A 72,089-nucleotide genomic window follows, 5' to 3' on the forward strand; every position below is an offset into this window, starting at 1 on the left:
TAACTCTAAATAAACCCACAAAACCCTATATTTAAGTCAACCCGGGTCAACCCGAACCCGACCCGACCCAACCCGAAACTTTTTTACTCTTCAACCCTCCAACCTGAACCCGACCCGAACCCGAAAATGCCCAACCCGAATCTGATTTTTTTCGGGTCGACTCGGGTTGGGTCATCGAGTCGGGTTCATTTTTGACACCCCTATCTTCAAGGAGGTTGATGATCCTGATTTGGTTGTGTGGAACACGATGATTGAGGGTACTTGCTTAATGATAAGTGTTGGTTGCTACACCTGGATTCCGTTCTGCTGCCCTGTACAAAAATTTGTACAAGCACAGAACTTAACCTAGCTACTCATGAGTTCTACTGAAGTTAAATTTGGATTGCAAATGATGCTTAACATTATTAATCCAAGTTGCTCTTCAGAAGTTAAAATTGGATTGGAAAAGATGCTTAACATTATTAATCCAAGTTTAACCGATGTGATCTTCCTAAGTTAAACTATATTACAGAAGATGATTAAACATTTATTTCAAAGATCGGCTTCCAGATTAAACATGACGAGACACTAGGCCTTCTTGGGTATGAGATCATCCACCATTTCCTAGACAAAATCTTTCAAAGAAATTCAATGTTTAAACTTCTTACAGTAACCCTCGGTTTAACTAAAGAGACATCAATAGAAGCACAAGATCGAAACATGAAATCGAAATAAAAAATCAATAACACAAAACCGATAGTCTCTTGTGTTTGTATTTCAGGATCCATTCAAAGAATATGAACTAAGTATGATGCAGAAACTAGAGAGCTTTCTTTCTCTTCTTCTTTACCTCTAAGTATCCGGTTACCAAAAGAGCTCCAAGTTTGATGTCGTCGGCCACAAAGAAGAAGAAGAGAAGAAGATGATGAAGGGGTCGACCACCAAGGAAGGGAAGAGGAATAGAAGATGTCGTGTTCCATAAGGCACCACCTCCTCTTTTTTTATAATCCTTGGTTAATGCAAAAAAGGAAAATTTTAAAACAAAATTAAAACTTCCTTTAATTCCTTTATCATGGCCGGTCAAAACCCCTTTCATCAAACAAGGAAATATTTTAAACAAAAATTAAAACCTCTATTTTAAAATCCCTTTTGTGGATAGCTATAAAAGGAATGTTTTATAAAATTAAAATCTCTCTTTTAAATCTTTTTGTGGATGTCTATAAAAGAAAATATTTTAATAATTAAAATCTCTCTTTTAAATCCCTTTTATGGATCTCTATAAAAGGAAAGATTTAACAAGATAAAAACTCCTTTTATTTCCTTTTGTGACTAATCTAAAAAAGGAAAGTTTTATAATTAAAATCATTCTTTTAAATCCTTTTTATGGATCTCTATAAAGGAAAGATTTTACAAAAAATAAAACTTCCTTTTCTATGTGTGGTCGGCCTCTTGCTTGGGCACCAAGCAAGGCTTGACCGACCCTAGCTTAGGTTCCAAGCTTGGCTTGGCCAGCCCCTTGCTTGGACACCAAGCAAGGCTTGGCCGACCCTAGTTTAGGCTTAAGAAGCTAGGCTTTGGGTGGATATAAGGCTTTATATAAGAGGCTACAATAGGGACCTAAAGGAGGAATTGGCTTTGATCTCCCGATGAGCTTGAGCTTCCCGTGTTCGCTCCGAACACCCAACTCAAGTTCATCAATAATAACTCATACCACTAAAGAGTTATTATTGAACTACCGCATCATTCCCAAATTATATTATGGGCTCCTTCTTATCATGAATATGCTAATTTTCCTGTATTTAAGATATCAGATGTCCATTAATTAAATGAGTTACTGATACTAACTTAATTAACATCTAACTCCAAGAGTAGTGCCACTCAACTTTATTGTCATGTAAGACTAAGTCCACCTGCAGGGTTTACATGACAATCCTTATGAGTTCCTCAAGGGGACATCATCAACCTAGATAACTAGGACACAGTTTTCTTCTATAATCAATAACATACCGTATAAATAATATTATTTCCCAACTTATCGGGTCTCTTGATTTAATGAACTAAATCTCACCAATTGATAAATTAAAGAAATAAATACTAAATATATGTGTTTGTCATTATATCGGGATTAAGAGTATGCACTTCCATAATAACAGAGGTTCTGTTCTTTTATACAATCAGTATAAAAAAAACAACCTCAAATGGTCTTGCTCAATACACTCAGAGTGTACTAGTTTCCATGTACTAGTCCATGCAAGGGAAGCAAATGCATGGACTAACCATTAAGACTGAGTCACCAAACAATCAAATCTTTGTTGACAATGTACTAGTTTCCATGTACGTGAAGTGTGGAAATTTCAAGGATGCGAGTATGCTTTTCGAGATGATGCACCAACGCAACAGGGTCTCATTCAATACTATGATCACAACTTATGCTCAGCATGGACTTGGTTTGGAAGCATTGGAGATGTTCAAAGTGATGCTTGATACAGAAAATAAGCCCACAAGCATCATTGTCTGCATGTGCTCGCACTGGGAAGGTTGATGAAGGATGGGAGTATTTTGATTTTATGAGGCAAAAGTATGATATTGAACCTGAAGAAGAACATTATTCATGCATGATTTATCTCTTGGCTTGCACCGTGAAGTTTTAGGAGAGAGCTGAGACCATCTTACCCCTTATCAAGCACAAATTTGGAAGATAAAAATCAAATAAAGCTACTGTAAGATGCATCTATCCGCAACAAATGAATATTATCGATTTAGTACTAGAGGATCTTCCTCTTGGGTTGCCACCTGATACTATTTTAAACTCGAGGATGAGTTTTTTACAACCTGGGACATCTGATGCAAGAGCATCCAGCACCACAATCAATTTATGTTCTCCGTTAAGGCTATGACGCAAGAGGGGATTGAAAGTATTTAGATTTACATCTGTTGAGTTTTTTTTAAATTAGTTATCTGTTAATTAAATTTAGTTTATTGTTTTTCCTTAATTATATTTAATTTTATCCTAAATCTTAGGGAACTAATTCTTGTTAGTTAATTTATCATAAATCTTAGGAAACAAATCTAGTTAGTTATTTTTTCTATTTAGATTTTTTTAAGGGTTTTGAGAGCTATATAAACCTATGCTTAAATGACGTTTAGGATAAGTTATTTTGATATTGAATTAATTGGCTTCGCTTAAAGCATGTTACGACTACATATATTTTATTCTTCTATTTCTGCTCTTGTTTTCTTGAGAAGGTTTTTAAACATAGCTTGGGCTACTTCTTATTTCATTATTTCTCTCTTGTTTTCTCATTAATTCCTCTGAAACTTCACGCCCCAGAATAATCTATATTCTGCTCAGTGTCAGATACCATGCACTGCTCCCCCTCTTCGTAAAAGTCGATAAGGGAATTAGATCCGACAACCGTTAGCTGCTTCTGCACGCACAAATGTCACATATTCATATGAAGCCAATCCGGGGACTAGATCCAGCAACCACTATGATCTTCTCCATACACAAGGTTGTTGGCGTCGTTGGCACCAATGGTTAAACTTAAATTTTGATGAATGACAAATGGACGTGCATAATGATCTTACAAAGGTGTCACATGTTCATCATAAGGCAAACAAGGAACCAGATTTGACAAATGGAATCTCCATGACAGGAGATCGACATCCGACCACTAGCTTGTCCAAGCACTTTTAGTGCTAGGGAACATTAATCCTTAGTGCTCGGAAATACCTTTTTGAAGACAACACTTGATGTTCGAAAATATCCATTCTTAGTGCTTGGGAATACTCATTTCAAGACAACACTTAATGCTTAGAAATATCCATCCTTAGTGCTCAGGAATACCGATCTTTAATGCTCGAGAATATCCATTCATATTACTCAGGAACATCAACCTTTAATGCTTGGGAATATCCATCCTTATTGCTCGGGAACATCAACCTTTAGTGCTCAAGAATATCCATCCTTATTGCTCGGGAATATGGATTATCTTTAGGATGTGTTTGCTTTGGGATTATTCTTGATAACCTTGGTTATCCATCCAAGGTTATCAACAAAAACCTTGTTTGGTTTAGGTATTCGATGATTCCCGAGTAATGTTCCATGCCCGACACGTCAGCAAAAGGGTCATGCAGCCCGGAATCAGAAAACCTCAGAAAACTAAGGTTTTTCTTGATTTCGGGGTTAACGAATTTTTTTTACCAAAAATACTCTTCGATAAGAAAAAACATGGAAACAAGAGAAAAAATGTAAAAAAATATTAAAAAATGTAAAAAAAATATTTAAAAATTTTAAAATTTTAAATTTTTTAAAAATAAATAATTTAAAAAAATACAAAATTTTTAAAAAATATAAATTTTAAAAATAAAAAAATTAAATTTAAAAAAAAATAAAAAATTTTAATTTTTTTTTTAAAAAAAATTAAAAATTTTAAAAAATTTAAAAATTTTAAAAATAAAAAAAATTAAAAATAAAAGAAATAAATAAAAATTAAAATTTTAAAAATGTAAAAAAAATAAAATATAAATATAAATAATATAAAAAATATAAAAACATTACAAAAATAAAAAAACACATAAAAAATAAAAAAAATATACCAGAAAAAGAAAAGTAAAAAACATAAAAAAATAAATAATAATAATAATAATAATAATAATAATAATAATAATAATATGTATAGTTGATTTTGTAACTGAGGGTAATACGGTAAAATATTAAACTAAGATATTCATTAAAACCTTCAAACAAACAAGTTTTTGTTGCATTATCTAGGTTGAACCAAACAATATTTGGTTATGTTTTATTCCCCATAATCTTGGTTATGTGATTACCTGGTAATCACATAACCAAGGTTATACGTGATAACTTGAACCAAACACACTCTTAGTGCTAAGGAATGTTCATTATTCAGGAAATGAACTTGGTTGGTCGAGATATTTGGAGACATCTGATTTCTAGACCAGTCATTCGAGAAATAACCTAGGTACCATCAATATCGTTGCAATCTGTGTAACTTATCTCGAGTAGATTATCAAAAATTTCTTGCTTTAACAATGGCAAATTACGATGGTCATTTTTCACATTGTTACAAGGTAATTTTAGACTAACACTTGCTTTTAATATTGAGTTGATGTTCTTGAATAGATACCAAGATAGTTTTGTCATCGGACCCCTTATTAACAAAGGTAGGCTTGGAGCAAGGGTGCTAATATTGCCTTGAAAAAACCTACCTAAAATAAGATGCTAAGTTAGACTGGCCTATTAGCCTTAAAACAACTTTGTAGGGGTATTGAATTTTGCAATGGTCCAATCTGTTAAGCCCTAGAATCTTATTTAGCAGACAAAAAAAATATACAACCACTTAATTGAAATGCTTCCTAAGAAACAATGACATTTTACTTAATCATGCATGCAAATTTCAAGATTTCTCATTTCGTCTATCTAATTTTCATAACACCTAAATCATGTAGTGTATTCCCGAATGTCCCTCCTCTATCAACCCTATTTTATTTGAAATTGACTAATAGATGTAGATAACTTTGAATTATTTCAAATAAAAATAATGTATTCTAGTAAGCTTCCTTAATGTATTTATGCCATGGATCTAAATTTGATAATTTCTTTCATGAAATAATTACGATATTTCTCTATATTTTTAGTTTATCCATTTAAAAAAAAAATCATTGCGCCATCAAATTTAGATTTGATGACAAAAATATATTAAGGAGGATTTTGGGAGTATATTGATTTTGATTATATGTGATTTGAGTTCTCTAGGAGTATTTCGAGAGTATATTGGTTTTGGTTTAAAGTGATTCCAATTTTCTAGATCCATTAATTAGTTTTGTCTGAAAATGACTGATGGACTTACATTATTCAAAAATTTAAAAATTTAATATTTTCGAATCAAAGAGTCCTAAGAACTCATTGATGATGTTGATTAGTGAGTATCATTATCCTAATCTTATAATGAGTTTGTAATAATTTTTATTGAGCCTTTGTAAATTTAAAAATTCACCGCTATCAATTTATACTATCGAATTCAAATATAAGAGTGTGAAGACATTAAGGCAACTTCCTAAGTACATTAATTTTGATTCGAAGTATTTTAAAATTTTTTAAGTTCATAAGTCAGTTTCGAATGAAACTGACAACGAATGGATATATACCATTCTAAAATTTAACATTTTGATATTCTTCAAATCAAGAGAGTCCTAGAAATTCATTAGTAGTGTTGGTTAATGAGTATCATTGTGCTAGATCTTATAATGAATTTATAATAAATTTTATTAAGTTTTTAAAAATTTATTACTCTCAATTTAGACTATCAAATTCAAATCCATAGACATAAATATATTAACGGAACTTCTAAAAAATATATAGATCCGCTACATTAACAGGCTCTAGTGTCACCCCATGGATATGAAGGGAGGTACATGTAGATACATAGACGTTATATACATGATAAGATAAACTTCTGACTATTACGTTAGAGATACTATGTGTCCATTGTCTACATTGCGTCTTGAGAACATTAACGGGACTTCTAAGAGTACATTAATGGTAGTTTGAAATAATTTAAAATTTTATAGGTTAATTGATAGCGCGAAAGAAAAAACAAAAAGAGAGGGTATTTCGGAAATATGCTACTGATTCGGATATTAGCAAAAATTTGGTAAAAAATCCTGAAACCGCGAAACAAGGATTTGAAGAACGACTTAGGCTATGTTTACTCAAGAGTGTGGATGAGGAAAGGAAAGGAATCAACTATGGAAAGTTATCTTTGGAGGAAGAGAAAAGAAATGGTAAAGAAATCTTTTCCTTTGCACACTTGTTTACCTTGATAGAGGAAGGTGAATACTTATGATGTAATTTTGTAAATAAAAAAGAGTGCATGCGTCATTTTTTTTGATACATAGTGTAATTTTATGAGTTAAAAAGGCTACATGCGTCATTTTTTTTGGTATATGGTGTAATTTTGTGAATGCAAAAGGGGTACATGCGTCATTTTTTTTTCCATCCGCTGCTTTCCGTCCGATTTTGAGGTGATCGATTTTGACTCAAAAATTATCCGCGGATGGATTGCGTTACTTTTCCTTCGGAAAATTTTAATGAAGTAAACGATGAAAACTTTTCTACTGTGGAAATTTTTCCTTAATTTTACTTTCCACTCTCCCAAGTAAACATAGCCTAAAAGATTGACTGAATGAGAAAGGATATCCAAAATCTGATTTTAGGTTCGCATTCCTCAAGGCGGCGCGGCGATCTCTCCCTTTTCGTGGTCCGAGGCAGGGCGAGGTATCGGCTCCGCGATGGCATTCCTCCAAGCGGTTGCGCGGCCACTCTTCTGGGGGCATTTCCAGAAAGCAACGAGATTTCGGGAGCAAATTGAAAATTTCCCAAATTACAATAACCGCCAGATGGCTTTCGGTTCCACCCCTCGTTACTTGTATGCATCCTTTCCCTCCTCGTCCTCCTTTTCAAATTGTACTTCCCTGAATCAACATCTCTGAATCCATTTTTCGGCAGCCCAAAATCGACATGAAGATTTGGATTTGGTTCGCGTTCTTCAACCTAGGGTTTCTTTTTTATATCTCGCCGCTGCCGGTTCAAGGAGGTACCTACGCTCTCCTCTTTCCGCATGAACTTTATCCTTTCACTAGTAATTGATTTTGATCGATCATGGAGAATGGAGTTGCTTCAATGGAATTTAAGCTTCTGATGTTAATTGCAGTTTTAATGAATGCTCGCCATCTTTCTGGCAGCATGCTCAATTAAGCAAAAAGGAAACATCTGCAGGACCCTAATCCAGAGCATAGAGACAAACTAAGGAGAAAAATGAGATGATAGAGGAAATCTTCAGTTGTTTTCTCGTTTGTAAACTTGTACCGACTTTTACTCCCACGTGTGAAAGTTCAAATCCAGTATTCATTTTAAATACATAATTTAGCCCTTGGAGTTCTCACTTGGGGTTGTCAACTTGTGGTTTTGAATTTTCGATGAATCCATAAAGGAGGTTGGGAAAGAAAGAATGTTATAGATGATGACAATAATGCTGCGATAAATTTAATCATTGGGAAGTTAATGAAAGAGGTAAGCTCACACATATTCTGGTCCTTATGTGCAACTCACACTCTTTGCCTTGATGCTTAAGGAAATTGGTAGGAAAAAGAGGATTACAGATAGAATTGAACAGGCAAGAGCTCTAAATGGATGATATACTTACATTATGATGAAACTTTCTTTCCTGATCCTACCATCTAAGATAACATGATATGCATGGAATTAGAGTCATAAAGGCAATTATCTGTGGGACAAAGATCAAAGAATGGTTAAGATTTTAGTCCACGTAATACTTAGTTAACCTTGTTAGTTACTTTGAATAAATTATAGAATTCTACTAATATTGCCTATTAAATTAAATTGACAGCATATTGGTGGTCGATGTTTGAAACAACAAGTACTCCCCACTTGCAATCCATGGCAATCAAGATTTTTATCCTATCATGTAGCCCCTTTGGGTATGAGATGAATTTGAGTGCATTTGAGAGGGTAAGTGGGTAAGTGATAATGATGATCATTGTTTACCTCTTCTTTTTTTAAGATTCATGCTATTTAGTGCATGCTTCCAGTAATAAATGGATTATTGGGTTACCTGTAAAATCATACAAAGACAATTAGTGCAATTATGCCCTAAATGGTCGTGTTTGGTTGTATAGTTTTGATGTGTTAAGCAAAGAGATTTAAGTTAGGTTTGCTTGTGTCACTTGTGAGTGCATGAAGCTTGCACGAGCTTGGTTGGTTCAAGGGCTTGATGTCCTTTGAAGATTGGATAAGGATGGAATAAAACATTTGAGGGATCGTAGGACAAGGAGCATCGAGGTGGCAAAATTGATGATAGCCAAAAGGAGATGAATTATGTAGATGAAGTGTGAAGTATGGCATGAGAAGCAGGTCGTAGGCTCAATGCATATGTGGGACGAGTAACCTAGCGAGATCTTGGTGGTGAAGTAAAGTTGCAGATGGTAACTTCTTAAGTTGTGAGAGTCGAGTGACATCTACTTTCGAGCTCATGTAGATTCTTACCGACACTTAAGACTCGACCAAAAAACAATATGTTTCACGGTTGTAGTCGATGCTTCAATTGATTGATGTGCAGAATTAACTAAGGAGTCAAGTAAGGATAAATTAGCTTCGAACAAAATATTTCTATTTTGGCTTAGTCGATTGGGAACTCGACTGAGAAGACAAATTTTAAGATGATCTTATCTAAATGAGTCAATTGTAGAGGCCATGATTCGACTAGGTTAGACTTGAGTCGATTGGATGGATGAACAATTGACTCGAGACAACAACTGGTAGATAACGACATGTGATTCAAATTTTAGTTAACTAGTGGCTTAAGTGTGCCAACTAACATTAATGCAGAATAACTATAAGAGTTTATCATTTGTAGGGCTATCAAAAGAGAAGAAAGGGAACTCAAAAAATAATAACAAAGTTATTATTTTTAAGCATTCAACAACTCTTTCAATTATTTTCTACCTCATGATATACTCACAATTATTTTCTACCAACAATATACCTCACAATTATTTTCAATTAAATGAAAATTTTCCATCTATTATATTCCTCAAGTACAACAATTTATTAATTGCTATCAATTTACATATACCAACTCCGTCGATGGTGAATACTTCGTCATGGTCGGCTAAGTTGGGATAAAAGAGGCAAGTTGCGTTAGGTTACCAACCAATGGTAAACATAGACAAATATTTTGTATGGATCCATTAAGCTATTACGCTAATGCTAGATTGTTCCTCGAAGGAACATGTTGTGGTTCGACTGCAATGTCTTGGTAAGGACCACTACATTCTACATCTCCATGAGAACTTGGATATAGCGTTAAATATATAAGAGTTCTTATACCCTCGTTTGGATAAGAATAAATATTATAGGAATATTGATTGTCTTAGATTTAGAATATCAAATGTAGGAATACTCACAGTAAAGCAATGAAGTAATAGATATGATGATTATAAGAAGAATTAATATTTTATGTTTACAGAAGATAAAATGGGTAGGGAGAAGATAAAGATAATAGAGAACTCGAGTTTTAAATTATGACATACAGAAAAAAGTAAATGACAATTGAAATAGGTATTGTTGTAGATTATTTGTTAAAGAACGAAATAGTAGGAGTAGTAGTTAAGAGGAGAGATAGGATTTTAACTCTTAAGATTGTGGTGTCAAAAAAACTATTAAAGTAATTACCGTATATGCACCTCAAGTAGGATTAGATGAAAACATTAAACATAGGTTTTGGAAGGACTTAAATGAGGTAATACAAAAAATTCTAACAAATGAGATAATTTTAATAGGAGAATCTAAATGGGCATGTGGAGTAAGAAACGAGGAATATAATAAGGTGCATGGGGTATTTTTTGAATAAGAAATGAAGAATGAAAAACTATATTAAATTTCACGATAACATATGAACTTATAATAGTCAATACATTTTTCAAGAAGGGATAAGAACACTTAATTATTTTCAAAAGTGGAAACAATAAGTTGCAAATTGATTTTGTTATGGTTAGAAAAATGATAGAAAAAATTATAATGATTGCAAGGTCATCTCTAGATAAGACTTAACTATCCAACATAGGTTAGTAGTGTTAAATATGCATTTCAAACATACTATTAGCAAAAGAGAAATGTGCATGACTCTTAAGAGCAAGTGGTGGAAGTTAAAGGATGGGAAATAAAGTATCTACAAGGAGAGGGTAGAAGCATAAGTATTAGGAGAAATATAAGATGACTTGAATACAACATGAGAGAAGATGGCGTCAAATTTAAAAATTCTATCCGAAAGCATACTCTGAGTCAAGAGGACAAACACCACCAAATAAAGAATCTTGGTAGTGTAATGAGAAAATACAAGAGAAATTGAAGGGAAAAAAGAACAACCTTGAAAAATTATGTAGTAACCAAGACAGAGGCGAAGCAAGCAATGAGTGCAACCAAGAATAAAGCTCTCGAATGCTTGTATCGACAACTTGATATACGAGAAGGAGATAGGGACATCTACGGAATAGCTAAAGAGGGAGAGAAGAAGATAAAGGATCTTATCCAAATAAGATACATTAAAGACAATGTCTGATCAGTGGAGGGTAACTGCTTTTGTTCCCTTGTATAAAAACAAAGTAGATGTACAAAATTGTACGGGACATTAAAATTAAAGTGACAGAAAAAAGATCGAGGAATGACACTAATATCACCAAAAATCAATTCGGATTCATGCTACATCTTCTTAGGTAATTGATTTACACATGATATTCATTATCCAAGAAAAAACTTATGACAAAATCTCGAGGGAAATTATGTACAAAATTATAAAAAGAAGTGTTAACGTAGCGTATATTGAGACAATTAAAGATATGTACAATGATATAATGATAAGAGTGAAGACTCCCAGCGGATTAACCGAAGTGTTTCCCGTAAAAATATGGTTACGTTAAGCGTTAACTCTAAGTCCATATTTTTTTGCACTAGTCATGAATGCACTTATTGGACAATCCAAATTAAGTTAACATGGTGCATGTTGTTTGCAGATGACATTGTTTTGATCAATGAGATTCGTAAAGGAGTAAATTCTAAGTTCTAATCTTAGCAGAAAAGCTAGAAGTTAAAGATTTTAAGCTTAGTAGAGTAAAAATAGAATATATGGACTTTAAGTTTAATAGTAATAGATTAAAAGGAAGTTCTACAAAATAATAGTTAAGAAGCTATGCTATATAGAGCTAAATGTTGAGCTATGAAGTGAGAGCAGAAGATGAGTCACAAAATGAGGATATTAAGGCACGAGCAGAAGATAAAAGTCACAGAAATGAGAATATTTAGGTGAATGTGAGAATATACAAGGATGGACAAGATAAGAAATGAGAATATTAGAAAGAAAGTCGGAGTCATATCTATTGAGGGAAAACTCTGAGAGACACATTTAAGATGATATGGACATATACTTAGGCGGCTAATAAATGTCCTAGTCAGGCGATATGAGAATGACAAATTCACATATTCATCGAGGAAGATCAAAGAAGACTTGGTTAGCAACGATAAAATATTATAAGATTCATTTAAATATAAAGAATGATATAGTAAGGGATCGAGCCTAATGGCATAGGAGGATCTATATAGCATACCCCACATAGTGAGATAAAGGCTTGATTGTTGTTGTTGTTTATTTATTTATTGTTCTACGCCTTATGGTGGATTTAGGAATGCTTTTCTTCCAAAGTACTTTTGGCCTTCATAAACACTTTGGTTGTGAAATGGGGTGTTTGGTAAACTTATATTCACAAAATTACATTTCTAATGCAAATGTGAGATAAGAGGATGCATTCCTAATTTCAGGAGCTAATACAAAAAGTCAGATAAATTACTAAATATTTAATTCTATTTTAAATTCTATGTTTAATAGTTAAAATTCAATCAATTAGTCCAATATACTTAAGGTGCCTTCAGTGGTACACTATAGCTTAAAAGTGCTTTTGTTTAATGCACTTTTCAAATTGTGAAACAATGTCAAAACCACCCTTTGTCCATTTTACCATGATCATTTGAACTCTTAGAGTGTGAATTAAATAGCCAGTGAAGTAAGAAAAAAAAAGTAAATTGATGAAATATATGGTGATGAGGACTAACAGAATTAGTCTCCTATTCACATTCAAGCAAAGTAAAAGAAAATTTAGCACCATACCTACTAAATTGTTTGTGGTTTACTATACTTGCATGCCTTTTGCCCATTGTGCTTGGCTGTAGGATGGTATTGAAGTGTCTTGTGTCATTTATCATAAACAAACGTGAAAGGACATTGAAAGGGCATGCACCTCGATTCTAGTACCATAGCTGATTGATAAATATCTATGTTTTGTTAAATTCTAGCCATGGAATCATAAGTTTGCACTGTTGGACTTTGAACTTGAACAGTTTAGAAGAAATGTGACATATTACTGGAGTTTCTCAAAATTATAACTGTGCTTTATAAAATGGATGGCAGGGCAAGGTGATAAGGTTGCATTACCTAGCATTACCTTTGGCTGGATGGGCGATAAGAATGAGTTCCAAGCAGGTGATATAGCAATCATTAAGATTAAGTTTTTGGAAAATTCACTTGGAGACAAGAATTCAGTTTTTAGCAGAGACCTATTGAATTTTACATTATCAGTCAATGGCAAAAAAGGGAACAACTCATACGTATCTGGTGTAATACAATATCTAGACAAGGATCCTATGTCCTGGAATATATCATTTACTACCATTCGTGCAGGACGATTTACTTTGGTTATAACCGATGACCATTTTGGCATTATGGATCCATCCCTCCACTTCACTGTTACTGCTGGTATACAACCCAAAAGCAAATTCTTTTTTTTTTCTTCCTGTAAATTCTGTGATTATCATTTTTTATCTTGTGATTCACTTCTTTCTATTGAACCATATTTTTTCAAAGGGCATATCTATCCTCCTGCTTGCATCATCTATTGGATGGATTTTATCAACGAATTTGTTGCTGGATCAAAAGTTCATCTGTTTCTGCTTCTTAAAGATGCATTTGGGAACAGTATCTCGTCAAGGAATAATGAACCAAATGGAAGTTATTTCAAGGTATTTTCATCGTATGAAAATGGATCTATTGCAGACCAGCCTGACATCAGTCATAGTGGTTGGAATGAACTGGGATTCTTTGGCTTGGAGTTTATTCCCAGGACCTCTGGAAGTCTTTTATTACATGTCTATGGAAATAATCAATCTTTAAGTGGTATTCCTCTTACATTTATCGTCAAACCAGGTCTGGTACTTCACTACTAAGTATTATGAAGTTATTGATCCTTTTAATTCTTCTTCTTAAGATGCGGACCATGTACATACCTAGAAACTAGGGTTTTGATTTAGCAACCCATATCAATAGGAGTTTTCTAAGAAAGTGTAAAAATGTAAGCAACATTTACAAAAGATTCAGTAGTTCATCGTCTTTTTTACAGTTTCACATCCTTTCTGGAATATTTCTTACTGGCTTCTTATCTACATTGTAACTTTCAGAAAAGCTTTGTTATGTCACTGTTTACATCCATGTGCTATGTATGCTTCATGACTAATTTACTAAGAATGCTCTTTTCCATTAGTCCCTACTAATTTCTCTTTGATCCTCCACTTTAGTATCCCCTTATAGGCATGGTTTCAACAAACATTTATACGCAGTCTACTGTTGACTCACTACAAGAACATGGACATGTGGTGGCATATGCAGGTAGTTTGTGAAATATATATGTTGATAAAAATGACTACTATACACAATAGTACATTTAAGGACACATCTAATTTATACTTAGAAAAAATATGTTAGTTGATATTAATCAACCATTTAAAATTGATCCAAATAAGGTTTTTGTAACTACACATGTAGACCACACATATTCTGTATGTGGAGTCATATCACGTTAGGGTTAAAGGTTTAAGAGGTAAACAAAGGAAAATCTAGTAAAAGGTGATTTAAGGGATCTAAATATTAATATAGTAATATTCCATTGAGTTCAATGCAAGGAAGATCCATGCAGCTGATGCCAAATAATTGTTAAATGGCTTGAGGATGATGATGTAAAATTTAAAGACAAAAATCAATTATTTTTTTTTTTTGAAAGAATCTGTTGTTTTTTCAACATACATTTTCTTTTTACCAAAAGATCCTTAACACCTCTATAAGGAAATGCTTCCATTCTTTCCAAGGTTGGCTTTGACTCATGTAAACCAGGTTTGGCTTTGACTGTAATATCCACATCAACGGTTAAGAATAAGCAAAAGCCACTAGTGATTTCTTCATTTATGTATAACAAAATTTGTCTGGAAAAGAAATCTTTCTATAGTCTTGAAGAATACAGGCTCGATATTGTTAGTCTTGTTGCTTGATGTGCCATATGCATTTGTTATTGCACCTTTTCTCCTTGCTTATTTTCTTTTTCCCTCTGATAAACTAAATACTAGAATCAATTCTTTTGGAAAAACAATACCATATTGAATGACTTCTTCAGATCACAATGATACACATTAAATATATGCATTAGCCAATATCTTCATGTTTGAATATGTGGATCCTGGTGGATGCCAGCATATTAAAATTCTTAACTGTTCTCTTTTTTCCTATTTTGACAGGATCAATAGACATAAGAAATACTCTGGGAAAATGGAAATATAAAACAAATGCATTCCAGGTTTTCTCTAGGCTGGAAATGTTCATATATCAAAGAGATCAGTTTGAGAACCTCGTCCCAGGTTTCTATCCATTTGATGCTTGTGTTACTGAGAGGACTTCTAGTTTGTCTATTCCGGTAGCAGACTTATTATTTGAAGAGGTAGCTGGAGGAATCCAATTGCTCTCTTTTATTGTTTCTATACCTGGTCAATTCAGACTCATCATTTTTGATGCAAAGCTTAATGAAAGTATCTGGAACTTGACATATGATTTCTCTGTATTTATAGGTTTGTCTAATTTGAAGCTCTAGTAATTTTACGCTTACTATTTTCCACTATTTTTTCACCTGAGGCCGATTTTAATCATCTTGAGGGGAAAAAAGTAAGTCAACGCATGAAAAAGGTGCTGAATTATTTGGAATAGCAAAATTTAATAGCTTTTGCATGTGTAGTTTTTGAGAGTATGCCCTTGCAAACATATTGTCTTTCTTTCCTCTAGATATTATGTTCATTGAGATTCCTAGTTGATTCTGTTGATATGAAACTTCAGCTACTTTAAAATGATATTTTATCTCATATTACATATTATATTAACATTAAAATTGATTTACTAGAAAACAACTTTTTTCTTCAAAAGCTTGCTAATGATTTTTTTTTTTGTTAATCCATTTATCCTTGGACACTGGAATAAGCTAGTAATCATTCTATTTCATTGATTTTGCTTTCTCAAGTATTGGGAAGTCTATGTTTATTCGTAAGCTCACATGCTTTGCTAGTTTTAGAGTCAAATTATACCCTTATACGAAGAAATATCTATGTTTTATGTTCAGATTGTTACTCATTTTCTTCTAAAATTTACTATTGAGGGTATTGTAGATGGTCCATAGTTCCGTCCATTTAGAATATTTCATGACACTATTGTCATGGATTAAAATCTCGAGTTGTTTCTCGTTCCACTTGCGGACCAGCACCGACACATGGTGTATATATATATATATATATATATATATATTAAAATTGTATTTTATTTATTTTTATTTTTTTTATTTTTAAATATTTAGATTACTTTTTTTTATTTTTAGTTAATATATTTTATATTTTAAAAATACCGGAACTATATCGGTACGGTATGATACAGTATTGAAATTGTATCATTCTGGTCCGAGATTTTAAAGCATGATTATTATCTTTTTACTCATATAGTATCATGTGCTGCAATTTAATGCATCATAGTTGCACTTTTCTTCCTTCTACTTGCAAGTTTTTTTTGTAAACTTGGAGGATCAATATTTTTTTTCATAATGATCATTTTTAAAAATTTAATAGTTTCTTGTTTTTCTGACAGGTTATTGTCATCATTCAAACAGTTTTGCTAATGGGTCCGGCTTAATGAGTTCTATTGCTGGGAGAACATCATCTTTCAGAGTTTATTTACAAGATCTGTATCATAACCCATCTCCAGTTGAGATAGGAAGGCTGCGGGTCGATATTTTAAGTGAAAACAGAACCTTGAATAGTGTACCAATTATTATCCCTTTGCAGAATCATGGTGAGAATTTGAATTACCTTCTGTGAAATTTGACTAATTATCATTAGTCATGTTTGCTGATAAATGCTTTATAACAGAGGATAATAATGATGCGTGGATGTCCAATGAAACTGCCAAATTCATTCATGGATTGCCCTCTAATGTAAGATGACTGCAAGGTTGCTTACTTAGGTAGCCTAGTTAGAATGTACATTCTTACATGGCTGAAATTTTTTTTCCATACAGATTATAACAAATTTGTCATTACAAGCTAGTCAATTCAATGTTACCTACACTCCACAGAAGTGTGGAGACTACAAAATTTGGATATTTTGTGGGAACATTCCTATAAATGATGGCAATCCTTATGTGATGAAAGTGTCACCAGGTATCTTTTCAATCCTCTTTAATTTTATAATTGCAATGATAGTGAGATAATAAATTATTCATCGTAGCTAAAGTAGCCATTGTTATCACAGCTCGTTAGATGCCAAGTAGTTTCTGTGTATGGTTTAAGGGCATCTCCAACGGTCGGAGTGCTTCTGATGTTTTTTGTGGCTCCCACCACTGCCACATCAATATTTTTATTTTTTAAAAAAAAATTAAGCTGGGAGCGTTCCCTATTTAGGGAGCTGCTCCCAACTTTTTTGTGACACGTCATTCACATGGGAGCTCAAGGAGCTCCCATTGTGGATGCTCTAACAATTGTTCCCTAGATCATCTGCTAGATAATATCCACCCATCCTATCACCCTGGTTCTATAATGTGGTATTTATGGTCTTATCTAGTCTGTTTCACAGACTTTTTTCTCTTGGATTATGTGGGGCTTTGCATTTTGTGGTTATACATATCATTGTAAGTTTAATTTAATTTAATATCATTTTGTTTTAAGTTTTTAACGGTATCCCATTGAGTGATTATTGTGTGACTCTACATTCCAGGGTTGGTTGATACATCACTATCAAGTGTGGCACAATTTCAACCCAATGTCAAAACACATATTAAGAATGAAGTTTTGGTGCGACTTGTAGACTCTTATCGAAATCCAATTTCATCAGAGCAGACAAAACTGCGTCTTCTACTACTTACGGAGAACAATTCAAGTTTTATGAGATGGGAGTTTCATGACAATCGAGATGGATCATATACTGGCTACTACATGGCAAAAGATCTTGGTGCTTACAATATGTGTATTCTGTTTGACAACAGGCATTTGTCTCCTTGTCCTTTTGAGGTGCATGCCTATGAGAGTAAGTCCATCAATCAGTTAACCTGTGTTATGACATCTTAAATTTTGATCACTTATGATTATGTTAACATTCTCTTCCATTTTAAATTGAATCTATCTTATCAGATTGTGTGTCATTGTCATGCCTCAAATGAGATCTTCTCAGTTGCACAATTCCACAAGCAAGTACTTGTATCAAAACTGGACTATGCTGCAGGGACACTAGACAACACTCAAATAATATCCTCACAACACCATTGGGAAGAAGAGATGATTATCACAGAAGTAACCATAGGAGTAATAACACTATGAATCAGCCAAGAAACATACAAGTAGAAACTGTAATTAATTTATAACAAGTCATGTCTCATACAAAAAAAATGTAGGATGGTAAACAAGTATCAAATCAAAGAAAAATCTGAAAATGTTACACAAACCTCTACCTCAATAATAGTGATGTTTTAACTTTCAAGCAACAATAACGGAAGACACCTGAAGACCAGATTGATGCCCCTACCACTCGCCTCAGGCTAATTTGAAGGCAAACAGAGGTATGAGACATTGAGATAAACTGCTAGGAGAGCCTTATAAGAAGTCAAAGTTAATAGTCAGACAAGGCCACAAGGATAGAGCAAGAAAGATGATGCAACTCCACAGTTCCAGGAATATCAATCTCTAAAAACATATTTAAGAAAATGTCCTTTATATCTCAATGCTCATGCTATACAACTAAGAATCGCATAAGGTGAGCGGAACATCAAATATTGACCTAAAAGCACTTTCCAGCATAAAGCGGTCATAAGTTCATGTGAACCCTAATTAGGTATCAACCTTAAATTGGAAAAAAGGTCATACACTGCCCCTGCATGGTCAGGCCCACAGTTATTTATAGAGAGGTAAATTAGGAAACTGAACAGGCCACCACATGAGAGGGTATTTTCTCCCAGCAAAACCGGGAATCGACCCTTGTTTGATTTGGCAATTCTATCATGTGGTGATCAACTTAGCCAAGCCCTAGGGGCATCAACCTTGATGATCATCCTAGTTATATATCACTTCCGGCTCTTACCATCACATGCCCACAATATCCTAGAAGTTACTTGATCCTTAGTAAAACATTAGTCCCCCAATTGTCACACACCTGCAACATCCATGAAGTTGTGTAATCTACAGTTAGGCGTTGACAACCCTAACATTACATGTCTCACCGTCAATGACCATAGGGTCTTTGTGACCACTGAGCTAAAAATCCTTTAGATGAGTCCAAGATACATTTAACCATTCATCACACCCTAGATCATCTCATGCACCTTGTATATTTGTTATTCTATAAGTTCTCGATGGTAGGGTAACCATTTGGCATATGACATATTAGAATGATTAATATGTAACAAAAAGAATCTCCAAACATGCTTCATTAAATAAGGATAACAACTTTATGTATGCATCATTAAATACGACTATTAACTCTAAGCATATTATCAATACATCCAAGGCACTCAAAGCATATATTACCATAGACAATAAGGTATGAATGCCATGATTACATAAAGGATTCAAGATATACATGAAGCAAAAGAAGAAGAGGAACCAAAAAGGCAAATAGGGCATCCATGGAGTTAGGTTTTGATTAGAAGCATTATCCAAGGTTTAGGGTTTTAATTCATGATATTAGTTTCAAAAGAGGTTAACCACACTTCACTTGCATTGTCTACAATCTCTCCTCAAGTGTCAATGCAAATATATTTTGTGGAGGCCGTATAAAGTGTCTTCTTGGGTGACATTGAGTGTCAAATTAGAAGATAATCTGGCTTAAATTTTAACTTCCTTCTTTGACTTCATATGGAATGTTTATGTATATCATTTATGTCAATCCTTTGTTATGTTTTGCAAGGTTGATTTTTATGTAGGGATTGTTAGCATCTTTTCTCTTAGTTGTTTGCTAGTATAGCTTAGCTTGGTCTTATTTTGATCTTTTAACATCTAATAGGAGTCTATTGCCATTTTACTTTTTTATAAAAGAATAGTTGATAGTTGATATTATCTTGTTAAGAAAAATTTAGAGCCTTTTGTAGTTTTTGTAGCATTGTGGAGTTAGGACATACTGAAAATTCAGGTTGGTCATATGTGTCTTACATTAGAATCCGTCATCAGGAAAAGGAAAGGTCAAATAATTTTCCCCCGAAATCGAACAAGGTTCATACTAGTGGTTACATCTGCAAATTCTACACAAAATTTGCTTGTTTCTGGAAACATTCTACCTTTTATTTTGTTTATTCTCTTGAGGAGAGAAATAATATCTTTACCAGTTATATTTGTAACTTGAAGGCAAGCATATCGTGTTTGAGTTCAAGCCTGTGTTTTCTATTGCCCTAATATGAATCATGAAGAAAACATTATTTTTTGTTCATTGGATAGTTTGATGTCATGTTTGTTGATGCCGATTCTGCTATTAATCATATATAAAAAGAATGCTAGAGAAGGTAAGTATTTATTTAGAATGATATCCTTCTAATGGCTTATTGTTTTTTTTTTTTTTGTTTTCCAGGAGAGTATTTTTCTGAGGCTAACAATGATAGTATCTTTGTTTGGGAGGATGAATCACTTGCTTTTGATGTCCTTTCAAATGATTATGTTGTAGTCAGAAATTCTACTACAATTGAATTCTCAATTGTAAGATTTCACATCACTAATTGTTCATTCATTTCTAAATCTCCAATGTATTCTTGCTCATATATTAACTTTCTTGTTTTTTAATTATGAATCAAAACCATGGATTTAGATTTTGAACCGTGTCAGTCGACATAGGTGGAATTTGTAGTTTCGCCCGCTAACTTATAAAAAAGAAAAAAAAAAGGCAGCCCAGTGCACGAAGCTCCTGCCATGCGGGGTCCCGGGGAAGGATTCATTGTACGCAGCCTTACCCTGCTTTTTGCAAGAGGCTGTTTCTAGGATTCGAACCCGTGACCTTTTGGTCACAAAACAACAACTTTACCGTTGCGCCAAGGCTCCCCTTCACCCGCCAACTTATACCAAAATCATATTTCAGTATTGGGCTTGGAGTTGCGAGGCAAGAGCAGCCTCACAGAGGCCTCTACATGGTCTCAAGGTTGCCATGATCTTGGGAGCTTTGCGGGGTGCAAGGCCGCTCTGACCTCATAGAGGCCTTTGTGGGGGCGTGAGGTTGCTGCGACTTCACGGAGGCCTTTAGGAAGGTAGGAGACGGTCTTAAAACTATATCGGCACAACACAATACAAAAACTATATCATTCCAGTCATAAACCGAAACGTCGACACGATTCGAAATTTTAAACCTTGATCAAAACCATTATTTGTTATGCATCTACTAATTTGTAAAAGTTTAGCTAATAGGAACGGGTTTAATCTATGCATTTATATTCTTGAACACCCTTACACACCTATACTAAATTATCAACACTAGATGAATTCAAACGTAGAACCTGTTGGGACCTTGATGCCCGCTAGAGAGGCGGGGGGGGGTTGAATAGCTTCCTACAATTGTTAGTTACAGTGGAAATAAAAATACTAACAAACAAAAGGAAAGCTAATTCTAGAAAATAATAAACAAGAAAGCAAACCAATACACATTCGTTTAGCGTGGTTTAGAGATTAGGGTTCTTACTCCAAGGCGTATCCATAAGGTGGACGAAACCTCAATCCGTCGGTGGATCAATCCTCGGTAAACTTCGGCTAGCTCACGAAGCTCCTTGTGGGTGGAGAAACCTCACCACAACTCGCACAAGACACTTGAGCACTTTGGAGACTCTAATTAGGGTTAACCACCACTAATTTCGTCGACCATGCACAAGCACCCCGAGCTCTATTAAATAAAGCTTAGGAGGAAAACACCAAGTTATTTTCCCACCACCAGGCGACTGGTAAAGAAACCAGTCGACTGGTCCTAAGTGGAATTTGATCGTTATAGGCCAACGACTCAATACCAGTCGACTGTTATAGTATATCAGTCGACTGCTACAGTGTATCAGTTGACTGCTACAGTGTATCAGTCGTAACGGTTGACTGCTATAGTACCAAACGACTATTTTTGCAACCATCGGGCATAGAAACATTCTGTGCCTTACCCCAATCAACTGGTCTAACCCTAACCCTAGGATTTGACTCCCGAGTACATTCACTCAGCACTCGTCCTCGCCCGACCAACCTAGACCTAGCCTTCTAGCCTCCTCCATCAACCTCGCGTTCATCGGATGCCTCCCTATCCTTCACGCCTTGTCTTCTGGAACTTCCTTCGGCCTTGTTCTTGTTGTCGGGTCTTCCTTTGCCAAGAGGCTCCTCACCTCCGGGACTTCAATTATTGCCAAGTCACACTTGGACTTACGTTGCCAAGACTACATACTTGGACTTACACCTCCAAAACTTCTCTTGGACTTTTCTCCTTTGCCAAGATCACACTTGGACTTTTCTTTTTGTACCTACATCCTGCACACTCACAATGCATATCAAATACAATAATAAACCTAATTTAAACCTTTGCCCAAACATCAAAACCTAGGGCACCTAGATTGCTCCAACAATCTCCCCCTTTTTGATGTTTGGCAATCCGTTTAAGTTAGGGAAACATAAATACAAGAACAATGCAAATAAACATACATATCTACTCATGCATAAGTTATGGAACTTAACCTTAGGCTCCCCCTTCACCTAAGCTTCCTCTTGAGATAGGATTTCTCACAAAGTTAAACTTCTCCCACTTTGCCAACAAGTGAGCAATTGCTCCCTCTTCACCTAAGCTCCCCCTTGAGCTAGGTTTTCTTGCAAGGGTGTGTAGGTTTCCTACTTAAACCCAACACTTCTCCCCCTTTGCCATGCATCAAAAAGAGTTCCAACAATATCCCAATTATTGAACTCTTTAACCTCTAATGACCATAAACATCATGTATTGATCCCCCATAAGATTACATACATGTTTACCATCCTTTTGGTCATTTTATATTGCTAAAACATATTTTCAGACTATATCAATCGACTGCATCCCAATCGACTACCCTCTTCAAAATGAACTTACAAAGACATTCTATACTTGTGAACAGTGTTACCAGTCGACTGGTAACTGTATCAGTTAACTGGTACACTATTTTAGCTAAAAATAATATTTCTGTCCTAATTTCATAAATGCACCAGAAATTCCACAGACATCAAAAAAATTTCAAATTTTGTGGAGATGTTTGTTTTACCAATGTCTACTTAGGAAAAATATATACAAAAATATATTGATCACGGATCCCAAGATTGACACAAAATCCAAAACTATCTAAATGGTTCAATTGAATATTGATTTAAAGTCCTAGTTTTGACTTCCTCTTGATGTATCTGCCCATACTAAACCACAATGCATCCCTTGCATTAGTTTATATGACATCTATACATCTAAAATCAATTTTCATGCAATATGAATTACATTTCATCTTTCCTTGTATGAAACTCAACCCAATTGTGTCAATTCCCCGAGATTTGAGACTCAAGTGCGTCTCCAAACCACTTTGACACATTTGATGACTCATCTTGAGTCCCAAGCATGGTTCGCTTGAGATTCATTTACCATAGGTCCCAAAGACTCTTTGAGCTTCCTCTAAAGCTCTTAACCTTAGCCATCTCCCTAGGTGACTCATTTACTATGGCTAGGTCACTTCGGTGCACCTCGGGTGACATTTGACCTACAAACCTTATCTTCTTAACCTTAGATACCTTGTCTTTGGTTAATTTTTTCTTGTCCTTAACCTTGGACACCTCATCCTTCCCATAATTATATGTCATCCTAGCATATTCCTTCTTATTAGCCTTGGATGATTCTCCCTTGCCATAATTATATGTCACCCTAGCATATTCCTTCTTATTAGCCTTGGATGACTCTCCCTTGCCGTTATCATTTGCTACCCTAGAATATGATTTCTCCTTGGCCTTGGAGAAACCCAATTTGACATTTTTGGATCTTTGACCACCCAAACACATGTCAAGTCCTTTAAGTCCAATAATAAACCTATCTAGGACTTTCTCTAACCTATCAAGCTTTTCCCTTAAAGCTTGATTTTCCAATTCTAGGTTTTTAACCCTAGAATCAACATGTCTATCATGGACATTCCTAGACCTATCCTTCCTAGGCATGTGTCTCCCCCTCATGGGATTAATGTCTAGTTTTCACCCACTTTCCTTCCCTTAGGCAAAGTGGTTTGGGTCTTATTAGGTCTAACCTTAGTACATGATTTCCTAGGGTTATCTACCGTGTTAACCCTATTCCTATCATTATACCTAAATTCATAATTATGCATGGGTATATAATTTTCATTTTTCCTAACAAGCATGTAGAAATTTGAACTTAGATTAAACTTCAAAATAGGGATTACCTTCCCTTTTACCTTTGAAGCTCCTACTTGACTTGAGCTCCTCTTCTTTTCCCATTTCTTCAAGTGCTTCAATTTCTTGAGCTCTTCTCTCTTTGGGCACTTCGTGTGGTAGTGTCCCCACTCACCACGTGTGAAACACCTAATATACTTCTCCTTGACTCCACCCCTACAACCCACATTAGTTCTTAAAGCAACTTTACCGGGTTTAGGGATTACCTCCTTTATCTTTTTGAGCGAAGGACACCTACTCTTGTAGTGTCCCATCTTACCACACTCAAAGCATTTGATGTGGTCCTTTGTGCTCTTCTTGGTAGTTGAGGTGGAGGGTTGAGCTTCGAAGATCTCCTCTTCCTTGGATTGCTCTTCTTCCTCTTCACTTGAAGATGTGGACGGTTCCACTTCTTCCTCCCATGAAGATGTGGATGATACCTCCTCATCTTCCTTCTCCTCCTCGGATGTTGAGCACATGTCAACATCTGATTGGTCCTTCTCTTGGACCAATGAACCCTTCTCCTTGGGTTCCTCCACTCCTTGGAATTGTGTAGTATCTTCATGGAGTGCAATCATCTTGCTCTAAAGCTCATGAGCACTCTTGTACTCACCTACATTCAATACCACATTAGGAGGTAATAAATTAATTAAAATTCAAGTTACCTCCTTGTCTGCCTCCGATTGCTCCCTTTGCTCCTTGATCCAATATTGAGGCCGGAGGCGTTTTCCCTTTTTGTCGATTGGAGTCTTGAATGACTGCTCCGATGCTATCCAATGGTTCCAATTCATTTAGAACCATGTCTCCAAGCGCGACTTCCAATAGTTGAAGTCTTCACGCTCATATGGAGATGGGATCCGGATGTCTCATCCGAGAGGTCCCTCCGACTCCATCTTCTTCTCTAGCGGTTGTTCCTTTGGTGATTAGTCCAACAAAAAGCGACTAAGCTCTGATACCAATTGTTGGGGCCTTGACGCCCAATAGAGGAGGTGAATAGCTTCCTACAATTGCTAGTTGCAGCGGAAACAAAAATACTAACAAACAAAAGGAAAGCTAACTCTAGAAAACAATAAACAAGAAAGCAAACCAATACACGCTCTTTAATGTGGTTCAGAGATTAAGACTCCTACTCCACTGTGTGTCCGTAAGGTGGACAAAACCTCAATCCGTTGGTGGATCAATCCCTAGCAAACTCCGGCTAGCTCACTTAGCTCCTTGTGGGTGGAGAAACCTCACCACAACTCGCACAAGACCACACTAGATCACTTGAGCACTTGGAGACTCTAATTAGGGTTAACCACCACTAGTTTTGTCAACCATGCACAAGCAACCCGAGCTCTATCAAATAGAGCTCGGAGGAAAACACCAAGCTATTTTTCCGCCACCAGTTGATTAGTAAAGACACCAATCGACTGGTCCTAAGTGGAATTTGATCGTTACAGGCTAATGACTCAATACCAGTCGACTGCTACAATATATTAGTCGACTGTTACAGTATATCAGTCAACTACTACAATAACAGTCAACTGATTGCTACCGTAATAGTTGACTGCTACATAACCAAACGATTGTTTTCGTAACCATCGGGCACAAAAATATTTTGTGCTCTGCCCCACTCAACTAGTCCAACTCTAACCCTAGGATTTGACCCCCAAGTACATTCACTCAGCACTCGTCCTCGCCAGACCAACCTAGACCTAACCTTCTCCATCAGCCTCGCGTCCCTCGGATGCCTTCCCATCCTTCACGCCTTGCCTTCTGAAGCTTCCTTCGGCCTTGTCCTTGTTGTCAGGTCTTCCTTTGCCAAGATGCTCCTCACCTCCCGAACTTCAATCATTGCCAAGTCACACTTGGACTTACGTTGCCAAGACCACATACTTGGACTTACACCGCCAAGACTCTTCTTGGATTTTTCTCCTTTGCCAAGGTCACACTTGAACTTTCCTTGTTGTACTTGTATCCTGCACACTCACAATGCATATCAAATACAATAATAAACCTAACTTAAACCTTTGCTCAAACATCAAAATCTAGGGCACCTAGATTGCTCTAACAGAATCTACTGCCCTCATGCCAGTTAAATTTGAGTTACCACTTATTCCAAAATTGTAAGCCCTTAGGACTGGACCCCACTCGTACATTTATATTCTTAACTAATGCAGGATGTTGTCATTCTAGCGTTTGAGCTGACTACTCGATTCTCTATGTTAAAGAGTTAATGAGAGGATCAACCCCAAATAACAAAACAAATATAATTCTTTTTTCAACTTTATATTGAAATTCAATGATAAACTCATGTGCCAAAGACTGTCTCCAATCTCCACCTCTGTACTAGTTATGCACTACATTTATATTTGTTATAGGCCAAATACGCCAGAACAATAATAAGAAAGAAGTTTTGAACCAATGTTTGACAATAAGTTGATGTGGAAGAACATTTATCAAAGAATACCATTTTTGGCATCATCATGATGTTTTTCGTTGGTACTATGAACCTGATCCAATTGATTAGTATTGATTGTTTTCTTTTTTTCTTGAATTACAACTTCTTTTCACTGCTTCACAACTTAAAAGTGGGGTTTAGAGAGAAAGAGGTATTAGCAAATGAGGATTCCAGCTATTTGAGATAGCCTTTGGAAGATGGATCTTTAGAAGTATGATGCCTTGTATTGCACCAGCCAACTTTTGTTGCATTGACCTAGGATGGTAGAGTTTGCATTCAATGCTTTTTTATGTTCGTCTAGTTATTTGTCAGATATGATTGTCAGTTGGATGTTAATGGTATGTACTATGAAGAGGTGAAGGCAGTTGAATCAAATCCCATGCCAGATATTCATGCATGCTACAGTAGGTTTTCTTCATAATTGTATGGCCAAGCCCGATATCACCTATATCATATGTGACATTTTTGTTTCTTTAAATCCAATTACTTAGAGAAGATTACCTCCATTCTTTCGACTTCCACTTTGCTAGCTGCATAATTGCAAATATAGCATTTTATATATATGATTCATTCATGTGACATTAATATTGAAATCATATTTTTGATATTGCCCTTGAAAGCCAATTCATGGATCACTGGTGCAATATGGGCAACTGTTTCGGTACACTCCTTACCAGGGATTCTTTGGTGAAGATTTTTTTTCTTATACATTCTGTGATATCAACAAGAATATTGCTACTGCCATGGTCTTCATATTTGTCCTCTGCAAGCCACCTCAGTTTATTTCTTTACCTGAGAAATTGCATGTAATTGAAGACATAATTAGCCCTCAATTTGGGTCAGTCTCCTTTCTGAAATTATATAATTGAAGAATTAAGTGTCCATTATCTGAAATAAGATTGGCTTCAAACTCTCTCAATCCTTTTTTAATTTGAGAATGCACACAAACTATGATGCTTGACAGTGGTTTTCCTGGATTCGAAATGATATACTCGGATGATAAGCAAAATATCTCTCTTGCAATAAGAGCAAAATCAGGGAATGTCTTTTTTTCTCCGATCCAAATGCAGATTCACCAAAAGCAAGGGAACTTTTTTTCAGTAAGCAGGGGAGATGTAGCACGGAAGGAGTTAGTAATTTCTGGCTATGTAGAACCAATTAATTCTGCCTTGAAGTATCTTCAATATCTTGGGTAATATGCTGATCCTTGGAACTTAATTTTTGTCATTATGATACAATTGCCATGCATTCATACTGCATAATAGATGCTATTATTTCCTGATTCCATGTGGACAATTGCTCTTTTGTCCATTAGAAACCTTGATGTCCGAATACAACTTTAAGTTCCTTTTATGTGTTGTAGAACTTATTACCTATTGTACAACTTAACACTAGATTTTATCACATGTGGATATGGGTCTCCGTTGTATTTAGACAGGAATTTTAGCTGAATAATGAGTATACTTGTAGCATGGCTTTGGTAAATATTAACTTGCTTCCATTTTTATTAGAATGTATTTTGTAGACCTATACATGGAATAGAAGCAATATAATCGTGTTCCTATGTTGCTCTTTTCAGTACCACATGTAATTGCAAACCCTCAAAAATAAAAAATAGTCAAAATTTGCACCCTTTAATGGCTGATTAACAAGTACGAAGATATGGCAAAGAGTCATTAGGAGTTGGGCACTAGGCTCACGTATACCTAACTTTTTATTAAGAAAAGTTTGAGTTGCAAGGATCCATTTTCACATCATGAAATTAGCATATTACATTTCTTCCATAAGTTATTTTAACCATATAAAATATGCCTTGAATAAAATATTAACACGCCTGAGTGATTTGTTGAAAAATTGGCATCTCATGAATTGATTGATAAAAAAAATACAATAACCATATATGTAGAATTATAGGCTAAAGGGAATCATAATTTTATATCGTTGAGCTACTATTAATTGAGGTTTTAGCACGTTGGATTGGGTTTAATGAAGTTATTGTTGGAAAAATGTGAAATGTGAATGGAAACACGACTTATAGATTATTAGTCCCACATTGGTTGAGTGACATTACAACTGATCGATTGTGCAGAGGGGGTGTGAATTCAAGGCCCGGATTACATCAACCCAAGAGTTCTTGTGTGAATACTACTGCACTTAACGGACCGCGGTAGAGATACAATGTATCCAAGTGAATCAGTCAGACTTTGCCACTAATCTCTTTTACGTGCTCAGTCCGGGTGGCTAGCAGGAGCATGCCACCTAGCTTGAATGCCATGTCTTGGCCATGCAAAGCATGCATGCCACAATGCATGCATGTGGCTTGTTGTTGCTTTGCATGTTATCTTTACATGCTCTCAAACATGTAGCTGGCCACATGTCATTGCCTTAAGTTAAGAATAGTCCTTATAAGAAGGGATGTCTTGAGCAAAGAAAAAGAACTAGAAGCAATTTTGATTCTGTGTGCGCCAAATTAGCTATTCTTCGTGAGAAGAAAGCAAGAGCAGACACAGAGAGCAAGGAAAAAGAATAGGAAAAGAGATAGATTCCCTCGTTTCTTCCTCCTTTCATTCTGCTGTGCAATTCTTCACTCGACAGACATTCGTGATAGCATATAGGTATATGCTCAGTTCGCTACATCAACCTATGTCAGGTTGTGTCGTGGTCTCGCTATTTTATCATGGAAACAGACGTCCAAGCGTTACCTCTTAGCACCGCCGGAGGCGATGAATCTGTTTTAAGGAGATTGCCTCGCTGCAAGACACAGCTTCTTTGTTCCTCGAGTGACGCCCCTCATGCACCTCAGACTCAGGCTCTGAGTTTGTTCGGTGTTCGTCTCAAGCCTTCAACATCAACTTCCTTGATTCAACACTCGGAGCATTCGCTGACTCGACAACTTGGTGAATCGTATCTTGACAAATTCCCTCTCCGACACGGACTTGGGTAGCTCCGGACGACATTGGCGATCAACCTACTTAGCCAGATCGACAGTTTGAGATTATCAGTTGTAGCCATCTTGACAGATAAGTATTGTCCTGTCCCTCCGGCAGATTGTGGATAAAGATCCAACAATCTTAAAACAGGCTTGTCCTGTTGAGATGGTCGCATAAGATGTTGAGATGTAACAAGGTCAACATGTGCCGACCTCCTCAGCCCCAATTGGAAATGTTTCAATTACATATAAGGAAAATCCAGAGAAGTTTACCAAGTTGAACTTAAGCGGTGACAACAAGATGCTCTTCTACCTGATCACGTTGAACCTAGCACGGATCTTGACTGAGGAACGTGTAAATGATGTGAAAAACATCACTGCATTCAACAAATGGAACGAGTCTGAGTTCTTATGTCGAAACTACATTCTCAACAGTCTTGCCAACTTGCTGTATATTGTGTACTGTGAGAAAAAAAATGGTGAAGGAGCTGTGAGAGTCCCTAGATAAGACATACAAATTGGAGGATGTTGGGGCCAAAATTTATTGTTGGCCGCTTCTACACTATAAAATGATTGACTCCAAGTCGGTGATTAGCTAAGTTCAGGAGCTTCAGGTGATTTGGTAAGAGATCCACTCAAAAGGCATGATGCCAAGTGAAACCTTTCAGGTGGCAGCAATCATTGAGAAATTGCCTTCTGGCCGGAAGAATTTTAAGAATTACTTGAAGCATAAGCGGAAAGAGATGAATATAGAAGAACTTGTAAGAATTTGAATTGAGGAAGACAACAAGAGTTCAGATAGGAAACTATTCTCTCAGGCTCCAATAAAAACCAACGTGGTCGAACACGGTCAAAACTCGAAACGGAAGAATACCAAATCTTCCAAGATGACACCCAGAGGAGACAACTTCAAGAAAAAATTCTCTGGACAATGTTATAACTGTAATCGAGTTGGTCACAGCTTCGGAGTATAAAAAACCAAAGAAGAAGAGGGAGACCAACTTGAATGAGGAACCAGACATATACCTCTTTGCCATGATCTTTGAAGTGAACTTGATAGGGTCCAACCCATGACAATGGTGGATCGATACCTGTACCACCAGACATGTTTGTTGCAACAAGGAGCTACTCCACAACTTTGAAGAAGTCAAAGATGTTGTTCATGGGCAATTCAGCAACCTCGGACATTCAGGGCCATAGGAAATTGGTGCTGAAGATGACCTCTGGCAAGGAGCTAACATTGAACAAGGTGTTATATGTACCAGAGATTTGAAAGAATCTGGTATCCGGATTGCTTCTTTTTGAGCATGGGTTATGGATTGTGTTTGAGTCAAATTGGGTTGTGCTGTCCAAACATGGAATGTTTATAGGAAGAGGCTATGTAAATGATAGACTCTTTAAGCTCAATATAATAGTCATTCGGCCTAAGATAAATAAAACCAAAAACTCTTCTGTGTATATGCTTGAGTCTTCCAGTTTATGGCATGGTAGACTTGGACATGTGAACTACGATGTTTTACGTAGATTAAGTAACATGCACAACATACCTACTTTTCACCTTGACTCAGAATACAAGTGTAAGACGTGTGTTGAAGCAAATATGGCAAAGTCATCCTTTCAACACGTTGAAAGAAGCAATGAACCACTCAGCCTAATTCACACCGATGTGTGCGATATTAAAGGAACACCGACATGTGGTGGGATTAATACTTCATCACTTTTGTAGATGATCACACAAAATACGACTATATGTATCTTCTTCAAAGTAAGGATGAAGCTATAGAGAAATTTATTTTCTACAATAGTGAGGTTGAAAATCAACTTAATAGGAAAATTAAGGTAGTTCGAAGTGATCGAGGCGATGAATATGTATTACTGTTCGCTAAGTTTTGTGCTGAACACAAGTCAGACACGAAACAACTCCCTATCCTCCTCAACAAAATGGTGTTGCTGAGCGAAAGAATCGTACTCTAAAAGAGATGATAAATGCTCTTTTATTAAGTTCTGGACTACCAGAGCAAATGTGGAGGAAGCTGTACCAACAGTTAATTACCTTTTAAATAAGGTACCCCGAAAGAAAATAGGAAAAAAAAACTCGTATGAGTTGTGGACTAGAAGACAATCATCCTACAAATACTTGAAATTATGGGAGTGTCTTGCCAAAGTGTTGGTTCCTGATCCGAAAAGGATTAAGATAGAGTCAAAGACTATTGATTGCATATTTCTTAGCTATGCACATAACAACAATGCTTATAGGTTCCTTGTATTTGAATCTCAAATATCGGAGATACACAAGAACTCGATTATTGAATCAAGAAATGCCTCGTTCTTTAAACATGTGTTTTTGTACAAGACCCAAGAGGAAGCTAGCTCCTTAAAATGGACATATGAAACACAAAGAAAAGAAGAAGCTAATGAACCTATTGAGGTTGAGCTCAGACAAAGCAAAAGATCTCGTGTGGAAAAATCCTTCGGAATGGATTTTATCACTTTCATGTTAGAAAGTGATCCCCACAGTTATTCAAAAGCAGTAAGTTATTCTACGAGACCTCAATAGAAAGAGGCAATTGCTTCTGAAATTGATTCTATCTTACAAAACTACACCTGGGAACTTGTGGTTCTTCTTCCGGGAAATAAACCACTCGGTTGCAAGTGGATTTTAAAAAAGAAAAGGAAATCAGATGACATGATTGATAAGTACAAGGCTATATTGGTAATTAAAGGTTATCGACAACAAGAAGGTCTTGATTACTTTGATACGTATTCTCTGGTATCAAGAATAACATCCATCAGAGTATTGTTGGCTATCGCTACTCTATGGAATTTGGAGATCCATCAAATGGACGTAATGACTGCTTTTCTAAATTGTGGTTTAGAAGAGGAAATGAACATGGAGCAACCTAAAGGGTTTTATGTGCTAGGGCAGAAAAATAAAGTTTGTAGATTAGTCAAGTCGTTATATGGCTTGAAACAAGCTCCGAAACAATGACATGAAAAGTTTGATAATGTCATGAAGGAAAATGGATTTCAGATCAATAAATGTGATAAATGCATCTACATGAAAACTACATGAAATGACTATGTCATGTTATGTTTATATAAAGATGACATCCTTATCATTGGGAATAATGATAAGATAATCAAATCCACAAACTATGTTAAACTCAAGATTTGATATGAAAGACATGAGCCCAGCTGATGTAATTCTAGGAATTAAAATTCTTAGAATAGCAGCAGAACTTGTTCTCAGTTAGTCTCATTATGTGGACAAGATTTTTGAAAAATTCTACAAAAGTGATACTGCGTTGGCATGGACTCCGCTAGATATGAGTCAACATCTATTGAAAACTTAAGCTACAAGTATCTCTCAGATAGAGTACTCCAGGGTGATTGGAAGTATGATGTATTTAGTGAGTTGTACACGACTAGACTTAGCCTATATAGTAAGCAAACTCAGTAGATACACGAGTAATCCCGATGTTGAGCACTGGAAAGGGATAACAAGTACTTAGGTACTTGCTGTATACTCTTAATTATGGACTGCACTACATGAGATATCCTGCTGTGATCAAAGGATACAGAGAAACAAATTGGATATCGGGCATGAAAGACTTTAAGTCCACAAGTGGATATGTATTTACTTTGGGAAGTGTAGTCATTTTATGGAAATCTTCTAAGCAAACCATAATAGCTAGATCCATAATGGAATCTGAGTTTGTAGCTCTTGACAAATGTGATGAAGAGGTTGAATGGTTACAACAATTCTTAGAAGATATTCCTGGATGGTCGAAACCTGTACCGGCAATTTGTATACATTACGATAGTCAATCTGCAATTGGTCGGGCCAGAGTCATCTGTATAATGGTAAATCTCGATATATACGTCATAGACACAATACCATTAGGCAACTAATCTCAACGGGAGTTATCACTATTGACTATATACAGTCAAAGGATAACATAGCAGATCTGCTAACCAAATGGTTAAACAGAGAGTTAATTGTTAGTTCATCGCGAGGAATGAGCTTGATGTAAGTGTCGATGCCAACTGTAGGTGCAAAGGAAACCCAACCTATGCTGACTAGAGATCTCAAGAATTAGGTTCAAAGGGACAACCTAACTGCAATCACTGTGGGGGCATGACCCGATGAATCAACGATCAAATGAAGGGTAAACATTTTTGCTTTTAATGATCGCAGTGGAGTAATAGAAAAATACTCTCGAGAGATCACCTATGTGAGAAAGAAGTAGGGCCGCTTCAAAAAAAATTGGAGGAACAATTATTAGCGCTTCTCACAGAACCAGGCGTGTTCATGGCTAAGAACGAATACGCTCATGAGACCTGAGCTATATCAGGGAGAGTTTTGGTTGAGATCTATCCATGCTTACACAAACGGCAGAACAGTTCAAAGACATCACATCTACCGATTAGCCAGCAACCAACAAATTTTCACAAGGGAAGGTTCAAAGGGTAACACCTACCTATCCTATACATGACTCAACTGCCGAAGGCTATCACATACCTTGTTTCTCATGTGGGCGATTGTTGGAAAAATATGAAATGTGAATGGAAACACAACTTATGGGTTATTAGTCCCACATTGGTTAAGTGACATTACGACTGATCGATTGTGAAGAGGGGGTGTGAATCCAGGGTTTGGATTACACCAACCCAAGAGTTCTTGTGTGAATACTATTGCATGTAACGGACCGCGGTCGGGATACAATGTATCCATGTGAATCAGTCAAACTTTGCTACTAATCTCTTTTACGTGCTCAGTCCGTGTGGCTCAGCAGGAGCATGCCACCTGGCTTGAATGCAATGTGTTGGCCATGCAAAGCATGCATGCCACAATACATGCTCAAGCTCGTGTCAATGCATGCGTGTGGCTTGTTGTTGCTTTGCATGTTATTTTTACATGCTCTCAAACACGTAGCTGGCCACATGTCATTGCCGAAAGTTAAGAACACTCCTTATAAGAAGGGATGCCTTGAGTAAAGAAAAAGAACTAGAAGCAATTCTAATTCTGTGTGCGCCAAATTAGCTATTCTTCGTGAGAAGAAAGCAAGAGCAGACACAGAGAGCAAGGAAAAAGAAAAAGGAAAAGAGAGATTCTCTCGTTTTCTTCCTCCTTTCGTTCTGTCATGCAATTCTTCGCTCAGCATACATTCGTGATAGCATTTAGGTATATGCTCAGTTCGCCACGTCAACCTGTGATAGGTTGTGTTGTGGTCTTGCCGTTTTATCCTAGGAAATAGACGTCCAAGCGTGACCTCTTAGCACCGAGAGACGAATATGTTTTAAGGAGACTGCCTCGCTGCAGGACTTGATGTCTTTGTTCCTCAGGCGATGCCCCTCATGCACCTCGGACTCAGGCTTCGAGTTTGTTGGGCGTTCATCTCGAGCCTTCAATATCAACTTTCTTGATTCAGCACTCAGAGCACTCGCCAACTCGACAACTTAGTGAATCGGCATCTTGGCAAATTCCCTCTCCGACACGGACTTGGGTAGCTCCAGAAAACATTGGCGATCGACCTACTCAGCCAGACCGACAACTTGAGATCATCAGCTCAAGCCATCTTGACAGATAAGTAAGTACTGTCCTGTCCCTCCGACATATTGTGGATAAAGATCCAACAGTTATTAGGTTGGGTATCTCATTTGGATGAGTCGTGAAAGTTGACATCAAAATCGATCTAATCATAGGCTTAGTACATTGTTTGAAAAACCACCAATTGACCTATAATTAAGGGTAATTATGGACTATGAGTTAAGACTGGGTCTCGACGAGGACAACAATCCAAAAGAGGGGAGACTAAGATACCCAATGCAAGCTCGCATGTGGAGTTATAATCTAATAAATGAATTAATAAACTTACAGAAATGGTCTACTATTAACTTAACTTTAAGCATTTTAATTCAATAGCTAAGTCTAATAAAGTGAACAGATTAGTCCTCGTATCTAAGCAAATCGTGATAAAAGTCATTAGACTTGCTTCAGCTAGATGAGGTCAACCTACTGAATGAATTACTGTAATTATAACATAGTACGTACATAGAAGGTAGAAGGATTTTGCCTATAAAGCAGCAGAACCCAAGAGTCTCTTTAACATCGTGATGAAAGGGGGCTAAACATTGGGCTCAGAATAAGTTGAACATATGTCCAGGTTCAAACCATGACTCAAAACCATGTCGCACTACTATACCCCAAGACAAGAGAACACTACCAATATCTTTAATATTTTGAAGCAGAATAGAACTTGCCGCTACCATGAATGTAGGATGAAGTTATGTGTCCCCTCTTGACTGAACAGAAAAGCATATCATCTAGCAGAGCAGAATCAAGGGGAAAGGCATGATCCATTCCTAATCAAAAGCCAAAAGGGGATGTTTTATAACATGCTAATCATGGAAAGAAGGTCAATGGTAAGGCTGCAGACTAATCAATGAGGACCAAAAGCCAACTTATGCTCACTTTGGAACAATGTCCATTCTAGAGCTTTTAGAAGCAAAGCAAAGTCCAAAACCCTCCCAAAATTTGATTCTGTCATATTATAGACATTCAACACCTCAGTGAGGAGTATTATTTGGGGGGGGGGGGGGGAGATTGAGTTGACATGTCAAGAGAGGGGTCTAGACAAAAAATGGTGTATCGACCGAATGACATTGTCAGCTCCATGTTGATCAAATTCTCATGTCTAGCATGTGAAGTTATTGGTTCGACTCTCTAAGGAGATTCATCTAGGAGAACAATGAGGTTGAAGCCCATACCTTCTGAACCAAAATTACCATAATATGGATGTGGCATATTGGTTCAACCATATAGATGTAAACTACATTAGGGCTATTCTCTCACCCACATTTTACTCAAAGTCGAAGTCGATAATCTTCACAATGGATCCCCAACTGGCAGTCCTCATCAATATCGTTAATGTGACTAAACGAAGAGACACTGGTTTCCATTATATAAAAATTCCAAGCCAAGAATGGCAAGTTTCCATTGCAGATATTCATCACCCATGTCAAGCAATCTAGATTGTCTTCCTTTGCAGGTGGTTAATGCTGACAATGGATTAGGAGTTATTGGCACGCATTCCCCGATGGATAGTGACCTAGGCAGACATTTCCTTTGTGAGAATTTCAAGAATTATTTATCTCTGCCACAATAAAGAGGGTTCCATTCCCACTCTAATGAAATGTTGTGGAGGATAAAGTTGATTGCATCCTCATGAAAGGGGGTAAGAAAATGAACCGAAGAAGGTGATGCAATCTCCAAGGGCCACGTCTGATGGTTACAAAGGGTTTTAAGGTTCTTCATGGGTATGTGGTTGGTGTGGCATTGATAATATCGCAATGTCTATGTTGTCTACATCGCCAACAACTCCAACTTGTGAGCAACATCTTGACGGTCCCTCCCAAAACAATTGCAGCATTTACTACATAGGAAGCTGATGAACTTCAAAGATTGTGGAGGGACACAACCTATTCTTGGCAGTAGAAGGATCAACCTAATAATACTCGTATTTGAGGTAGGATGAGGTAAAGGCCTGGAACCATCATCAGCATCCTAGAGTTGACGAAGAGGCATGTGGATTTTGAGAGTGAAAATCTCAAGGAGGGGCAAGAGTGAGCAAGTCTTCATAACAGTGGGAATAGGCCCCTTCTAGTTGAAGCCCCCAACATTGTGCCAGGTGTGATCTTCACACCCTAACCCTCTCATGTTAAATTTCTTATGGTTGCAAGGAATAAATCCTATTGTAGCTTAAGCTATTAACAATGTATAAGCATAGGGTGATCTCTTTCCTGATAGATTAATCTTTTGGACAAGTGGTCACCTCAAATATGGCATAAGTAACTAAATATATGAGATTGAGCTTTATAGATTGACTATTTTCCTAGTACATAAGCTAATTTCTCACTTATGGTTTACATAACCTTCTTTTATGTGAATGGTTCTAATATCATGCAGTAACGAGAACTTCTATGGGAATGATATAATCACTTTGAATGCCATGAATGATAATGGAGTACAAGAGGCTCGTGTTCCAGCTTTTGTTGCACCAATAAATGACATTCCTTCTATCAATGCTCCTAAATTTATAATTTTGGAAAGCAAGGAAGCAAGCAACGGGCATCATCTTTTTGAAAAACAAAGAGACGTGTTTGAGTTAGTTATTGTTGATTCAGACATTTTCAATTTTTCAGGTAATTTTATATTTGAAGGTATTATGAACAGTACTTATTAAGGGGAAGAATAATATGATGACTGTGAAGTTTCAAAATGGAAAGCTCTATCAAACTTTACAAATTGATAACTGAGCTTTAGTAGAGATACACTTTAGTTTTTACCCTTGTTATTCCTGGAATTTGGACTACAATGCTGATATACATACAAACTAAAAATGATTGGGTTTGCCACAAATGGGGCTTTTAAGGTCTTGAAATGATAGGGCCCAGCACAAATATTGAAACTTTGCCTTGTCTTGAAAGTATTCAGAATTATCAAGCTGAATGTGCACAATCTCTGTTACATACTTTGATAGAGTAATGAAGTTTCAAATCATCAGCAGAACATTAGTTGGTTTGTAACTAACATTCCTGCATGGAAATATAAGGTCCAATGAAATTGCATTTCAAATTTATTGCAGACTGTGCATTTCTGTTTTCCTGGGCAAATATTTCGTGACACCGAGTGCCCCCTTTTTTCACTTTTTTTTTTTAAGCAAGATTGTGCAATTTTGGTAAATCCACCATAATGTTTGGGCCTCTTGGAGATGTTATTGCAGTCAAATCCTTTAGCTGTCAAGAGCATGGGAATTAAAACTTATAGATTCTTACTACACTGGTTACTATGCTTATGTGACAGGTAACAAATCCCTTTTCATTGTAATGATATCAATGGAAGTAAATGAAGGGACCTTGTCAACTACTCTGCCAGTAAATCTCATTAGTTCATCCGAACTGAAGATTCAAGGTAGCAATCAATGGCAGCCTCTTCAGACTTTTGTGACAATATCCAACCATTTTGTGCTTAAAGGAAAAGGACTTAGATTCCGTGGAACAATTAGTGACTGTAACAGTGCAATACAACAGTTGCACTATCAAGTAAGTGCATAATATAGTGTACTCTTGTCTTAAAAGAGAAGCAGAAAAGAAAAAGAATACCATGGGAATTTACATTACACATTATTGGTAATATTTGTGTTTCTTTGTTTATGATGTAAACGTTTGTCTTAAACCCAACAGTCTTCTAAACTCATGTTTGACTATAGTGTCCTTATTATAAGAAATTGGTGGAATAAAACTTTATCATTTAGGCTTGTTCAGAACCCCAGAATTTTATTTTGCCTACAAAGGCCATTACGTCTGATCACTTATGTAAGTTATATCCAGTGATTTAGTATATCTAAAAAATTTAACTTCAATATTCTGTAACAGGATAGGGGAAATGATGCAGTATTGACTCTAAAGGTGAATGATTTGGGAAATTATGGATGCTATCCTGATTGTTCAGAGATGACATCGATGCCACTTTGTAATGAGGTTATCGTGAGTCTTATAAAAAGGCCGGTACATCGTTTGGAATTTCTTGGTACCTTTTCTGCTATCATTTTTATGAGTACTTTTTTTTAGTGTCTTACCAAAAACAAGTCTTCATTTTAATATATATATATATATATATATATATATTGCATCTTTCCAATCCGAAATGATCATCAATAGCCATCAAAAGTTCAATTTAGGTAACTTGTTACCTCTGCACCAGCCACTAGATAGAGGATAATCTGGTATTATTATTTTAACAGGTTTCCTTGACATTTTGCAGTGCTTAGATATATAATAATCTTGGAGATTATCATGATGCTTCTTCTGGGAGCTATGCTTCTTTTCTTCATTTGCAAGTGTCTAAATGCCCTCCATAGAGATAGACGTGACTCCTTTAATGTTACACCCTTCTCAACTGGTGAAAACCTCAACCGTTACAATGTAAGTCTTATTTTCCTTCATAATATATTTATCCTCTGTCCAAGTATGCACAGACCATTACAATATGGAATTGTCTAATTTCTTAATGTCGTTTGATTATATTCATTATATTCTTCTTTATGCCATTTCGTTCCTGCATAAGCCTCCATCAATCAAGTAAACATATTAGAGTAGATGTTGTGCATTCATTGATCACCCTCTGTAGATTTTCTTTCCCTTGTTCCATGTAAATAGACCCTTAGATTTAGCATTGGCTTGTTGATAAAATAGTGTCAATTGTGGACATGAAATAGGATGAAAGTATTGTTTTCTTTTAACTAACATGTCTTTAGCCTGGTGAGCAAACGAAGCAGGTGAAGACCTATGCTTCTTCATAATGGCTTTACATTTTCCTTTTCGATCTGTTCTTCTAGATTTGCCTTGTGGTCAAACTATATTGTGGTGGTTATTAATGATTGGACTAAACCCCACTAATCATTCTTCTCTTTTTTTCTTTAGCTATTATGATTTGTTCTATCTGGTACACTTTTTGGAATGAATTTTGCCTCTATTCCTCTTCTTGAAAAATAGAGTAAGCTTCGCTATTAATTCACTAGTCCATATCTACTTTATCCCTGCATAGATCTTCTACTTGCTCTTGTTTGTAATTCTGCAGCGCAACGGTAAAGTTCTTCAGAAAATATGACAGCCTGAAAGGATGCCCAGTGTGGATCGATCAGCAAAGAACACAATTCTAAATCGCCACTATATTATTTGTTGATGGGTTTACAATTGCCAAGTGCTACAAAAGAGTTGCATTTTGTTATCTGTTCCAATGTATTTAGTCTCGAAACTAATCTGCTTAAAATAATTTGGACGGTTGAATTCTTTATTTATTCCATTTTATCATATATTTTGTGCAAATGTTGATTTAGTGCGGTTGTTCAATCGACCACTAATCGACCACGTGAAAAACAACTCAGGCAGAAGACTTTGTTAATCTTATAAATCCACACTGGTTTACAGGTCACTGGAATTATACTAGTTAAAAGCTTTAGCACGGGGAAAGAACAAGATAATATTCTTTATTCTATTAGGCATTATTGTTGTGTTTTGTTTTTCTTTCTGAAGGCTTTTCAACTAAAATCATTGGTTGCATGTGAAAAAAAAAAAAAGGCAATTAGCTTGCCTTCAAGCGCATCTCCAATGATTAAAATTTTATAAATTTTTTTTTATTATTTCAATATGTTACATCATACCACATTAACATTCTAAAAATCTATTGAAATAACTCCAATAGTTAGAGTTTTAAAAAGTTTTAAAGAGTTTTAAAAAGTTTTAACTAATTTTTAAATGGTCTAATTAATAGCATGTAATTGCATACAGGGGGCGAGCCAGGAATTGACTAAAGAAGTGACTAAAATTTTTAACTATTACTATAACAACAAAAAAGTCTTACCCCAATAGGTGGGTCGATTTTATGGATCCTTCTATATTATTAGACTCTATCCCATGCTATATCAACATCCAAACTTAAATAAATTTTATCTTATTTTATTGTTATTAACTATTTTTTTTAATTTAAAAATATCCATCATTATCGAGTTATGTTAGCTTTATGCCTCAAACTTCTTCGATGAGTATTCGAGTATTGTTCTTGCTGGTTGAGCAGTAAGGAACCATCAAGTAATTTTGAAACGATTTGGTTCAATCTACCCACTCTTATATCGACTAATTAATACCGCTTAGAATTTTCTAGGGCCATTGGATATGTGAACAAATCCTGACCTAAGTTGGCTTCTCGGTGCAACCCATCAAGATTTGGTTGACATTTCCAGAGAAGGACTTGGTGACAACTGCACTGAGATACCTTGTCTACAATTTGGCAACAAAGATATACTTAAAACAAGAGAGTCGATATTCTTACACTAGCAAATTTAGATGTTTTCTAATAGCACTGGAGAGGGGTTCAAATAGGGATCACAACTTCAAACTCCCTTGTGTATCGGTATATTGAATCAACACGAGACAATCTTAAATGAAGTAACTGATGCAGTTGGTGACAGATTTGGTGCATCATCAAAACATCTTTCTTCGGGTCGTCATGCTATCCTCAAAGGTGGAGAAACTAAAATAACTCTATCACCTTGAACAAAAAGAAACGACACAATTTACTTGGTGGTCTGTAAAACAGAGATAGGATGCACATAAAATTCTGAGGTTATCAACTTTATTGAATAATAGCTTAAGTTTTAAATAATGAAACAAGAGAATAAGTAATTTAGTTTTGCAAAGTTCAAAATGCATAGTTTGAGTTTGACAACATTGTATGGTTCAGGTCTGGTATGGACGTATGGTTACTTGCGTGGATGTCAAACAGAAGAAAAACATAGACTATTTGAATGCAGAAGACTAACTCGACAAGTGTATGCCAGAAGAATAAAAACTCTTTTATGGTTGACATTGCACTCGATGAGTTTGGGAGGAATACTATCTATTTATTGTTGTCGTCGTACAATTTAGAGGCAAACCAGTGACACAAACTAAAAGTGGAACCTTTTTTTTGTTGTGATTTGTTTCTAAATTTATCTTTTACCAACCCAGCAGTCACTGTTATGGTAGCATGCAAAAAAAATTTACAAAAAATTCATTTCTATTTTGCTTTCCTTGATGCTCTGAATCTTCAACAAACCTTAGACTATATACTTTTTAGATATTATAATCTTAATTTTAACAGCAAATTATGAAAAACATAGACATCAGTAGCCTCTTATTTTTCCAAAAATCATTTGTGCAATGCTAGACATGTGCCATTTCATTATAATAAATAAATTAGAATATGTAAATCAGATAAACTTGGGCAAAATTTGTTTTGTTGGCACTATTACATCTTAGGATAATGATACCACAGTAGCAAGATTAGCTTACCTGAACTATTTCTTCATAAGTCTCATTGTCAATTTCCACAGTAGTTATGATCTCTTCCACATCTCCAAGAATCATATTCAAATGTTGATTGTAAGCCTGGAACAGAATGAATGTTTAAAAGGTGAAAATAAAAATAAATCAACCTTGTACGAGTATACAATCAAATTGCTTCAAGTGAAAAACAAGGTTTGTGATATCACATGTGTCTCCCCTTGCTATGATAGCCAAGTGCCAACTACAAAAAATCTTAATGAACAAAGATGTACATAAAAACTAAAGTATAGAACTTATGACAACAAAAAATGACTAAAACTTATTTGGTTTTATTCCTATATCTTTAAAAAGTCAAATATAAGAATAAAATTAATAAAATATATCAAAAGTAATAATTCAATCTCACCTATTTAAGTGATGTCCGACGATGTTTTATAACGTAATATTCATCAATAATATAATCTACATCTATATTCATTGCAAATTCTCGCTCAATATAAATGGTTATACAATCAGCAAGAAAACCATCCTCCATCTTGTTACGAATTGCAGTTTTGACATGTTTCATGGCTGAAAAAGCTCATTCAACTGTAGTAGTAGATACGGGTAGTGTCAACACAAGATAAATCAGTCGTGTCAGCATAACATAATTCTCTGACCTTCTACTCGCAACCAACTCCTGACATAAATTAGAAAGAGTGGATACTTGAAATCGAGATTCAGAAATCACATCACTCTGATAATGTTGCAACTCAATTCTCAAGGAATAAATATCTTGTTTTGTAAAATCCTGAGGGTAAAACTTCTCTGCAAGCTTGCAAATGTCATCTATGTTGAATGATTCAAATGAATTTTTAGGGTCCAATGCTGCGCTAAGAGAAAGGAGTTCTACTGATGTCTCATTAAATCTTGTATTTGATTCCATCAGAAGAAAATCTATTACTTTATTGAAAACATCAAAATGATAATGATGCTCAACTGTAGGATACTCTCGCCCACGGGAACGACCAACCCTATATGAACTGTGGAAGTCAAGTATGTAAACATCATGTTTTGAGCAAAATGAAGTTACTTCCTGTAGAAATTCTTCCCAGCCATCTTCCCTCAATGCTTGAATGATAATTTTTGGCCCCCGCGGGCTAGATCAACCGGTTAAGGCGTGACATCCTTGCACAATGAGTCGTAGGGTCGAAGGTCCACGGACGCGCACTGGATGAATAATCTGGGCCTGCTGTGTTAAATTCCGGAGACACCACGCTTTACCAGGGCCAACATTCACCGCTGATTTACCTCCTCCTAGGATCCCTGTGGGGCCAGGCCTAGGGGGCCGCTGGGCGGCGGGATCCGCCTTTTTGCACATTGAATGATAATTTTTGTACTGTAGACAAATCTCATTGCAGTTAAAATATCTTGAGTTTTCTTCTGGAGGGCCTGACACAAAATATCAGTGATGGCCAAAATCCTACGCATGAAATGCAAGACAAATACAAATTCGAAGCTTGTTATGTTTTTATATATACCACCAACTTCAGCCTGAAAACTTGTATTTGAACTATGCTCACTTAGATGCTCAAGCACCTTACAAGTAGCATCATACATATCTATCAAACTCTTTACAGAGTCATAATGAGAACTCCAACGAGTTGCCCCTGCTCGTTGCAAGTTACCAAACTGATTAGCCCCACGTCCTGGATTACGTTCTCCAATTTCTAGCAAATGCTCTATTTCTCTTCTTTGAGTAATTTGCAACTCACAAAGACGCTTAGGAGAAGACGTCATCATATTAACAACATTATCCAAATGAGAGAATAAATCCCAAATATCTCGAACATCCTTAGCTGCTGAAACCAATGTTAATTGTAATCTGTGTGCAAAACAATGTACATAATATGCATATGGACAATCTTTGAGAAATAAAGCTTGTAGTCCATTCCAAGCACCCCGCATATTACTAGCCCCATCATACCCTTGGCCTCTCATGTTCTGAGCTAGAAGGTTGTAATGAACAAGAATATCACTAACTGTGTTTTTGAGTGTCGATGAGGTAGTATCACTAACACTTTTGATTTCAAAAAATCGTTCTGTTAGAATCTCGTTGCTATTCACGAACCTCAAGATAAGAGCCATTTGCTCACGTTTAGATTCATCCTGTGCTTCATCAATAAGAATACAAAAGCTTGCATCCCCAATTTCACTTCGAATTCTTTGTCGGACTCTATTGGCCATAATATTCAAAACCTCTTTTTGTACTTCTGGAGAAGTGTATGTATTATTTCTTGCAGCACTACTCAATACATCTCCAACTTCTTTATTATGTCGTCCAAAAGCATCCAACAATTCAAGAAAATTTCCTCGATTCAATGACTTAGATGATTCGTTATGCTCCCCTGAAAGAACAACCTTGAAGTGCAAGCCACCGCACACTTGTAATTGTGGTTTTAAGACGCAAACGATTTTTCTGAACTTCCTCACTTGATACAACAAGCATTAGTTTGTCAATATGCTAAGATGGTTTCATTAAACTTTCGGCCTTTCTCAAAGATATATTATGATGTGATGAAGATGAGGTACCAACATGAGTGAGAAATGCACACTTATCTCCATTACATACCCTCTTCCAACTGTTAAATCCATCGATGGCCAATGATGAAAGGTTTGGTTGAGTAGGATCGGTAAGAAAAACAAAGCAATATGCCTTATCTGTTGAAGAAGAGTATTCCAACCACCGAAACTTATTATACCAATGTTCTTGGAATCTACGTGTTTGCTTACCAAATTGTGTTCGTTGATATGTCAAAAGTTTCAGTTGATATGGTCCAGCATTTAGGTAAGCTCGTCGAACTTGGTCTCGTTCATTTATTGGATAATCACATATTTGTTTCCTCTTCCCTGGATCACGTTCAATTGAAACAGATAGTTCTATGACAGGATTAGAAGGTGAAGACTCTATGAATTCAGAAGATGTGGCTACCGGAGGGGGGACATCATTAGGAATTGAGGAACCTTCAGATTGGTCTTTTTTTTTTAAAAAAAAAAGATAATAAAGTTTTCCCCCTTTTCATAACAGGTTGATGATTTTTCATTTTCAATCTGCAAAATTAACCCCTATTAAGCAAATCAATTATATTATTAATAGTTACATAATCTCAAACAAAACTAAAAATAACTAATATAACTTTAAGAAGATTGAAGCTTCAACCAAAATTTTTGATAATTCTGTAAATACTAAATAGTCATACATCATTAATTCTACAAATATTCATCTAATTAAGAATAAATAATTAAATATAATCTATAGATTTGTATTACCCACATATACAGAAATAATCTCTAACAATGATTATTAATTTAAAGTTGATGTCCTAATTCCTAAATCAAATGAGAATAATGAAATTTTTTTGAAATGCACAGTGTCAATTTTACAATTTCATTTGAATTTCTGTCTTAAACAAGCTTAGTTTAGAGTATCCAGTACATGCATGAGATACAACAGCTATAAGAAATTATCCTTGATCATTATTCATGATATAATGTAGGTAATTTGATATTTATAGGTCTAGGTAGAATTCCTGAAGGTTCGCCTAACAACCCTTTAATGTTTCCATATTTTTTCTGTATAATACTACTCAAATACTGAAATACATATCATATTACCATTCTTAATACTAAACAAAATCACAAAAACAAACAAGAAATAGGATATAGAAAACCTAAAACTCTATCATAGGTGCTGCATTGAAACTATAAATAAGGAGCATTGAAATAAGGAAACTAAAAAGCCTATAAAGAATGTCATAGAACTCGTTAATGCCCACTGATATAACATTAACAAATTCAAAATTAAAATGCATTGCAATTCCCTTTTGGTTGCTTGCTGGAAAGTGGAAACTGTACAATTCTCTAGTACGGTTTGGTCCGTTTGAAAACTACAAGTCTACAACTATCTAATACCGATAGTTCCCTAATTCAGTTGATACATTAGAAGTTAGAACTGAGCGACAGGTTGCGAGGGAAAAGAGGAGATCGAAGGGGGAAAAAACTCAAAGAGGATGATTGAAGGGGGAAAAGAGGAGATCTTATGTATAGCCGATATACCTCCTCGAGACCTCGACTTCGCCTTCGTGAAGCTCGGTGTTGCCTGCGTGAAGCTCGGCGTCACCTGCGGGTTGCGGCGGATGAAAGGGGTGGCAGGTAGGTTAAGTAACGAAGCATAATTTTTTTTCTTATTATGCTATATTGCTATTTAATAGAGAATGGGCCAAATCCAGGCCTGGGCTACAGCCCAGGCCTGCCACCCCTTACATCCGCCCCTGATTGCATGGCTATATGCATATTACATAAATTTCAAAGAAAAAAGTAGCTTTGAAATTTCACTACTGCTCTTGAAATAGAAAGCTCAAACCTTACATCCACAATAGCTAAAACTTTTTTGTTCAAGTTTTTCATTTTTCAAACCTCTTTAAAAATTTTGCATTAGAGATGTCCTAATGTCTCCATCAATCTGTCTCCAGATTAATACGGAGGAAGTAAATTATGAATGACTATTAATCATTAGTATAGATGGTCAAAACATGAGAGAAGATAAACTTAGACACGTCGAGGTTTAATTTTAAGATTTCATATTATAACACTTTATAGCACTGTTTAAAAGGGACAAAATCATTGGTTGCATATACTTTGAAAATTTGGGTTACTTCTATGCTGATTTCATGTCAATGTGAATATGAACAAAAATAAATTGCTAACGTTAACCTAACGTGGTAAGCATCACTAAATGAGTTGCCAATAATTATTATATCAATGGATGTTTGAAATGATGCACATACATGGATCGATGAATCTAAATATCAATTAGAATTGTTTATGCACTGCACAACATTGACATTGTCTATTTTGGAAGTGCGAATGTGCTGTCTATCATGTAGACTTCCTGTTTAAAAATTTTATCAACAACAACCATAGTAAACCATAATAATTAAATATTATTCTAGTGGTGGTCGGCTATAGATTTTTTTTTTTATTTTTTTTATATTATTATTTATATTTAAATAAATTTTATTTTATTATATTATTGTTAATAAAAAACAATTATAGTCTCCTTGTTTAATTTACATATTATTATAGGGCGTGTAATAATTTTCTAATTACATATTCATATCCTATCAACTGTGTCTCCATAAATTTATACTCAATTATCATGTAACTTCAACTCCCTAACATTATCCTTTCTTATTTTATCTTTTCTTATATGTTCTAATATCCACTTTAATATATTTATTTTTATAACTTGTATCTTCAGCTTATGTGTTGTGTCATAGTCTAATATTTGGCTTCATATAAAATAACATATTTTCATTTCATAAAATTTTATTTTAAGTTATAAAAGTATTTTACCATGACAAAGAATAACTAATGCTTTCTTTCGTTTCAACAATAATACTTGTATTGTATATACAAGACATTTTTTTTAATTTCTTCATCCTTTTATAAAAATAATCCAAAAATACTTAAAATGCTAAGGTTGTATTTGATTGAGTGTAATGTAATCAAGTTTGTAATGTAATTCAATTTGTAATATAATGTAACTAATATTATGTTTGGTGAAAGAGTTATATACTATACATGTAATTTTTGATTATGTGTTTGATTGGGTGTAATGTAATCAAGTTTGTAATATAATTAAATTTGTAATATAATATAACTAATATTATGTTTGGTGAAAGAATTATATATTATACATGTAATCTTTTGTTTGATGTCCATTATTTTTATAAGAAATGTAATTCATATTATTATAAAATTATAAAAATATCTTGTGATCTTTGCCAACGATGATCGACGGTGGAGGGTGGCCACCGATGGTGGCAACGATCGATGACGAAGGAGACAACTGGCTGCGACGGCCTATGGCAATGGCCACCGCCGCCAACGATCGGCCGTGGCCTATGGCGATGGTCGTCGCCGACGACGACCGACAGTGGCCTACGATGATGAATGGCGATGACCAATGACGACGATTGACGGCGACGACGACGACGACGACGATGAATGTTTTGTAATTCAGATTATAAAAGTTTATTGTCTTTTGTAATCCAGATTATATTACATTAAATGTTTTAAATTAAACTAAACAAAGTAATAAATTTGGTAATATAATATTGATTACATTACAAGGTTGATTACTCTACCAAAATTTCCTATTTATTTTTAAATAATTAATTATTTATAATCTAAATATATATTTTTTTAAAATGAATGCTATAATTATACTATTTAAAGTTGTTATGGTTTTATTTTTTTTATTTTGTCAAATTGATTGATAATTATTAAGTTTTTTCATTAGAATCTCAAATTTTTTATGTTATAAAAATAAATATTTTACACTTTATGGATTATTCATTATAAATTATTAGGTGATGAAACAACCTTAGAAAAAGAAAATAATATTATTCTTTTTTTTATATAGATTTTAGTTGTTCATCCTTTGTCTAATATGTTCCTTCAAACAAGTGGAAAGATAAAATAGTATCAATCGATCCATCTCCGGTCTTAACTTCTACACTTTCAATCGAACATGCAAAACTTTTTTTTATTCAATCCATCAACTTAAATAAGTAATATATACAAAATATCTCAATTTATATACATGTGTCCAATGTCTTCAAACTACATCATAATGGATAGAATTTGTTCGACTCTCATAATTAAAAGATTTTTTTCTAGATTTGTGAAGTAATAATTCGGATTTCACCAGTGAGTGATCTCTTTTTTTTTTATCTGATTTTAATGAGACATATAAACAGTGAATAATACATAATGATAATAATTAAAATTAATTCTAATTGATACAGATTTATCAAACAAATAATATATTTCATCAATAAGTGATGCCCTCACACATTCACACATTCTGAAAGGGATAAATGAGATATTTTTTCCCAGCCAGACATTTTCGCATCAAAATTGAATTCAAGAACTATTATATCAAATAATTATACAGATACTATCTGCATAAATCCGCGGAGGCTTCCATACGATGAAATTATTATCTTATTCATGGAATTCTAACATTGCTTATGTTCCATAAAACTAAAATTTGAAAAATTAATTAATTATGTTTGTGAATGAATTTAACTTTTTTTCCCAAACTTTTAGAGGATGGGATCCTTTGGACCACTTTTCTTGATCAACTCTTGGATTAGAAAAGATGGGCAGAGATCCTCTGGTCCAGAATCTCTGGACCAGTTCTAATCTCCTATTTATTTATTAGTTGGATGAACGAGATCCACCTATTTAAATAGATGGAGACAGGATTTCTTGGACTATTTTTTGTGGTTCAGGGGATGTGTCACTTGTATTTGCAGTCGGATCATGATCTGGTCGCAAATTGTTGCGATCTCTTCCTAGGTTCACCGTCCCCATCAAGTTATAGTTTTTGTTCGAAGCGGGCAGCCGGAGGCCGCTTGGAGGATACCCTCGCTCGGCGCCCAGTAACCTGGTCACTTATCCACCACCGGAGGCCTCCGGGCGACCTCTGGCCGTCCGCTCCGAATAAAAATTATAATATGATGGGGACGGTGAACCCAAGAAGGAATCACAATCATTTATGGTCAAATCACGACCACAATCCGATCACAAATACAAATGACACATCTCTTAAATCACAAAAAATATCCAATTAAGAGATCTGTGCTCAAATTGATGAGAGTCATTGTTTCCGATCAATGTAAATGCTGGAGCAGGTGATGGTCCAGGATTTGCGGCCTATTTTCTCAGAGAACGAGCTCCGATTTGGTCAACCATATCGAATCTTTTACAAACGACGGCTTGAGGAACAATTAAAGTCAACACATGGAGCAAAAACAAAAAAAAAGCGTACAAATCCACATCAACTACATCGCACTTCCTCATCCATTAACAACTTCAATAATTTATTCTTCTTCTTCTTCACCAACATGATCTGGTCACCGGTCGCCGCCTTCGGTTTCATTGGGGAAGCAGTTGGTGGTCGGAGGTCAGGAAGGCGTAGGTGTAGACCACCCCCGCCAGGCCCCCACCGATCAGCGGGCCCACCCAGTAGATCCACAGCGCCGAGAAGTCCCCGCTGGCCACGGCGGGCCCGAACGAGCGCGCCGGGTTCATGGACCCACCAGAGAAGGGGCCCGCCGCCAGGATGTTGGCGCCCACAATGAATCCGATGGCGATGGGGGCGATGGTTCCCAGCGACCCCTTCTTCGGGTCCGCCGCCGTTGCGTACACCGTGTACACCAGCGCGAAGGTGATGATTATCTCGAACACCACCCCTTCGCCGGCGCCCACCCCCGCTCCCAGTCCATGCGTCGGCGTCTCCTGTATAACGTATTTTTATTAAATGTAAAAAAAATCTTTTTTTTTTTAATTTAAGATGTTTAATTAAATATATTACAAGTCCGGTGGAAAACTTGACGAGAAAAGCCCCGACGACGGCTCCGAGCAACTGCGCCACCCAGTAGAAGACGCCCGTGAGGATGGTGATGTGGCCGCCCAGCGCCAGCCCGAATGTCACCGCCGGGTTCACGTGCCCGCCGGAGATGTTGGCGCTGATCGACACCGTCACGAAGAGCGCGAACGCGTGCGCCACCGCCACCGCCACCAGCCCCGCCGGGTCCAGCGCCGCGTCCGACGTCAACTTGTCTTTGACAATTAATCAGTTAATTAAAATCCACGCGTTCATTTAATTAATCAGCAGTAGTATATTATATATCAATATATACTGTAGGCGATGGCTGAGCCGACGCCGGCGAAGACGAAGAGGAGCGTGGAGATGAACTCGGCGAGGTAGGCCCTGAGCGTGCTGGCGCTGAAGGAGTCGTCGAAGCGACCAAAGGCGATTCCGGCCATCGTCGGGCGTCGATCGTCAGCTCCTGTCTCGAAGAATGCTGATGGATGGGGGGAGAATATACGAGCGGCCGCATATATATATCGACGCGGTGACGTAAGTAGGGCGGGGAGCAGTTGGTGAAATGAGTGGATGAGGAATAGGCCGAGCTCATCCAATGCCGGCACGCCAGCTGTCACCGACATGCGGCAGCGATGGGATTGTCGAGTAGCTCATCAATGATTTACGTTTGCGGGGCCCGCTCAGCCGACCCGCCTATGGAACCATCTCGTTGTGGGCCAGCCCTGACGAAGACCAACGACAAGCATTGTTTTAGTAAATTAATAATAAAATAAATTTGGTGAATAAATAAACAAATTAGCGGTCGCAGCATTTTTTGAATAAAAATATCGAAATGAATGGTCGCTGGTAGTTTGTCGTCTAAACAAAAAAAAAAAAAAAATCTGTAGCAATTACTTCGATTAAGGCGACGTAGAAGTTTATGATGATAAAATTGGTACTCTGTTATTTGAATAGTTTGTATTATGGATCGATCCATTAAGTCTGATTTTAAAATTTTTAATTAATCTTGTAATAGATTATATCAGTTTGATTTATTCAAAAAAAAAAAGTTTGATTTAATCTGTTTTAATTTGTTCCATTTATTCAGTTCTATCAATTGGATTTTGATATTGATCACCTCGGGGTTTTATAGATTTTCACTAAGAAATTAATAATCTTTAATTCTTATAAAGGAAAATTAATCACACCCGTACAAATCTTTGTGAAAATCACATTGCTCTTGGTCCCCAACGTGGTTTATGACGAGAGAAACAAAAAGATCGGGTGAGAGGAATAATTGCCGCATAGATCTTTTGACAAAGGACAGAGGAAGGGTGAGAGGGAATCGTCCATTCCGCCGTTGGGACCTCAGGAAGGTAGAGTGAACCTCTTTTCATGTGACGTGGACCGTTGTAGCATTTTGGATGCTCATACTCTTTTTATTTAGGGTTTCAATTCCATTAGCAAATTTCTTATGGAGCTGAGGAAACGCCACTTAGATTGTTCAAAAGCATTTTCTATTGAGTTATTTATCAAAATGTATGTTTTTTGGGATATGAATAAACTTGATTTGTTATACAAACAAAGTATGTTACCCTGCACAATAGGTGTCCACGCTTGCCGTGCGCACGTCAGCGCGTGAGAGGGAAAGACCCACCTTGGCATCTCCCATGTGGCCCCATCCCCTCTCACATGAGCACGGCAGACGGCGGGGATGCCTGCCGTGCAATGTAAATTATCCCTATAAAGTGTTTAGAGCATCTATAATGGAAATTAAAGGGGGCTTCCATTTGGATTACATGTCAAACCCAAGGAGCTCACATGAGGAAGCTCCTTTCATTTTTATTTTTCAGTTTTTAAAAAGGTAAAATATGTTTATAATTTAATAATGTCTTTTTTTTGGGGGAAAAAAAGACGAGTGAGATAAAAAAAAAAGTTGTTGTTTTTTTTTTTTTTTATAGTGAGAGATAAATAAGAATATTTTTAATGTGATATTGATATGATATTATAAGGTCATAAAAAAATCTCTGAGAGCTTCTATCTCTACCACTAGAGATGATATTATTTATCTTAAATGATTAGTATGATTGTTCCACGATTTTATATGAAAAAAAATAGACATTCATCAGATATTTATAGAGAGGTGCTTTTCGCATCCCCTCTGACACGTATCCCTCCCGGCCCCATCTTCAATCTTCCACTTATATCCTTCAATCTCACTTCTGTTCGTTTTTTTTTATTTGTTTTTTAAAGTTTTGTTTATTTTTTTTTATTGTTTTTGTTTTATCAAATTTTTTTTATTGGAAGAGGTAATGTAAAGGGAGGAATGTTCTTGTCAAGAGTTAGAGAGTGTAGTTTTAAGAAAACAGTGATGTTATATATATATATATATATATATATATATATATTAAGGATTGAAGGATGAATAATTTAAAAGAGATATTTTTTATACCCGTATATTTTTTTCCTATCCCATCTTAAATTTTAATTTTATTTATGTTTGTAATTTTCACTGTAAATTTTAGTAGTTATTATCGGTAAAAATTTTAAAACTAATAAAAATACTAATAATTAATAGTAAATATACTTATAATTTATAAATAAATAATTTTTTAAAATGAAAAAAATGATAATTCAGTTAGTTTAATTGACTATCCCTGGATGATTAGTTTGGTCCTACGGAAGTTTTCCACCGACTATCAGGATAAATTAAGAAGCACATGTGACGGTCAGTCCAGAAACCCAGCATCTTTTGATTGCACCCCTCATTTGGAGGAAATTTTTTTACAAATACGTTATAGCTGGGAATTGAACCGCGGGTGCTTGGGTAATAATTTAAATATCCTACCACAGTATCATAACCCCGGGGACGGAGCCAGATCTCCTGGTCCACAAAAAAATGGACCAGGGGATGGACCACTCTTAATTGTGGCTAGATCGTGACCACGATCCAGCCGCAATTGATTGCGATACCTTCCTAGGTTTACCGTACCCTCCAGGTTATAGTTTGGGTCGGAGTGAGCAGCCGAAGGCCGTCCGAATGTCGCCGGAGGTGGGCAAGTGACCAGACTGCTGGGCGCCGAGCGTAGGCGGCTTTCGGACGGCCTCCAGCCGCCCGCTCCAACACAAACTATAATCTAGATGGAACGATAAATCCAAAAAAGTATCGCAATTAATTGCAGCCAGATCGCGTTCAAGATCCGGTCGTAATTAAGGGTGGTCTATCCCTTGCTCCACTTTTTTTGAACCAGAAGAACTGCTCCTCCCGGGGACATATAATAATACATACAAAAAAAATATGAAAATATATAAAAATAAAAGTTTTAATTAATATTGTCTTTAAATTTTGCTCCGACATATTTGAAGGTGCACTTATTACTTCGTACCATAAATAAGCATGTGTTATATAATGAGTAACATATGTTAAAAATTATATAAAATAAAAAATAAAAAAATTGATTAAATAAATAATAAATAAAATTGATTTAAAAAACTAAATAAAAATTAAATAAAATTGAAACACACAAAATTACAAGTAAAAGAGTTCAAATAACTTGTTATTAAGAAAGAGGGATAGAAAGGACATTTCAAAGGGAGATAAATGGGGGTGTGTGTCAGGGGAGGGAGGAGAAGTAATTTACATATTTATATCTATTAAAAATTGATGTCGAAGTCTATTAAAATAAACTTCTACATTTAAAGGAGTTCAAATCCTCTGTCCCCAATATTACCTGTCTCTGTGTCCCACTCATCGTCCTTGTCCACTGTCGGTGGCCTTCGACCGATGTCCCGATCAATACTATAACCCTTGGGAAAGGTGAATCCAAGGGGGTCGTCATCGGCACGATCGGCGCCGGAATCCGGTCGGATCTAAGTAAACTTTCCTTTACTGTCGATCTAAGCCCCTGCTCTGATCTCGCCGGATTCCGGCGCTGATCGTGCCGATGGCGATCCCCTTGGGTTTAACTTTCCTAAGAGTTATAGAATTGATCAGGGTAACGGCCGGAGGCCGCTGACGATGGGCTGGAATGATGTATGGAACACGAGGAAAATTTGAATACAGAAGATTTGATTTCCATTTAAAGATGCAGTTAAAGGAGCACTATGGTCAAAATTCTAGATACAATGAACGGGCAAAACTCAGCCTGATCGGATTTGCAACCTAGCCCGTTAAGATGCCCCTCCGGTTCGACTCCGAGACTTCTTCCGGTCGAGAATAATAATCTCGAGGTCTAGTCACTCAAATCTCGGCCCCGCAGGACCACTCACCTTGTGTCGAACCTTGCAGTGATTTGGATCGACTAGTCTAGAAGCAGCCCTTTTCCCTCGCCGCCGGCGACGGTCGCTGCGCTGCTGGCATCGGATCTATCCCGCTGGCGAAGCGCGTGGCTGATAAGATCCTTTAATGGATCTATTCAAATAAATCCATTAATTTTATTTCCTTTTTAAAATAAGTTTTAGACTTTTTCTTTTTTATTCTAGATAAGTTTTAATCTGACATTTTCTCATGAAAATGTATTTTTATTTTATTTTTCTTTTACACCTTTTCTTTTGAAAAGGTAGTTTTATTTTATTTTTCTTTTAGACCTTTTCTTTTTGAAAAGGTAATTTAGGTCTCTATTTAAAGAGACGTTATGTAACTTTGAAACATAAGTAATTTCCCTTTTAATTAATCAATTTCATTTGATTATTGGAGGTCGATCCCCTCGAAGCGATCACCCTATCCCCTTTTCCCTTTCTCTTTCGATTTTTTTTCACGTGATAGGCCCCTAGGTTCCTATCAACTTGGTATCAGAGCAGTTCACTTCATCTTCGCCCTATAGTATCTTGCAGCAACCTCAACAAGCGCATGGTCTTAACCCGACTTCAAGAGAAGAAAATTCACTCTGACATGACGACCGGAGGATCTCATCCTGACGCCAAATGGGCTTTGGAATTTGAAGCTAAGTACGAGACAAGGATGGAGAAACTCGAAAAAACTATGGCATCGTTGGTCACGATAGTGCAAGAATTGAAGGATCGTTTAGAAGTAGATTCCAGCTCAAACATACTAATCAAAAGGGGAAAAAATCAGCAGTCTCGACAACAACAATATGACCAAGGTGCAAACTCAAATGAAGATCGAGAGCACAACTATCCACGTATGAAGGTGGAATTTCCTCGCTGGGAGAACAACGATCCGATTGGATGGATTTCAAGGGCTGAAAAATATTTTCGATTCCACAACACATCGGACAACGCAAAGGTAGAACTAGCATCTATAAACCTCGAAGGCGACGCCATCCAATGGTATGACTGGCTTGAAGCATGCCATGGACCTCCAAAATGGGAGGAATTCAAAGAAGAACTCATCAATCGATTTGGTCCCTCCGGTTATGAGAATGTTGATGGAGAATTGGCCAAAATTCGACAGACTTCAACCGTTCTAGAGTACCAAGGGCGATTCGAGCGACTCTCTAATCGAACTCGTGATTGGTCAGAAAAGCAACTACTGGGCACTTTTATTGAAGGACTTCGCCTTGATATACGACGAGAAGTAAAAATGAATCAACCCCGCACCATGAAGGCTGCCTTATCCTTTGCACGACTACAAGAAGAGAAGATCAATGAGGAAGGAAGAAGAAATAACAAGGTAATTCGTGAAAACCCATCACATTATTCAACACCTCGTAGATTGACAAAAGAAGAGATCAAGGAAAGGATGGCAAAGGGATTATGTTGGCATTGCGATGAAAAGTGGCACCGTGGTCATCAATGCAAGCAAAAGAGGATACTGATGATTGAACCAATAGAGAACTCCGAGGAAGAAGATGATTTCTATGAAGGTGAAACACAAGATAATATCAACGAAGTACAAGATGACTCTATGGCAATATCAGTACATGCCTTAGAAGGACTACAAACTCCACAAACAATGAAGGTAAAAGGATTCATTAAAAAGCAACCAGTAATGATACTTATAGATTCAGGAAGCACCAACAATTTTCTAGACTCAACCTTAGCAAGAAGGCTCAAACAAAAGATAGAGCGAGCATCTACATTTGATATTAAGGTGGCGGATGGAAGATCACTTACAAGTCCAGGAAAATGCGAAGGTATTAAAATTATTTTACCAAATTATGAATTAATCACAGATCTTTTTCTTCTACCCTTGGATGGATGTGATGTTGTACTTGGAGCACAATGGTTGAGAACATTAGGAGACATAATATGGAATTTCTCTCAACTAACAATGCGCTTTCAAGATCAAGGAAAAGAAGTTTGCATCAGAGGCAAGAGACAAGATACTATCACATCAATCAGTAGTTATCAGGCAGAGCGGCTATTAAAGAAAGATTGCTCCATTTTTCTCATGCAACTCTCCATCAAAAAGGATCCTAAAGGTACCTTATATACCCCTCCAGAATTAGAGGCACTTCTTTCTAAATTTTCTATGATATTTGCTGAGCCAAAGGGACTTCCTCCATCACGTTCACATGATCATCGTATACCTCTAATACCGGGGAGTGCACCAGCAAATGTTAGACCTTATCGCTACCCTTATATACAGAAGGAGGTAATTGAGAAGATTGTACAAGAGATGCTTCAAGCTGGTATTGTTCGCCCAAGTGTAAGCCCATATTCATCTCCAGTACTGCTTGTGCGAAAGAAAGACGGAAGTTGGCGAATGTGTGTAGATTATCGGGCACTCAATAAAATTACGGTGAAAGATAAGTATCCCATCCCCATCATTGATGAATTACTTGATGAATTAGGAGGTTCCTCATTCTTCTCAAAATTGGATCTTCGCTCAGGCTTCCATCAGATAAGGATCTATCAGCCGGACATTCCAAAAACAGCCTTTCGGACTCATGATGGTCATTATGAATTTTTAGTCATGCCTTTCGGTTTAACTAATGCACCTTCTACATTCCAAAGTTTGATGAACGATATTTTCAGGCCTTATCTCCGCAAGTTTGTTTTGATTTTCTTTGATGATATCCTTGTTTATAGTTCATCATTCGAAGATCATTTGCATCACCTTTATAAAGTACTCACTCTTTTACGTGAGCATTCTCTTTTTGTGAAAAGATCTAAGTGCAGCTTTGGGACAACTAAGGTCGAATACCTTGGTCATATTGTAAGTAAAGAAGGAGTAGCTACTGATCCCTCAAAGGTGCTAGTTATGAAGGAGTGGCCCACCCCAAAGAATATCAAGGCATTACGTGGTTTTCTGGGTCTCACAGGTTATTATCGAAAATTTGTCAAAAATTATGGAAAGATTAGCGCTCCACTAACGGCTTGGTTAAAGAAAGATGCATTTAGATGGTGTCCTGAAGCAGAAAACGCATTTCAAAATTTAAAGGAGGCTATGACGACAACACCAGTTCTTGCACTACCTAATTTCAATAAGCAATTTGTCATTGAAGCCGATGCATCTGGAGTTGGAATCGGAGCAGTACTTATGCAAGAAGGACAACCATTAGCTTTTACTAGCAAGGCACTATCTCCTCTACATCAACAGATGCCAATTTATGACAAGGAAATGTTGGCTATCATACATGCCGTTACAAAATGGAGACCCTATCTTCTTGGCCGACGCTTTCAAATACGAACTGATCATAAGAGTCTTAAGTTCATCTTGGATCAACGTATCTCAAATATGGATCAACAAAAATGGATCAAGAGACTTTTAGGATATGATTATGAAATCGTTTACAAGAAGGGAACGGAAAATACAGTAGCTGATGCTTTATCTCGCCTTCCTAACCAAATAGAGTTCACTGCTATATCCTTAGTAACTTGCAAAAACTTGGAGAACATAAAAAAGGAGCAAAAGGAAAATTTAGCCGCACAGGCTCTCATCCAAAACATATTACAAAATTCATCGCCAGAACCCCACTATTCTTGGGATGGAGAAATTTTACGATATAAAAATAGAATCTTCCTTCCAGCAAACTCAGCTGAAAAGGAAGTAATACTGGAGGAATTTCATTGTTCACCAATTGCAGGGCATTCTGGCTTCCTACGCACGTATAAACGGATTTCAAGAGCTTTCTATTGGAAGGGAATGAAGAAGGATACCAAAAACTTTGTTGCTGAATGTGATATATGTCAAAGAAACAAAGGAGAAAATATAGCAAAACCAGGTCTTCTTCAACCCCTTCCTATACCTGAACAAATTTGGACAGACATCTCCATGGATTTCATAGATGGATTACCCACTTCACAAGGACAAAGTACTATCATGGTGGTCGTTGATCGTCTGACAAAGTATGCCCATTTTTGTACATTATCGCATCCTTATACTGCTGCTCGTGTTGCTCAAGCATTTGTTGACCATATAATCAAACTACATGGTCTACCAAGATCTATTGTCACTGATAGAGATCCAGTTTTCACAAGTAAATTTTGGAGAGAATTATTCCAATTGCAAGGTACTAAACTTAATTTTAGCACGTCCTACCACCCACAGTCTGACGGACAAACAGAGGTTGTTAATCGATGTTTAGAGAATTATTTACGTTGCTTAACTGGTGATAAACCCAAGGAGTGGGTTCGTTGGCTTCCATGGGCAGAATGGTGGTACAATACGACCTACCACTCAGCTACTAAGATTACTCCATTTGAGGCCGTTTATGGATGTATACCACCCTCAGTTAGCTCATACACACATGGATCAACAAATGTGCATCAAGTCGACCAAAATCTACGCACAAGGGACCAAATATTGCAACTTTTGAAAAACAACTTATGCGATGCACAAGCAAGAATGAAGCAATTGGCCGACATGCATCGTTCGGAAAGAGAATTTGCAATAGGAGATTGGGTTTTTCTAAAACTACAACCATACAAACAAGTTTCAATTCGTCATTCAAACTCTATGAAGTTGTCACCGAAATTTTATGGCCCTTATAAAGTGATAGAACGTATTGGACCTGTTGCTTATCGCTTGGAGCTTCCACAAGATTCTAAAATACACCCTGTATTTCACGTGTCTTGTTTAAAGAAGAAACTAGGCGATAAATTTACTCCTCAACAACATCTTCCTGAAGTAAATTCAGATGGTGAAGTTAAATTTCAACCTTATGCTATTTTAGAAAGGAGACTTGTGAAGAAGAACAATCAAGCAACGGTTGAACTATTAATTCAATGGGACAATTTATCTATCGATGATGCAACATGGGAATTATATGATACCATTCAAGAAAAATTTCCAGAGTTTATTGATAAACAACCTTGAGGACAAGGTTGTTTTGAAGGGCGGTGGAATGATAAGATCCTTTAATGGATCTATTCAAATAAATCCATTAATTTTATTTCCTTTTTAAAATAAGTTTTAGACTTTTTCTTTTTTATTCTAGATAAGTTTTAATCTGACATTTTCTCATGAAAATGTATTTTTATTTTATTTTTCTTTTACACCTTTTCTTTTGAAAAGGTAGTTTTATTTTATTTTTCTTTTAGACCTTTTCTTTTTGAAAAGGTAATTTAGGTCTCTATTTAAAGAGACGTTATGTAACTTTGAAACATAAGTAATTTCCCTTTTAATTAATCAATTTCATTTGATTATTGGAGGTCGATCCCCTCGAAGCGATCACCCTATCCCCTTTTCCCTTTCTCTTTCGATTTTTTTTCACGTGATAGGCCCCTGGGTTCCTATCAGTGGCATCCTCGAACTAGGAAAGGATTGAGGTGTGCAGCGACGAGTCGCTCTTCTCCTCGGTCGACGTCTTCATTCGTAAATCTTCTGGCGCTCGTGCGATCACAAGGTGCTTCTTTCTTCTTTCCTTGTTGAACTCCCAAAAAATTCACGTCTCATATCATAGGATGGTCGGTTGTGATGATATGCCGTACTTGCTCTTTTAGTCCTTTAGTTTGATGGTTGCTGCAGTTAGATATTCATCCTCGTCTTCCGTGATTGTTGGATTTGGCTCTATAATACTCGAACTGAATAGGGAGGGGATGTTTGTGTCGTCGTGTTCTGTTTCTTATCCTGATGTAATCGATCTCTTTCTTTACAGCTGTACTATGATCCCACCGCCGTTTTTTGCGGGCACATTTCCGCCTCAATTTCCAGCATGGAACCCTATTCAGTCTGCTACTTCCTCCTTCTGGCAGTCGGAGGATGTGCATAGGCATCTGAGGAAGTTGAGAGAAACCATTGATTTGGCAAAAGCAATGTATGTTCTTGCACCGCCTAACAACATCAGCTTTCCCATTTTATAACTTATTATGGAGAGTAATTGAGTAATCCTATCTAGCAGGAAGAAAGAATTAGAAGCATTGTTTTTAATTAAAAGGTCACAAAATCAAAATGCAGAAGAAGCTCCTTCATCAGCAGGAGAACTCTCTCCATCTTCATATGATTCCATTCTTCCTGATTTTTCTCAGTGTCCTGAGAATGAATATGTTGTGCAAATTTTCAAGTTGATTGAAGCAAAGCGAACTAGCCTTGATGTTCAAACATCTATGTCAATAGAAGCAGTAAACTCTCTAGCATCAACTATTAAATATCAACTCCTTCCTCTTGATATCATTAACAATCCAGCAGTCCCATGGGAGTCACGATCAGAAGCACTAAGATTTAGTAACAAGTTACAGAAGTGCAAGAGGAACAAGCTTTGGAGGAAAAGAAAAAGAAAACGTGTGGCTGAACAAGTGCGCAAGGTTTCTTAAATTACTTCCTCAATTAGATATCAAACATACAGTGATTTGTCTTTATATTGGGGGCAAAACTACTCTCAATCTGCTTACTATCATGACCCTTGCTGTTTAACATTCTCTTTGCCTCTTGAAGGAAGGGTTTTAGGAATTCATGTTTTGAAACAGCAAAACAATTACTAACACCTATGGTTTTATAAGATGTGGATAAGCCACTTTGTTTGGGTGATCTTCAACATCTGTGTTCGTGCGCCAAACGCTTGTACATTGGTGCCTCTGGGTGTGGTACATCCTTCGAAGAAGGATAGATATAGGGGATTTGTTGGAGTTTCATGTGAAGAATGGTGGAATAAAAACTAATCCAGCACTACCCTTGCACCTTGCCACTTCAGCTCGAGGTCAACTCTCTCTAGCCTAGCACTCGACGGATAAGGCCTTCCATTAGGGGGATGATCCTAGGCCATCTAATAGAAATGTAGCTTTCAAAAGGAACCATCCTTGGGCTCCGATAGCAGTGACAGTGGCTAAACTAGAAACTAATTTATGTGGGTACATGACATTTTGTAAAATAAAATTAATTATAATCATTAGCAGTCATTCTTACTGAACTCAACATATAGGCCACTTTTGACAATTTGGAATAAAATTATTTTAATGGAGACATGCTAGAACAATTAATTTCCAATTACAAACAAAATGGTTGCTTCAAAATACTTTTTATACGAGTATAATGACTAAATTTGTGAAGAACCTTCATATACCTTTCTTTTTGATAAGTTCTTGTTAAAAATATAGATATGACACCAAGTATAATGGAGATGCCTATATGTATGATATGGTTAGTAAATATGTTTTCATTAAAGTTGATTGTATGATATCTTAGCAAGGCACCACCTTCCTTGAATTCTTCGTTGAATAATTTCTTGTCATTGAAATCATAAATGCACCATTAAATTGTTCAAGATACAGAAGGCCAAAAGTCTACCTAAGACACCACCTTCCTCACCCCCTTGCACAATTAAGGTGACTTATTCCAAATGTCACCCTTTCTCAGAGATCCCCACTCCCTCCTTCCCTGTCCTCCAATTTATTTTTGATATTTTTTTCGGCAATATGGAATTGCTCCTCCATGAGTATGACCAAATGTGTTGGTTGATTGTCCTTCATGTTGCCAATAATCATTGAGATCATGTGGGCATCATTCTCTCTTTCTTTAACTTCATTTTCTTGGATAGTGGGCCTAGAACACTTTGACCTATATGTGCAGTGAGTTTACTATTGAATTCCGCTCAGAGAACGCCTTATCGAAGATCACGTGATGCTCTCAACTTCAGTAAGCTCCTCATCTTCTATCACCCTTGCAATTGGAGGCAGAAGGCAATATAGAGAGCCCATCTTGAGCTACAGACAAACTTTGGCAACCTACCATTAATAGCCTGGAATCACTAGGTTGTAAATCTATTGTCTCTAGTTTTGGGATCATGGATGTCACTGACATAGGTTGTGAACTAGGGCTGCATCAAGGCAGCTACCCGCTTTGCTTCCTTTGCCAATCAAGCACCTACTATTAAGTCGATGGGCAATCGAGTTGCACAACTGCTTGGGGTTGTGCATGGCTTGCCCCTGACTTTGTGCCGAGTTTGCTTGGAGCTACTCAAAGAAGATGACTAGTCCTTGACCCGCTTTATTTCTAGGACTATTTGCAGCTATGAGTTTCTCTGTGGTGTTCATTATACCTATATCTAAAAATGGTTAAGGGAGCTCCTTTTGCTCGCCAGGTCTCGTTGCTGAGTTCATGTTGTTGTACTGGATTAGCTTTCCCTTGTGGTGGTTTTTTGAGTGATGTGATGTTGCAACTAGATTTGATCAGATGATGTCATACTTTGGGCCCTTGTTTGTTGTTAGCCACAAACATTTGATCTGGTATTGTGATTGCTCCACTGTCCCCTTGGAAATAAGATGCCTCATTCATACTCTAGTGCCCCTATTATCCTAGTATGTATTTTACCTTGTTATCTTAGTAATACAATCCGGTAGACGGTAGTTTGGCCTTCTCTTTCCTCAGAAGAAATAACACCTAATGATCTATGACTAGTATTGTATGACAAACAAAAGAGCATTATCATGCTTCATCGTATTGATTCTGTCTCTTATAGTAAACTCTACTTATAGTTAGTAATTCGTCATGATGCATGTTGTTACAGAGATGTGTGTTAAATATATGTCATATATTCATGCTTGGTTGTTAAATGGTCTTTTTTGTTATACAGCTGCAAGAAGATCATCAGAAAGCAGATCAAGATGCTGATGAATGGAGAGCTAGGGAGATTGCCAAGGACGTGGCTATGCACAAGGTAGTCATTGATTAGTTACAACTATAATTTCTGATATGATTTTGTAAGAATTTAGTTCCTTGTTTTAGGTTCCTGTTGATTGCTGATTGCTTCCTGACAAGTAACTTAGTTGTATTTTTCTTTTACCACACTATTGTCTAGGTAATTGTTGAACTTGGTAAACAATTCATGCCATCCTAATCTATTTGGATTTACCAACTATTCAAATTTGGTTTAGTTGTGCACAAGATGGGGCACTGAGGTTGTGCTTAGTTTGACCTCTTAACCTGATCGCTCATGAGGTGCAAGTCCGAATAACTACGCCAAAAGTGTCTTTGAGATCATGGTTTGCAAAATCGTGATCCGGATCTTAGGGTCGTATGATCCTATGATCCAGAAGTACCAAAATGAGCCAGGAGCATTTGGAATCATTTTTTATAGTGGAATTGGAGCCGGATCGGTAGGAATCATGGGGCCATAACTTGTGACTCGGGTTAAATCACGGGGCTCATAATATACCAAATCAAATCTCATTTAGAGATTTACATTTGTTATCAGGTGAAACCCGTAATGATCCAATTTTAGGCCAAAAAACAACGTTTAAAGCTTTTTCAGTGGCTCGTACTTTATATTTGAGGTTATTTTGTCTTTTGTAGAGTTAGGATTTTTTCTTTTACAGAGTTAAGATTTTGAAACTATTTAAAACATTTGTTTAGTTGATGTTCGACAGTTTTGATCATCAAGCATATTGTCTTTCGTTTCTTTCTCCAAAATTATGAGTTTTGGATGCCTATTTCCTTGTATTCTATCGAATCAACAGGTCTTTCAAAGATTGTTTTCGACATTCGTGTTCTAATCAACAGAATGCATTCTTTTTACTGTGTCAGTTGGCCTTTAAACTGGCCATCTTGTGGGGGTTTTTTGCCCAGAGGCTTAGACTCTAAAGATCTGATCCTACCTATCCGATCTAATCCTTTGTAGGATCACGATCCTACAAACTATGTTTGAGATACCACAGTTGTTGCCATCATCTTTTTATACAGGCAACTTCTACAAAATTTCATGTCAAATCTTTTTCCTTATGAAGTCTTTCTTATTTGTTTTAAAAAAATAAAAAGAAGATTCATGGTTTTTATGCACAACAGGATCGTACACTGTGAGGTTGAAATAGAAACAAACGAGAAATAGTAACATGAAGCATCATTGAGGCATGATTTGTCTAATTGTATTGAACAATTAATTTGTATCCTTAGTTTCTTTTAACTCTAAAATTCCTTGATAACTTGGACCTTGTTTTGCTTCAATCCTCAACCCTCTTTTTTATAAAGCAACAATTCAGCTAACTTTTACTAATCAGTTACAAATGCATAATGCCTGATATTGCTTCTGATATTTGAGTTCCTCCTGGAATACCCTTTTCAATATGTTGGTATTGCTAGATTGAATGAAAAAGGAAATTATATGCCAATTGAATCCCATGTGTTTTGCTGTTCAACATGTTCATATCTTCATGGAACTCAGTATCAATTATATTTCATTTGTTAAGGACATACCTTAGTTTTTATTCATTCACATTTGATGTAGATCAACTTTTCTGATCTTATGTTGGACACTTGGACTGCAGTATTACTTTCTCAATGGTTTGCTAAATGTGGTTATTCCAGGTACAACACATGAAAGAAATTGCAAAGCTTAAGGCTAAAGAGGAACGGAAGAGACTAGAATCTGAGGTGAAACATTTTGGATAGTTTGTTGTATTGTTAGATCTCTTGAGAAAAAATTTATATTATTTCTGACAGATTGTATTTTGATGGCCCATGTGCCATGGCAGCATCTTGCTGTTGATATAGATGGTATTCCTGTGACATGATCAGACTTTTTCACAGAATTCATTGAGTTTTCCCCTATGTTTAAAATAATATGTAATTTAAGATGTTATGGAAATCATCTAACCTTCTGGCTTCTTTGCCTGGCTGATTATTTATTTATTTTATTTTGTTATTTCCTCCTCTTCTTATGCTTTATGCTAGTATAGTTTGCAACAATGATTCACTTTGATAGAGGTGCTTTTGAAACAAATATTGAGCTGAAGTTTCCCCACAAGCTTATATGAACAGGAAAGTCTTCTCAATTCAGTTTATAAGTTAAACTATACAAGCAATTTGAATGCTAATTGTAACGTCAATTTTAAGGCAATCATAGCTTCTGTGATGACAACCATGGTTATGCATCATACTGATACTACTGATGTTTAGTGCAATTTATGGATGTGACGGCTAAGCTTTTTCATTATAATCTTGTTGGTGAAGCGTATAGGTAATGCACATAAAAAAGAGGTTTGTTATATGTTATGCTACATCTCACTAGTGCAACTTTATGTTGTATGACATTCTAATTAGCGTATGCCTTATCATGCTGAAGCGAGCTGACATAAATTCCATGATAAATGTAGCTTAGTTATGCGTACGTTGGTCTCACATTGGCTATTTAGTTATAGGGTGCTATGTCTAAGTCATATATATATATATATATATATATATATATATATATATATATATATAATTTTCCCTCAACTTGGTCTCAGAGCTGGTTCGAAGACTGTAGGAGGATATCAGATATCATATTGCATGACTACCTTTGACTAACCATCATATTTCTGTTTTTTTTTATGTACTCCTACATAGTCTACTATAACTTAAGTGGCTAAGCCTCTGTGCCCTTGTTTTAGGTGACACATGGAAAATTTCTTCTGTCCATGTGTTCTGCTTCTGTTTAAAAGGAAGATTACATGCTTGCCTTAAAATTGAGGCCATAAGATTTTGTTTGCCACTACATTATTGTGATTGAACATTGGTGCACTTTCTTCTGTTTGTGTTTCATACTATTTGACATACTGGGTTTTAATTTTTTGGTAGTACATATTCTTGTTTCCCAACCCAAAATAGTTGTGACATTTTCCTTTGTTGCCGTTGGTTTTATGTTACATTATTAGCGTCTGCAATGTTTTACCAAGTCAATTTGATCATATCATTTCTTACAAGTTTGATAATAAATGTTTTTAACATTGTTAACCAAATTTTCCCTTGAACTTTCAGCTTGAGCTTCTATTAGTTGTTGAGAAATTACAAGAGCTTCGCTCTATCAGAGTTCAAAAGTTGAAGAAACAAGGCAAGCCATTTTTTTCCTCCAAAGAATTATATGGATTTCTCCAAACTGAATATCTCAGCAATACATTATTTGTCCAACCTTATCAAATTGGGCTGAAGATTTTCATATTGACATCAACGACCACATGCACATGGATTTTTTACTTCATTTATTGTAAACCTAGGTCATGACCAGCAATGTATCCTTACATATAGCTCAGTGGCATGCAGAATCCATGTAGCAAACCTAGATAGTTGGGTTGCATGACTTGTTCAATATAAACATAAGCATACATAGGTTATGTTTACTTGGAAATATAAGTAAGTGGCTGGACGATAGGACAGATGGATCACTTGTACCTTTGATATGTTATATTTATGTTGCCGATCTCAAATAGTTCACTCAATCACATCTTTGATGACAGCGATGTAGTGATACTTGATCTTCATTTAAGCATGTACTAGAATTATGGATGCCAAGTGTATAAGATGTGAAATGACCATCGATTTAAATGTATAATAAGTTTTTTTTTTTTTTGAATTGTTGTAGGTTGAGAGATAGAATGAGAGTGGAGACAGAATGAGACCCTAGAGGGGCACATCTTGTAGATAGGAAAAGAAAACCAAAACCAGGCATGTAAATAACAATTGAAGTTGTGAAAATGAACAGTATTGGCAGATGAATTATCTAATTCATTCTAATATACTTCTGATGGTGGTAAGGACCAAAGAGTACCTGCGCCCTACCTATAGGACGATCAAGTTTTGATTTTTGGATGTACACAAACTGTTGGTTTCACAAAAGGAGAAGAATGTTTTGAAAATGGGTTTGACGAAGTCCTACCATTACTGGCTAATCATCTCTTATTTAGAGAGAAAGGGAAGTATAATCCTTCAATGCATGGCATACATTTGCATCCAGCAAGGGTATTTACTTGTGAAGGAGATATGGGCATATGGCCTGCCTTGATACGGATTAAATGTTCCCTATTGGTACAATATACATACATATATGATTGACTAACATGTTTGGCTGCTTTGCATCATGCTGCTTCTGGAGTCTTCAACATGATTAGACATGCCAACTAGCAGTAGACATCAATTTAAGAAAGAGAGATAGGGTCGATATTAAGATTGGTCGATAATAAGGTAATGGTAGAGCCTCTTAATATTTTGAGCCTATTAGATGCTCACAAACCCATTTACCTTCTTGAATGAGTGGATATTGATACCTCAAACTTTGATCCCATCATTTGCCCCCATATTTTGGCCTTTGAGACCAAGCTCCAAGGACAGGGGGTGCCGTTTTTATATGAATTTCGAGTGATACAATTGTTGCTAGCATTCTTCTCAAAATGTCTCATTTTGCCTCTGTTACTTCCATGCCACCCTGAACGTGTGTGAGCCTTTGGCTGCTGCTTATGAGTTCCCAAGGCATCTTAATCCTTGGTAATTTGAGCTTGGCTTTATTCCTTGAACTTTAAGGAGAGTTTATTTTTTCTCTTTTATATCAAAGTTTTGAGGCTAGCTTAGAATTGCATCATTTGAGGAATGATGGTGAGTTCGACTTAGGTCATGCTATTTGGCCTTATCTATGGTTGCATCACCTTCAACACAATGATCAACTGATTGGATTACAACCATAGATCTTGTTAGTCAGTTCATTGCATTATGGGCAAGGGCCTAGGATCTGTCAGACTGCGCTGTAAGCCAGACACCTATGAGTTGATTGGTTGCAATATGTGCAAGTCATTGTGAGCTTATAAGTCACATTAGAACATGGATTCCTGAGTTACTTTATTACATAATGAGTTGAGATTTTGTGAGCTGATTAGTCACTACATTTGTGGACCCACAATCTGGTCGATCGCACTACTAGTTACAAGGTGGACCTGGTGGTCCATGGATAGCATTATTAGAAGCGTGGACCTCACAAGCAGGTGGTTCAATTTGCATGTTGAGATCTTGTGAGTTGATCACTACATAATGAGTTGAGTCTTGGTGAGTTGAGATTTTGTGAGCTGATTAGTCACTATGTTTGTGGACCCACAATCTGGTCGATCGCACTACTAGTTACAAGGTGGACCTGGTGGTCCATGGATAGCATTATTAGCGGCGTGGACCTCACAAGCAGGTGGTTCAATTTGCATGTTGAGATCTTGTTAGCTGATCACTACACAATGAGTTGAGACTTGGTGAGCTTGTAAGTCTCATTACAATTGCGGACTTTGCTTGTCTCTTACCTTTTGATCTGAGACAATGAGTCAATTGATTTGTTGGCATGTATATTGTGAGTCTCAGTTACTTTGTGGGTCGAGAGTCCGCAAGTATGGGTGTGGACCTTGTGACTGGTTAACTGCAAGGTTTTAAAATGCCTATGCCTATTATATGGGTTTGTGTTACATATATATGGTATGGATTTCATGTGCAGATCATGCAAGTTATTTTCCATGTGTGATAACTTGTGAATCTGAATTTAAACACTTATTTGCAAGTATTGAATTATATGTTTATTACTTATGTCATTAATAATACAAAAGAAAACTAGACAAAATGAAAAAAAAGAAACATTCAGGGGAAATTTTGATGAAATATTCTCACAGTTCCTATTTCCTATTTTCATTTCCGGAGAATATTTCTTGCATTTTTTCAGAAACTGTTCCAAAAATGAAAACACAACAGAAAATCTGGAAAATTTCAGGACTTATTCAATCTTGTTGTATGGGTGCAATTGGAATTGGTATTTGAATCTTGTTTCTTGTTGTATGTGTAAATGATGCTCTTTCTGCAATATTAGATAGGACTCATTCTATCAAGTTTCACATGATCCTGTATCTGTGGCTCTGTGCAGGTCATTTTCTTCCAGAAGAGGATGATAAATTTCTTCTGCGTGTACGAGCTGCAGTTGAGGAGGAGGAGCGTCAAGCAGCTGCTGCTGCTGATACACATGCTGCTAAGAATGCTATTGCAACAGCAGAGGAATCTAGAAAACTGATGCAGAACCGACTGACAGAAACAAATTCTACTGATCAAATTGAAGTTGAGCCATCTAAGGCCAAAGGCCAAAGTGGAACTTCAGATATGGATGCAAGTCTGAAGTCTGAACAGGAGAGAGATGAAGTTCAAGGTTGTGGCACTGGCAACAGCTATGACTCATTGTCAAATTTACCATTTGAATTCCTCCATTATTATCATGGAAGTAGCAATGATATGGGAACTCTAATCGAGGTGAATTTACTTAATATCCTATTTCAACTTTTCCTGCATCATCCAATAAGGTTCTTTGTAGCATGTTTGCAAAAGTGGTTGAATCGATATGTAATTTGGTGGAAAAGCTACTGATTACCAGAATAAGTTTTCAATGCTCTTGTGATCCAAATTTTGTAGATTCTTGGGTTTAGGTTGACGTTTTCTTTCTTTAATTCTTGCCTTAGGTTCAGATCCATAACTTCTTATTTCTCATATATATATATATATATATATATATATATATATATATAATCTAGAATTTTGTCTGTTTATTCCAGGTCATCTGGAATTGGAAACCAGATTATTCATTTTCTTTTATATTTGATAAAAAAGACTTCATCTACACAAGTAACTTTGAACTGCCATTTATTTGGAAGTTTTGACATCTTAGTTCATACTTTCCACATTTAATTCCTTAGTTGTTCATTGTTGTTCCTTTTGAAGGTTCCTAACTTATTCAACTATACAATATATAATTTTTTAATTTTTGGTATTACTTTAACTTTCTTCGAATCCTGGAAACAACCTCTTGCAAAAAAACAGGGTAATGCTGCGTATAATGGATCCTTCCCCGGGACCCTGCATGGCGGGAGCTTCGTGCATTGGGCTACTTTTTTTTTTTTTTTACTTTCTTCGACTTGATCAACTTCTTAGTACCATAACATTTAAATTCAGCATGACTTGCAATTTTTCTTAGCTAATGCTAGATTGGTGATCATGCAAAATGATCTTGATTATGGCTCATTAATCATTTCTAGTTGTATTTGATCATCCTTAACGAGTGGATCCATTGGTCTTTAATATTTAATATTCAAGCCATGTTCACAAAATAAAAATATTTCTTTCACTCTCTTTTGTATATTTGTTCAATGATTGTGATAGATTCCATTTGCTATACTATTCTGATACTATTTTAAAAACAATATTATTTATAGTTTCACTGGTTCATGTAGTTTTTGTATTGGTGCCATTCTTTTGACGTTATTTTGAGATAAAATATCTCTATTTATATTACATAAGCTCATTTCTTTCTCCAGGTTAGAAGAATGTGGGATGCTTACATTAGATCCGGAGGAAGGTAAATTTGTTTGGCTTCTCTCGAGCATAACATACTATATGAACTTATAACACATCTTACTTTATTTTCTTGGAAACACATTTTTCCTTATTTTCTCTGAGATCTCGTGAAAATGTTCTTTTCTTTGACAATACCTGTTATTTTGTTCTTCATTACTTGACAACTAATCTTTCTCTTTTCTTTGCTGTTCCTTTGCTTTCTATATTCTTTTTCTTTCTAGGAACACATGATTTCTCAAATTCATAAAAGAAGCCAAGGGAATTTTATTGCATCATGTTTAATGTTTTTGGATTAGCATTCTGAGAGTACAAAAATTCTTTAACATCTTTTGGATGACATTCAACACGTATATTGCCTGTTGGTTTTGCATTTTTTTTATCTCCATGGTGTTTCATTTTTTAATAGCTTGAACTTGGTGTTGTTTCATAGCCTCAGGGTGATGAATTGATAAATAAAGATTTCGAGTTTCTTATTCAAAACTTTAATATCTGAATTTATAACTTCTTTTGGTGGGTAATTTTAATGCAGTCATGTACCTGGACATTGGGTGCAGCCACCTCCACCTTCAGATGAGATTTGGGCTTCGTACCTAATCCCGCCGAA

At 36.2% G+C, this 72,089-nt stretch overlaps 3 protein-coding genes across 13 annotated transcripts in view; 2 read left to right on the forward strand and 1 right to left on the reverse strand.

Moving 5' to 3' along the window:
- Positions 1 to 7,237: 7,237 nt before the first annotated feature.
- LOC121971586 (protein GAMETE EXPRESSED 2-like) lies at positions 7,238 to 40,569 on the forward strand. Of its 4 annotated transcripts, none has more exons than XM_042522912.1 (17): positions 7,238 to 7,430; positions 7,511 to 7,598; positions 13,041 to 13,385; positions 13,494 to 13,832; positions 15,191 to 15,517; positions 16,575 to 16,778; positions 16,856 to 16,920; positions 17,004 to 17,145; positions 17,699 to 18,007; positions 20,534 to 20,658; positions 27,421 to 27,638; positions 27,765 to 27,992; positions 37,699 to 37,934; positions 38,596 to 38,834; positions 39,168 to 39,321; positions 39,556 to 39,716; positions 40,215 to 40,569. In XM_042522912.1, exons 2-17 carry the CDS (start codon positions 7,523 to 7,525, stop codon positions 40,221 to 40,223), a joined length of 3,177 nt encoding a protein of 1,058 aa, XP_042378846.1. In that variant the 5' UTR covers positions 7,238 to 7,430; positions 7,511 to 7,522; the 3' UTR covers positions 40,224 to 40,569. The 4 variants fall into 4 exon arrangements, with proteins under 4 accessions (XP_042378846.1, XP_042378845.1, XP_042378847.1 ...); XM_042522911.1 differs by having other exon boundaries at positions 40,372 to 40,569; XM_042522913.1 differs by having other exon boundaries at positions 13,041 to 13,112; positions 13,311 to 13,385; positions 39,556 to 40,569.
- Positions 40,570 to 50,273: 9,704 nt separating this feature from the next.
- LOC121971588 (probable aquaporin TIP2-2) lies at positions 50,274 to 51,707 on the reverse strand. Its single transcript, XM_042522914.1, has 3 exons — positions 51,371 to 51,707; positions 51,043 to 51,290; positions 50,274 to 50,966 (listed from the first exon to the last, which is right to left on the reverse strand). The coding sequence occupies exons 1-3, from the start codon at positions 51,678 to 51,680 to the stop codon at positions 50,604 to 50,606; spliced, it is 921 nt and encodes a 306-aa protein (XP_042378848.1). The 5' UTR covers positions 51,681 to 51,707; the 3' UTR covers positions 50,274 to 50,603.
- An 8,921-nt stretch (positions 51,708 to 60,628) lies between these two features.
- The window catches only part of LOC121971589 (U11/U12 small nuclear ribonucleoprotein 59 kDa protein-like), a 15,313-nt gene continuing 3,852 nt past the window's right edge, over positions 60,629 to 72,089 (forward strand). For 6 of the 8 annotated variants that reach the window (XM_042522918.1, XM_042522920.1, XM_042522915.1 and 3 more), the window contains exons 1-9: positions 60,629 to 60,788; positions 61,041 to 61,199; positions 61,281 to 61,686; positions 63,951 to 64,034; positions 65,678 to 65,743; positions 67,109 to 67,181; positions 70,011 to 70,387; positions 71,446 to 71,486; positions 72,015 to 72,089. The exon at positions 72,015 to 72,089 is cut by the window's right edge and continues 55 nt beyond it. In XM_042522918.1, coding sequence (XP_042378852.1) covers positions 61,048 to 61,199; positions 61,281 to 61,686; positions 63,951 to 64,034; positions 65,678 to 65,743; positions 67,109 to 67,181; positions 70,011 to 70,387; positions 71,446 to 71,486; positions 72,015 to 72,089 — 1,274 coding nt within the window. In that variant the 5' untranslated portion in view covers positions 60,629 to 60,788; positions 61,041 to 61,047. The remainder of the gene's footprint in view (positions 60,789 to 61,040; positions 61,200 to 61,280; positions 61,687 to 63,950; positions 64,035 to 65,677; positions 65,744 to 67,108; positions 67,182 to 70,010; positions 70,388 to 71,445; positions 71,487 to 72,014) is intronic. The other 2 variants (XM_042522923.1, XM_042522922.1) reach the window with 2 other exon arrangements.

Source organism: Zingiber officinale, chromosome 4A, assembly GCF_018446385.1.
Source record: "Zingiber officinale cultivar Zhangliang chromosome 4A, Zo_v1.1, whole genome shotgun sequence".
Taxonomy (NCBI): domain Eukaryota; kingdom Viridiplantae; phylum Streptophyta; class Magnoliopsida; order Zingiberales; family Zingiberaceae; genus Zingiber; species Zingiber officinale.

Coding starts and splice junctions, on each gene's coding strand:
- LOC121971586 (XM_042522910.1), top strand. CDS start 7,523: ATGAAGATTTGGATTTGGTTCGCGTTCTTCAACCTAGGGTTTCTTTTT. Junction 7,599..13,040: donor GCCGCTGCCGGTTCAAGGAG/GTACCTACGCTC, acceptor AATGGATGGCAG/GGCAAGGTGATAAGGTTGCA. Junction 13,386..13,493: donor CCACTTCACTGTTACTGCTG/GTATACAACCCA, acceptor ATTTTTTCAAAG/GGCATATCTATCCTCCTGCT.
- LOC121971588 (XM_042522914.1), bottom strand. CDS start 51,680: ATGTCGGTGACAGCTGGCGTGCCGGCATTGGATGAGCTCGGCCTATTC. Junction 51,291..51,370: donor CGGCTCAGCCATCGCCTACA/GTATATATTGAT, acceptor TAATTGTCAAAG/ACAAGTTGACGTCGGACGCG. Junction 50,967..51,042: donor TCAAGTTTTCCACCGGACTT/GTAATATATTTA, acceptor TACGTTATACAG/GAGACGCCGACGCATGGACT.